At 39.6% G+C, this 63,133-nt stretch overlaps 2 protein-coding genes and 1 long non-coding RNA gene across 4 annotated transcripts; all 3 read left to right on the forward strand.

Moving 5' to 3' along the window:
• The first annotated feature begins 476 nt into the window (after positions 1-476).
• Positions 477-24,260, forward strand: pank1a (pantothenate kinase 1a). 2 transcript variants are annotated; one of them, XM_073482127.1, is made up of 8 exons: positions 477-1,289; positions 11,873-12,019; positions 12,267-12,472; positions 12,888-13,141; positions 14,595-14,771; positions 15,677-15,800; positions 17,892-18,017; positions 18,493-24,260. In XM_073482127.1, the coding sequence occupies exons 1-8, from the start codon at positions 1,007-1,009 to the stop codon at positions 18,550-18,552; spliced, it is 1,377 nt and encodes a 458-aa protein (XP_073338228.1). In that variant the 5' UTR covers positions 477-1,006; the 3' UTR covers positions 18,553-24,260. The 2 variants fall into 2 exon arrangements, with proteins under 2 accessions (XP_073338228.1, XP_073338227.1); XM_073482126.1 differs by lacking the exon at positions 477-1,289 and adding an exon at positions 1,884-2,078.
• Positions 24,261-29,050: 4,790 nt separating this feature from the next.
• Positions 29,051-38,316, forward strand: LOC141009400 (monocarboxylate transporter 12-B-like). The gene is made up of 8 exons (XM_073482014.1): positions 29,051-29,356; positions 32,273-32,376; positions 32,828-32,971; positions 33,310-33,405; positions 33,528-33,684; positions 34,504-35,244; positions 35,326-35,585; positions 36,793-38,316. Exons 1-8 carry the CDS (start codon positions 29,220-29,222, stop codon positions 36,975-36,977), a joined length of 1,824 nt encoding a protein of 607 aa, XP_073338115.1. The 5' UTR covers positions 29,051-29,219; the 3' UTR covers positions 36,978-38,316.
• Positions 38,317-38,998: 682 nt separating this feature from the next.
• Positions 38,999-50,189, forward strand: LOC141009129 (uncharacterized). Its single transcript, XR_012180124.1, has 5 exons — positions 38,999-39,122; positions 42,535-42,644; positions 45,347-45,447; positions 49,144-49,177; positions 50,029-50,189. It is a non-coding gene; the product is annotated as an uncharacterized lncRNA (long non-coding RNA).
• The last annotated feature ends 12,944 nt before the right edge of the window (positions 50,190-63,133 follow it).

Here is a 63,133-nt window from a genome sequence, read left to right on the forward strand (position 1 = left end):
CCTTTGAGAAAAAAATCAGTCGATGAAGATCTTTCTCTTCTGATTAGAAAGGTCTTCCTCAAAACTACACAGAGCACCTTCAACATCAAACCGTGGAGAGATCACAGACATCCTGCATTATATTACACACACAAATCAGATGCAACCAATTAAAATGCTGTGAGGCTGCAGGCAAACAAAAGCCTTGTTATCGGAGAGAAGGACATAGCTATAGCTATATAGTCTATAGCTGCCGATGCTTCTGCACGCAACTCCAGTGTTACCACAGTTCATCTGCGTTACTGACACGTTATTGACTGGCAGCATCATCACGTGTGGGGAGGACTGCGGGGAATGAGGATGACAGCGAACAGCCACTTTTATAAATAAAGCACCCACAGCTGCACGGACCGGCGCTGTGTGCGTCTGTTTACACTTCAATAATCCAGCGGGGAGCCAAACCGCGGCTCGTTGTCTCAGTTCAGGCGACACAGGACGAGTTTTTTCCTGCATTTTTCTCTGTGTATTCGTGTAGAATTACAGTGTATTTTTGCTGCAGAGGGAGAGAGAGGAGAGAAAAACCGGTCGGAGGAGGTGAACGGGTTCGGGCCTCGGCTGAAGAGCTGCTGGTGTGACGTAGCCGTCCACCAACACACATACACACACTCACACACCGGCTGCCGCTGCGCCTGCCAGAATCTCAATGTGGGGAAATGACCGCGAGTGACCTCAAAGGAAACAGTGTATTTTAGCGACTGTTCGTGTTTCCATTTTATATTGCACTAAATTACAATTTCACGTCAAATTCGAGCTTGATATTTCGAGGTAAAACACGTTAAATTACGAGGGAGGGTAACGTCTAACGTCTCAATAGCTTGCAAGCAGCTGGAGCTAACTGACATTAGCTAGCTAAGCTAAGGTAGTCGGGTTTCTCATAGCTAGCTAGCTAGCTAACAGCCGGGCTTTTTACATTCGCCTTCGCCGCAGATGCTAAACTAAGCTAGGCTAGGCTAGGCTAGCTGCTGCCATGGATAAAGCCAAGTCAATGATGGACAAGAAAGGAGCGTCGGGACCCTTTCATGTCAACAACGGCCAGAGCCAGAGGGGATTTCACGGCCACGTCGCTGTGGCCGCTAACGGCAGCTGCTGCAGCGGCAGTGCATTCGGGTCGAGCACCGGCGGTCCCAACAGCGGCACGTTTGAGAACATGCATCATCTGCACCGTGGGGAAGATGCGGAGTGCAACGGGTCCCCGGCCAAGAGGTGCAGGCTACGGAGGAGGACGGAGTCGGTGAGACGGAGCAGACCCCGTAAGTGTAAAAACAAACCTATTTGTGCAATCGTTGAATTATGCACATTGTCCGACCTGATTCTTTTCTGCAAATCAGTGGTGGAAGCGGTGAGATTTGTTTTTAGTGACAAGCAACTCTGATGACTGCTAATCTTTGCTGTGCAGTAGCGATCAGCCGGGGTTTGCACAACCATGCCGTGTCGCAATGAGACAGCAACAACCACTGACAACCCGCGTGTAGTCACCTCTCACTGCGTGTTTATTAACTTGGTGGTTAATGTGTGTTTTGCATCACAATCCTGTCACTTCACGTCTCCTCATTTTGATTAGATTAGCTGGTCAGTGTCTCTGGCAGATCTGTCCAATCTCCAAGCCTGCCGTCGTCAGGGAGACCCCCTCTTGTTTGTATGAACCCTCAGGTTGCATTTGTTGCGCTGTGATTGGTCGGTTCCCGGTGGTGAAAAAGCTCCTGATAAGTGGGCCTGGCTTTCCTCGGCCAATCAGCGCCCGACTCTTGTCCTCAGTAGGAAGGTTGAATGTGCCGGGGCACCGCCCCCTTATTTACCGAGTAGTTCGGATGATGTGAGTAAAGATCATCCAGGAAACTTTGGAGTTTTACAGCAGAATGTAGAAAAGTGTCGTTTTCGTCGCTGTGTGAAGTCTCTTCAGATATCCACGACTGACAGAGGCCTTCTTAGCTTTCATCCCACAAGCTTGTTTCATAATATTTTTGTTGTTTTGTTTTTAAAAAACACCTGTGAGCTGATATCTTGCCTCACTATGAAGCTTATAAGTGAAAAGAAACCTGGTAAGTGTGAATGGGTTTATGTCTTTGCTAATTATTTGTCTTTAAGGGTGGTTTAAAAGTCTAATTTTATAACTTGGTGTTGGGGTATGAAGACAAATCATTCATTATCCTCATAGTGAGAATGTTGCACATTTGAAACATACATAGAAATGTTTTTTGCAGTCAGCTATTTGGCTGTCCATTGCAGTGAATTTCACTGAAACTTCACCTCTCAGCTCCTGTTTGAGGCTGTTCAGTCAAATCCCCAGGATTTGTTGTGACTGAGTGTGGCTGCCATGGTAAAACTTGTTTTTCATTCTTGCAAATGTTTGCAGAGACTAGCTTCAGGTTAGGGCCCTTGTTGCTAAGTCATTAGGTCAGCGTTCCATACATCTATCAGTAATTGTGTTAGGGAGAGACAGAGACAGAAGGGAGAAAGGGTTGGGACATCATCATTTTGGTTTCTGCATTCTGGGAAATTTCTTAACTGTCACCAGCGAGAACCAGCCTACACATTGCAGCATCAGTCAAGCAGAGCAGGTCAATAGTTCAGTGAAACATTTCACTGTCTCGCCATATGATCTTGACAGAAGTCTCATATTGACTTAAAAATGAACAACATTTTAAGCCCTTACTAAATCTATCCCAGTGCGAGGCTTAAGATAAATGAGAGTAGACATATATCTTCTTTAAACTATAAGATTTTATTCAGCGAAGCACGAATAAATCCTTTGACTCGATGTGACAAGCATCAGTTCAACCTTTTGATGTGTTTAAATAAATATAGCAGCATCACTTTTGTGATAATGTTGTGTTGACTGTTATTGCATATCACCAACCCATAATCAGAAGTACATTCATGGAAATGCATTCAACATTAACTTAAGCGTTGGCTATCTCTTTTGACTGGAAGACAAAGGATGTTTAGTTTTGCTATCAGTGGCTTATTCTTTGAAACAAACTAAATATGTAACACAAAAAGATAAAACAGAATCAACATGTGCTAAAATGTACAAGAATTTCTTTTGGTAGTTAAGACATGTTGACACTGCTGTAGATGTACAGTATGTGCAGTATGTGAGATGATGCACTTAAGTGATGAAAAGCTAAATAAATGAGTCAGGAAGTGGGGAAATCAGGAGAAAACTGTACACAAAACTGACAGTCTTTCATGTAGCATAAAGGGGTGTATAATTTGATTAAAAAGGATGGAAAAGTTACTGGAGAAGTGTGATGTTGCAGTGAACAGACAGCTGAACCTAATGCATCAGTTATTTGCTGTGATGCCTAGTAGCCTGAAAGAGAGAGGCCCTTCTGCACTAGAATTGGCCTAAATTACGTAATTCAGGGGACATCTCATCAGTAAACTTTGAAATGTCCGTTCAGAGCTCCTCTGCTTGTGGCTGAGTTATCCTTGGATGGAAGCCAGCCGTCCTGATAAACCCGGATAACCCTCTAAGCTTTTCCCCACCGAGGATCCGACCGTGGAATGTTTTCCCCTCAGGGGTGTGATTTTTTACTTTTGTCCCCAGATAGTTTTTTTCTACTCAGTGTTTGAGGTGGTGTAGGATAAGGGCTAGTTCTGGATAACACTGACTGTAGTACTCCTTTGTTTACACCAGAAGCCACTTGGCCACTTCTGCTGCAATTTGTCAGAAACAAGCGCTCACAAATTTTATAAAGTTTCTCATAACTCAACAGCTCACAAAATTGAGTGCTTTTTAAATTTTTTTTTTTTTTTTTTAAGGAAGTCTGGAAAATTTCTCTCCCTCTTCATCTCTTTGCTGTTGTTGACTGTAGTTGATGTGGCTGCTTTAACCTTTAATATGTTGGTATTCAAGTTAGCCATCTGATGTAGTGCAAAATGTTCTGAAGTTGTTGTAAATTCTTATTAATAACAATAACATACATGTTATCCTCGCCATTCAAATTATTACAAAAAACATGAATGTAGTGCACCATTTACTATGACGTCATTACATAGACCGACCCCTCAGCAACCCCAACTGTGACTGACTTCTTGTGTCCCAGCTAGTGCATGAATAACCAACACAAACCTTTCAGGGCATGACAGGCCGGGCTGAGTTTGGACAAATATTTAGAATTGATGTTTTGGTTTGGTTGGGTCAATTGACAATGTGCTTTCAAGTTCTTTTAGTGATAATATAGTGTAAAAAGATAAATAAGTGATGGACCTACTGTATGTGTCTTGTTTAGTGCTGGGGTTAGTGATTTAGATGACAACATTTGAACGCAACACAGTGGCGATTTGTTAATTTCCAGGCAAACATTCATGTGCTAAGTTTAATGCACAGAACATATTCCGTTTCCCACCTTAATCCCCCTGTTTCGCCGAAACTCTTTTGTGGACAACTTGGCAATTACTGTTAAGTCATAGTATATGTGGTCGTATGGGTGCGGTCAGTAGTGGACAGAATAGGAGGGTGGGCTCACAGGGAAGTAATTAGAACAACAACAGTGAAAGAAATTGGAAGAAACTTTCTCTTTTATTTTCATGGCAAGCATTTGCTTATATCAAGGAATTACGTGCATGTGCAGCAGCATAGTCAGTTTGATGCACAGCCTCCAATGTTTGGTCTTCACAATATTGTGTGACTCAGTGTTTTGACTAAAATTCACATTTTGTCACAGATAACAGGATGTAGGAAGAATTATTTACTTGGAATCTCTGTAGGGAGAGATTACATGAAGACTGATGTTGAGACTAGGCGTTGGCTGCAGGTACAAAGTGTTTTTTGTGGGGTGGGGCAGTAGGGGTAAATTTGATTGGCAGTCCTAGAAAAGACAATAAGGTCCACTGTCTGGTTTAGCTATTGATAATCATGGAAGAGTTGAAACACTGAATGTCGTGTTACTTGTGTGTGTAAATGTAGTAAAAGAATAACTCCCATAAAGGTATAGAAGTTTAACAAAAAGGTCTGCCAAAGGTCAAGTCAGTGTTCTACCATCCTCTGTTGCAGATGTATTGTGAATAACGAGTGTTCAGTAAGGGCACACCCGAAAAAAACAACTGAAACTCTTACTTCTGTCTGAAACTGTGTATAAGCCTACATTTGTTTAGCATTTCAAAAAATCAAAAAAGACTTCTGTCCTTGTCTCTTCAATCTGATTTTGGAAAGATAGCAGCCACATTTTCTGTTTGTTTTGCCAGATATATAAAAAAAAAGATTTCCTGAAGCTCAGTAATCTGCATGTTCACCTGAAATTCATTCAGATGAAGCCTTTATTATTAGTAGTAGATGCAGTACCGATACTAGTAGTTGGTATTCATGTATTTGATTCAGCTGTTGCATTACAGTAGTGGTTGTGATAGCAGTAATCCTTGTATTTGATGGAAATCGAGGGAATGGTAGTGAAGTGTTGTATCATCTTGAACTTAATGGAACTGTGATGACCATCTTTTGGTACCATTTTCTGACATCTTATTGACCAAAACATTTATGGATTAATTGCAAAAATTATTGGCAGATTGATTAATCATGAAAATAATTGTTAATTGTAGCCTTAATTTAGTTTACTATCATATAACAGACAAAAACAAGCAGCAAATATTCTCACTGGGTAACCTGAAACAAGGGAATAATTGGTATTTTTACTTGAAAAATCACTAAAATGATTTATAGAAATAGTTGCTGATTTCTTTTCCGTTAATTCACTATTCGATCAATTAACTAATTGTATTAAGTCTACTGTAGTCGTACATATTGTACTAAAAGATGTAGGTTATAAAAGCAGCAACAGTGGAAGTACTTACAGCTATAGTCCTGTGAGTAGTAGACGATTAGCACTGTCATAAATATCAGGATGATATTTGTTAAGAAGGATGCACAGAGAAGTTGATGGATAACAACAGTGATAGATAATAACATTAAATCAATGATAAGAATAACAGGACAAAACATCCTGTGATGTTCTGATTGGTAATGAGTGTATGTTATTATATCTGCTACACACACAGTGTTCAGGTGCCCGCTGATGTATTTCCTTGTCTTATCATACAAGCATGCTATGCAAGGGTTGTTTTTGTCCTGTGCTCTCTACGTACACACACACACACACACACACACACACTCACACTCACACACACCTAACCTGTCTGTGAAACCTGAGATTAAAGGTTAAGCAAAGGAAAATTGAATAGAAACGGTAGTAGCTGATAATCCCTGAGAAATCTAAACAATAAGACTTCTCGTCTTTGTCGTTCAAGTCATACTGTACACACACACATATACTGTACCTACCACGTGACGAAGGTAGAGTTGTGTTTGGTCAGAGACCTTTCAACTACATGGAAACAAATCACTCTTGCTCAACCCGAACCTGCTCCTTGGCACACTGACCTTTGGCTGGACACAGTGCGTGAGCATGATGACTGTGGATTAGTGGGCACCACTAAGGACTAAAGAACACATGCAGGAAAAGAGGGATATTTGATTTTGGGATAAATTTTACATTTATGATGGGAAAGTTGAGGGTTGAGCAACCTTTTCTTTTGTTTTAGTAATATTCTTTGAGCAGCGACACTTCATGGTTGTGGGGGATTTAAATGCCCCGGTCATGGAATCGCTAAAAGGCCGCTGCATTATAGTTCCTGGGTTTTTGTTGAAGATGTATGTGTAAATTTAGCCACAGGGCTCCAGTAAATGAATGACAGAAAGAATGTAGGCCAGAACATTGTATTCCTCTGTTGTCTCTTCATTCAATGCAGCCATATGTCTTGACATCACAGCCAGACCACAGTGAAGCAGTAATGTTTCCCCTGGCATCATGGATCAATGCTGTTGCCAGTGTGTGTTGTTTTTCTGCTGCACACGATAATCATCAGGGGGGAATGCAGTCAGTAAATGTCACAGAGACTAATGACAAAGCCTGACAAATTACTCCGCAGATTCAGAGGACACCTCTGGTATAGACACAAGCTCAGTGATTATACCACAGGTACATGAAGAAAGCCTATGCTGATGTCCTCAAATGTCTTGTTTTGTCCATAACACAAAGACATTCAGTTTCCTGTCGTAGAGGAGTAAAGAAATCAGAATATATCCCCATTTAAAGAGCTGGAATCAGAGAATATTGACCCAAAAAAAATCTCAAACCAGATTAATTGATTATCAAAATAGGTGGCTAAAAAAAGTTTTTTGGTTAACTAAATTGGTTTAGCTCTGAGTAGGCTTTCTGCCTTCACTATAGTTTCAAACTGCTGCAGGCTTCAACTCTGTGCTAGCAGCAGAGTTTCAGCAGGGTAGCAGGAGCCCCATTTCACTTATTACGTGAGGAGAGTTTGGACAGTTGACTGACAAGATGATGGAGGAGGAAAGTCAAAGTGAAAAGCCTGTTTGGCAATATTTCAGAGTTTAACCCAATGCTAATAAGGAACCCAAGGAAAAGGAGTTGGTTACCTCACTGAGAAGTGGAAGTGTGCAGCCTGTTGCCTACAGCTCTTCATTTAACAGCTCCTTCTTGTTCATTACTCCCACAGACTGAATAAAACTACTCCCTCACACATTTAAAACTGATCCAGTGTCAACAAATGCCAAAAAGACAGTTGTTTTGCTTTGTAGACGCATTTTTGATTAATTATAGCAGTAAGTGCTAAGTCCCTGAACATAGTGGATTGCCTCAAAATAGTCTAGTCTTTAACAGTTGACAAGTTGCAGCTCTGCCTGGCTGTTGGGAGAAGATTAACTTTGGTTTTGTCAGTTTGAAAAAAAATGGTTCCCATCCCCCAATAGAAGGGAAAAATGTCTTTATACTCGCAGTAATGACAGTAAAGCCCAATGAATTCTTCCATCTGCATTACATAAATGTCATCACATACCCATTTTCCTGCTGCCCACAATTTGGGACAATATAGATTTTGGCTTATTGATGGCCATTTTCAGGGCGCTTAAGCAAAAGCATTCATCCACAAGGCATTTAAAGTTAGTCACCTGGTTAGGGTTTAGGTAAAGGTCAGAACTTTAGCTTGTAGATAGAAAACTGTTGTCTCCAAGAAACAAAAGGTCAATGTCAATACGTTTGTGCAACATCTTCTGTCGTATTTTGTGTCAGTGTGGTAGCAGATTTATTGCAATACTTGACATTTCAGTTTGTTGTAATCATTTATTACATGGTTGATGACATAGAAATATTTTCCTCACTTAGTGAATAGATGTGTTCCTTATTACTATTGGCCTATTAAAGTAAGCACAATTTGAGGAGTTTCCTCTAACAGCATTAAATTCTATGAAAAGAGAAACAGAAAGTGTTCAGTTTCCTGGCACTTAAAAGGCTCAATCTGAGGTTATAGCATTAGCATTGACTCCAAATACTGTATCCTAGCAACACAAAATATCAGCATAATATTTATCTATTTATATATTTAAGACTTTTCCCTTATTTGTGGTATTGTGATGTTTATTCAGATAATGTCACCTGCTGGTTGATAGAGGTTATTGGCTGAGGCTGTGGAGGAAAATGTGATTGTCACTTGAGGCAGACAACGTCATGTACCTTGGCTGGCCTCTAACAGTGTTGCCTCGGCTTGGACTGACACTTTTCATTATATCAGAGAAGGAGATCATATTTCTGTTTACAGCTTTACACAGTTCTGCCTCAGCTTTGGTGCTTGTTGTAAAGCTTTTACCTCTTGTGGCTTCAAGGTTGATGCCAGCTGGGAACAAATGTATATTGTACCTGAAAACACATAGAAAAAGATTAAGTTGTTAATAAAGAAAGTCTATTTTCACAGCTATGTTTGCAACAAACACAGTTCAGAGCAGTTTATCTGACCTAAGTGAATTTTCCGGAGAGATTACTGCAAAATCTATACTTCTCAGTTCATGTTTACAGATATCAAAAAGGTCAGTAGGTGAGAGGGGACTGTAACAAAAAGTCAACCAAACATTAAAGCAGGTGAGAGGTGACTCCTGCTAAAGGTAACCAAACACCAACCTCTGTAGCAGGTGTAGAGGTAGTAATTGTAGCATCAGCAGGTAACAGCAGCAGCAGTGTGGTAGCATCAACTAGAGGTTGCACAGAGTAGCATGAACACTTGAGCATATAATGCACACAATTTCAGCACAAAAATTAGGTTAATGAGGTGCCATTTCTGGGATCATGAATTGGATTTTATTATGTTGTCAGGCACTCTGTAAAATATAATGCAAACCTTGTAGAAAAGAACAACTTAAAACTAAACATTTAGCCCACTTCATAGAAAATGCTGACATTTATATATTGCGTATCGCCATGCAGCCTGAAATTGCATAGAATTTTGGTCCAAATTGCCCAGCCCTAGTTACATGTTAGATGCTAACATCATGACAAGCTAACAAAGGCATAAAATACATGTTTACACGTGTTTCACCCAATCTCAGGATCAAATTTGGCTGTAAACTCAAAGTGGACTTTGGCTCAATAAGCCAGACAGAATCATTCAGTTCCCTTTAACAGTCTGTTGTGAAACAGTCACATCTCCTGATAGTCATTCAAGGCCAATGAAGGCTCAGACAGTACCAGGAACAGGTTGAAAAATCACCCAACATATGCATTTCTATAGCCCACAAATCCCAAAGTTAAGTGTTTCACTAGTGTTTAACTTCCTTAGAGGTTAAACAATGAATCAATCAAACGACCAGTCATATGACAGATTGAATTTAATCATCATTTATCACCACACTTAAATTTTCATCTAAACATCTAAAGAGTTTGAATGTCCGGTTTTGTCTCAACAGACCACTGAACATCAAACACACAAATGGACATGTAGTAATGGAATATATCGGGTTAATTCTTTTCAAGACAAAAACCCAAAATGTATTGAATTACCAACAACCAAATGTCTTATTACCATGTAATCGAACTTAGAGTTAGAGGTCTAAATCGGTCAGACAGTCAGACACCAAAGTTCAGTCCAGAAGTCCAGAATCTTTTTTCCAGTTTGGTCTGTAATTATTACAGACGGAAGTATAAAAAGTTATTTCTCCGGCATGAGAAAGGAGGTTAAGGTTGTGTATATTATGTATATGAAGCACAAGGGTTTTCAGTCTCTTGTATCTCAGTGGGCTGGCCCTTCTTCATGCGCTGAATATTTGGATTGAACACATTCTTTTGTTGAATGCTGTTGTTTCCACAACAACAACATAATGTTTTAGTGAGCATGTCTTCAACAGTCACACAGGGTTTTTTATTGTTCCAAACAATAAGACACACTGATTGTCATTCCTTGTCGTTCTTTCCTCACCTCTGTATTATCTAACAGATGTAAAACATTAACGTTTCACAGACTAAAAGCATAACAAGAAGCTCTCTCTGATTTGGCCTTGAGTGACCTCCTTGTTTGACCATGTCTGTTATAAGTAAAAAACATTCTGTCACTGACTGTCGAACCAGGTATTTGTTGACCTGCATGACCAAAAGAAGTGGATCAATGCAGGTAGCTTCTAAAAATAGCAAAATATGCACAGCCGGAAGAGAAAATATCCGTCTGTCAAAATAAAATACAGTTTATTGGGGTATTGTTTGGTTCAGTATATATTTTACAATGATGTGAAACAGAGAAAAGAAGCACATCATCATAATGGTAAAGCTGAAACTAGTAAATGTTTGTAATTTTTGCTTCATAAATAACTGATACAATCAAAATGCTTACCAATTTTTTATCTTTCAATTGATTAATCAACCAATCAGATCTAATTACAAAGCACAAAAAAAGCCCCCTGAATTTAATTGGAAAATTGAGAAAGGCTGATGTACCTTTTAATTAAGTATAGGAGTTGCTTTGCGGTGCATTTAAAACGTCTTGCAGTATCAGTTCTCTTCCATCCCGTAAGTCTTTCTTAAATTGAATTAAATTGATCGAGAGACAAGAAGCAAGCAAAGAGGAAGAAGAAGAGGAAGAGGAGCAGGAGAAACCAAATGAGAGAGAGTGATGCAGTTGGTGTTGACAGAGAGTCGGAGAAAGAAGAAAGAAAGAAAGAAAGAAAGACGAGAGTGTATGAGGACGTGATAGAGGCTGAGAGACGAGGGGGAAAAGCAAAGTGAAAGAGAAAATAGGCGAAGGAGGAGAGTGTATGAGAGATGGAGAGAAGAGGAGATGATGGAGGGGGGAGGGTGTCTGTTTCCATGGCGACTGTGGCTCTTTTTTTTCTGGCCAGTTCTGCTGGAAGATTTTTTTTTTGTGCTGAACTCAATGTTCTACCCTGCTAACTATCCAGACCAGTGTTTCCTCTCTCCACTCCTGTCTGTGCAGCACAGTTAACTGTTAATATCAAGAGGTGCATGTATGATGCTGGGTTGGAGCTATTTATATCAGACAGGTGCTACAGGTTGATCTTTGGTTGTCATTGTTGGCAGAGACTCCAGTCTAGGGCTGCAATTAATGGTTATTTATAATTTAGATGGCAATTAGTTCTGTGGTTAGTCATTTTTCTATTGGACACTAGTGGAAAACAGTTTACGATGCTATATTCAATTAGGTTATGTGTAGTCATCAATTATCAATCAATCAAACTTTATTTTTATAGGACCTTTTAAACAAATCAAAATGCTATTAAAAGTGCTTAGAAGTGATATAGGTACATTAGGAAAACAAAAATGAGTTTAGAGACTAATGCACACCAATTGCAATAAAAGTAATAGTTTATATTTATTTATATTGTCTATGTCTATATGTCTGTTGGTTGTTAGGTTAATGGCACCTCTCTTTAATCTCAGCTACATTATACAGTGAATTATGTTTTGTCAATTTGATCTGTAATATGTGTTGTTTTTAAAAGTAAAGAGGTTAATCATTTTTTCATTCCCCTCTCCAGCCTTCCCTTGGTTTGGTATGGACATCGGTGGCACCTTGGTGAAGTTGGTGTACTTTGAGCCAGTCGACATAACTGCAGAGGAAGAACAGGAGGAAGTAGAAAACCTCAAGTCCATCCGCCGATACCTCACCTCAAACGTGGCCTATGGTAGGTCTACACACACACACACACATACACATATGTGGTCACACCCAAATACTTGAGTGTGTTTACTCACGTGTGTAGGAAAGGTCAGGTCAAGGACATGTCACAAGAAGTTACCAGGAAATATTTTATAGTTTATTGCATTAGAATGATGAGTTGTTTTAAGGGTTTAAGTAGAGTGTGTTTGCAGTTCCTAAACTAACATGACTATCCTCTATTGTAAAATATCGTTCCTTCCTCTCTCACTCAGGTAAAACAGGTGTCCGTGATGTCCACCTGGAGCTGAGGAACCTGACCATGTGCGGCAGGACGGGGAACCTGCACTTCATCCGCTTCCCAACACAGGCAATGCCTCGTTTCATCCAGATGGGTCACGACAAGAACTTCTCCAGCCTCCACACTACACTCTGTGCCACCGGAGGCGGTGCATACAAGTTCGAGAACGACTTCAGAACGGTGAGTGTATGACCAAAGAAAATGTAGTATCATTCGTCATAGAGCTGTCTTGATGTCTTTGAGTTGATTGAGCTTTCCATGCATGCAGTGGCTCCTAAACATGATTTTGAAGTAGGTGCATTTTAAAGCTCACTGACTGTTTACCTGAGTTCATTGACCCTTTCTGCAGTGCAGTAAGATCAATGAACACTCCCTAGTCACTGCAGCATGAAGTAAGCTGAAGCAAAACCTGACGCACACTTCAGTCTTTAAGTGCTTTGTGAATCATTTACCTTCATAAACATGACAAATTGACGCTTCCAAAGAATATGATAATCTTTTAGTTTAAGTTATCTTGAACGTTTAAAACCCCTCTTAGAGTTGAACTGATATAGCATCCTCTCGGTATTAAAACCCTCTTCCCTTTGTGCTGCAGATGGCCGACCTGGAGCTGCTGAAGCTCGACGAGCTGGACTGCCTGATCCGTGGCCTGCTGTACGTCGACCGGGTGGGCTTCAATGGACATCCAGAGTGCTACTACTTCCAGAACCCCTCAGACACACAGAGCTGTGTGAAGAAGCCCTGCACCCTGGACAACCCTTTCCCCATGCTGCTGGTCAACATCGGCTCTGGGGTCTCTATACTGGCCGTGTACTCGGAGGACAACTACAAACGGGTGACAGGGACCAGGTGAGGTGGAGAGAAAAGCATTTTTGTATTGTTGTTGTAGAACTTACTCTCTGAGAGGCTTGTTTCAACTCAGACTAAGCAAACTCTCTAAACCAGACAAAATTGCTTGTTTCAGGCTGATGTTTGGCACCTAATAATAACTTAATAATGAAGTGCCATTTCATGACATTTCATCATTGGCATAATCAACGCCTCTTTAATCGCCATATAAGGCTGCCTGTTCGGCTCTGTTTGTGGGCAGGTTTCATGTTATCAAAGAGTTAAAAGAAGACTTTCATACTACAGAAATCAGACAGAAATAAGATAAAAAGTTGAAAAAATATAAAACATTGAAAAAATATTAATGGTACAGCTGTCAACGACATGTCATCAGAGCAGAGCGGTACTGTAACAGACAAAAAGCAGGAACGATTTACTTAAAATGTCTTTCTAAAGCAGCACAGTCCATGACTCATAATAGAGGCAGTCAAGAGGACGTGATAGACTCAGAGATATTATATGAGAGAATATTACAGCCTTTGCATTAAGTTTTTTTTTAAATTCATTTCAGTGTCAAGTTCTCTCAGATCAAGGCATTACAAGTCTTAAGTGAAACAAGCGTTTTACTATCGGTACTTGACTTGCACGTCAGTTCTGGTACATGTAAATTTCCTTCGAAATATCTTGCATCACTCGTATGTGCAACTTAAGGAGAAATCAGTGTTAGTGGTTCTTGCATGAGGGCAAATTACAAAATAAGCTGAGCAAGACTGCTTCTTCAAGTTCTCCACAAGCAGAACAAAAAACAACATGTAACAGGGTCCAACCTTTTTGACAGATCATTATCATGTGTAACAGTAAAAACAATACACCATTTACAAAGGCTTATATTCTGTTACTTGTATAACCTGACTGTTAAATCAAGATGGACTGAAAAAAATGTTAATTTTGGGGATACAGCCTGGTGAACTATTATGCACAATGTTATAAGTAGTTCAAACCTCAGAAACAATACTGAGACTGAATTGGTATGTTCTAATAAATCTACAAGTTTGGAACTTGAACCTGTTTTGCAAGATTGAATATGTGAAAAATGTGAAGGTGGCTGAACACCTGAAGGTAGTGTCAGTAGACCCACCCAATAGAGTCAGTGGTTTGAATTCCAGCCGTTCTTTATCTATAATCACCCTGTGTACCTTTTCGTACTTACATAACAGTAGGACTAGATTGTGATTAGATATGAACTGTTCAAAAATAAATGAAAGTCCCACCTAGACTTGTTTTACATTTACATTTAATGTTATTGAACAATTGAACAAGCCTCCTTGTGATCAGAATTTAGTTTATTTATGAAACTAATTTTAGACATTTTAGAGCCGGACAGATGTAGATCTTTCCCTGTTTATTCCTGTCTTCCTCATTCTCTCCATTATCGTCTTCCTCACACTCCATCTTTGACTCTTTCCTCTTTCAGTCTGGGAGGTGGTACATTCCTGGGCCTATGCTGTCTGCTGACAGGCTGCGAGACATTCGAGGAGGCATTGGAAATGGCCAGCAAGGGCGACTCTACCAACGTGGATAAACTGGTGAAAGATATCTACGGAGGAGACTACGAGCGCTTCGGCCTACAGGGTTCAGCTGTGGCATCCAGGTGAGTGTGACGATTTTGGCAGCAGTTTCTCTACAGTTCTAACAGCTTTGAAATATATATCTGCACTTAACTCTGTAGAGGACTTGGTTAATGTGCAATAAGTGTGTGGACAGAATGTGCGCGGGCAAGCAAGAGACAAGCAAAAGGCTAAACGTTTTATATTGACCGAACTAAATGATTGGATGGGCCTATTAGAGGCCTGTCACAGCCACAGAGCTTTTTTTGTCGGAGCATTTGATTCATTGATTGCTGTCAGGATGTTAAGAGATATTTTACAAATACAATAAAAAGTGCTTCTAAAATAACTAGCTTTAACTAATTAAATGCAAATTAATAAACTAATCACGTGAAGTTGATAAAATCATCTCGCAACCAGCTCAATTAGTTTAAAGCAACGATTTATTTCCAAATGACTTAACAGGGTTTTAACAGCCGTTTCATGCTCAGAATTAATGTATGGCTGCACAGACACACACAGTCCATAACAGACATAAAAAAAACACACACCAGCCTGGTGTATGACATAATACACACCAGCTACTCAAACACTCAGATCTTTACTTGCTAATCTGGGTTTATTATGTGTACAGTAAAGTTGCTGCTCTGTGTTCAAAGGTTGATCCATAAAGTGAAAAACATTTTATCAGATTATAATCTTCTTATGGTGTTCCTTTCTGTCAGTTATTGAAACACACACACACACACACACACACACACACACACATTGACAAACAGCCCTTGTTTACTGTTGTTCAGAGGTTATTGTGACATTCTGACAATGCTCTGTTATCATTTAACTTGTTAAGAGTTCATCAACCCTGAATAGTGTTGTATATGTTAAATGACAGATTATATTAATATTTTGTGTTTTATATGGTCTGTTTTTTTTTGTTTTTTGTTTATAGTTTTGGTCACATGATGAGCAAAGAGAAGCGAGACAGCATCAGTAAGGAAGACCTGGCCAGAGCCACACTGGTCACCATCACTAATAACATAGGATCCATAGCACGGATGTGTGCTGTCAACGAGGTACACGCACACATCCACACATCCACACACAGGATCCTGATCACTATCATCAAACTTAATATCCACACAGCCACGCTAGTTTATGTAATACTTCTACAAACACATGAGCGATTATAGGTTGCCTGAACTGGAGTATGATCCTTTAGCACATGTCGGTGTTGAAATACTTACAACACACACACGTAAATGAATCAATTTCTGTCTCTGCTTTATTTCTACTCAAGTTTGTAGAATGAGTTAATTGTTAGAGATTACATAATAACTGTTTTGCTAACTGTACTGCACAGTTTTAAGAAGCAAAAATATCACACATTATGTTGAAACACACTGATTTTTTGAATGTCCCTCAATTTCCCCTCAGCTCACTTTAGGCGACAAGTTTCAAATAGTCAACTGTGAACTTGCAGGCAGTTATGGGATTATAGGTGCGAATTGGCAGCCACAGTGAAACCAGTCAAGTGTATCACAAAAACAAAACAAACAGATAAAAGGTAGGTTAGTCTAATAAAATAGTAGTTTAATGGCTAAATTGAAGGAATAAATTGTTGAATGAAGCTAAAGCTTGATTTATTTGAAAGTTTTTCAGTGGCAGCAGTCAAACTCAAACTTGTTATTCTCCGGAGTGAGGGATCAGCCTGGAGTCTTTCTGTGTGCTGTGAGCTTCTTTACAGTGTTGCCTTGTGGCATGGCGATCAAGCAGCATTGTACAGGGCTATCACTGCACACAGAGCTGCAGCGAAGACGTGCACACATGTCCACCGGCCATAGGGATTGAGGGCATATATTAATGATTTTGCACGGGATTCACCAATTGGTCTGGTTTTGATTTTAATTATCCTCATTGTTGATGTAGTAAAGTGTTTCCCTTTTATGGTTTTAGGGATAAAATGTAGACACTAAAATTCTCCTCTGAAAGACTTCCAAGAACAAGTGACCCATCATACCTGCTCTTTGGTAAAGAAACTGAGATGTGTTTTATCTTTAAGTAAATAATTACATCATCACTGAGCAGTCTAACAAATAATTACACAATTACACAAGAAAAAAGTATTTTCTCCCAGTGTTTTCCTCTGTTTCTGGACAGTAAGGAACCTCCATCCTATCAGTGCTAGATGACCTGATAATTGGTTATCAACAAGTCCTGTATTATGGCCGTTATAGTATAGGCATATCAGTGTACTGGTCTAGCCAAGCTTTAACACGTGTAAACACACACACGCACACTCACCTTGTTCCAAGTGTATTATTATCAAATTACATAATGCAGTTTACAGCATGAAGATAACCTCTGTTACTAAAAGTCTTCCTAACAGCAGAAAAACATTCTCATATTTCTGGTCACAGTGGTTTACTTGTTTACTTTCCCCAACATCCACTAACCACTGTGGCTGTTTTCTTGTAATTTTGCAGGACTTATGACAAATATTAGATCAACACAATCCATTCTTAAACATACAGAGACTAGTCTTTCAACATGATTTCTGTTTTTGCCGTATTTAGCAGTTGTAGGAATTATTCTGGCTTTGTCACAGTTTTGAAAACTTGTAAAAAGCTAGTTGTTGTTATAACACTGGATATAATCGGCATTTGATTGTTAATTACACTGAGGTAAGTCAGTAGATCTTTTCCATAGTGGATCTACTGTTAGCCAGTTTACCAGCTCTCCAGCACCACCGTATGGTTTGGAATAGATGTCGCATTTTCGATCATAGTTGCTGCTTGAGATCAAATATGAATTTATCTGTCAAGCACTTGTTGATTTATATGCAAGCAGTCCAATTAATGTATAACTTTGTTTGCTGTGTGTTTTGTCTAAATAATAATTTGTCTTTTTTCTTGGCCAGTATTTTTGGGGGGATTTTATGCCTTTTAATAGAGTTAGAGAGATGACAAGAAAAAGGGGGAGAGAAAAATGGAGAATAACATGTAACAACGGCCCCTGGCTTGGTGCAAATCAGGAACAACAGCATCCCAGCCTTTTATATTTTCAAATAAATAGTTGTTATTGTTGTTTTATGTGACATACGTAGTTATCACACATATAATTGTGCCTGATTTCTCTAATTTCCTTTATGTTTCTCTTCTCGTCAGAAAATCGAGCGTGTGGTGTTTGTTGGGAACTTCCTTCGTATCAACACAGTGTCCACAAAGCTGCTAGCCTACGCCATGGACTTCTGGTCAAAAGGACAACTCAGAGCGCTCTTCCTGGAACACGAGGTGAGCACTTGGGTCCGTGTACTTTGCGGCCATTCGACTTCTGTTTTGAAGTCGAAAAACGGAAAATGACTCGTTTCCCAAATTTCGCTTCAAAATCAGAAAATGGAAAAGGACTCGATAGATAGATAGATAGATAGATAGATAGATAGATAGATAGATAGATAGATAGATAGATAGATAGATAGAACTCAGAATATTCATCTAAAGACATGATGAGGACTTCAGAACTTTGAGATCACCTCACGCACAGACGTAGCCTAGAGATCATGGTGCCTTCCAGGTCATTACAAAAAGACCTACGGCAAAATCTGAACTGAAAAATAGCACTGTTATTGTAATTCCCAATTTCCATTCATGAGCACAGCACCTACAATCAGTCAAAACGAAAAACGGGATACGAGTCCTTTTTCCTTTTCTGTTGTACGACATACATCAGTGTAAAACACGAGTGTGTGTGTGTGTGTGTTTGCAACAGGGTTATTTCGGGGCTGTCGGTGCGCTGATGGAGCTGCTCAAGACAACAGAGGACCCGTGAAGGAAACCATGTCGTGACATCATCAACCCCTCAACAAGACTATGTCATACACCCCTGAGCGCTGTGATGTCATCAACTCTCGAAGCTGTGACGTCATCAACCCTTTGACGCTGCTGAAAAGTCTTGTTCACAGAGACTGCTAAAGGAACACTAAGAGAGAGACACAGAAACTGAGAAAAGCCATTTTAATAATTTAACTCTTGTAAATAATGATAACCTCTAACATTCATCTCCTAAATCTCCCCAACAGAGCCCCCCTATCATAGAGGTTTTAATATTGTAATCTTTAATTTATGGTTTCCTGTAATCACTGCGGTTGATTCCTGTAATCAGTCCTGTGTGGGGAAGCACAGAGACAGAGTATTTTAGTGTTTTTCGTTACTGTGTGTGTGTTTGTGTGAATAGCTACTGTAGCGTTACGTCCTGGAGGCTGTGCTGCCCGGGCGACTGTTTGTGCAACAGCTCTCTGAGATGGGACGTCTGCACAGAAAGGAAGTTACTCTTGAATTAGTAGATTTTACCACCAGGGATTAAAGAAAATCCTGTGACCACAGAGTCATCATTATATTACCAATGGCTCCTGCTGTAGCTGAAGCTTTAGACTACACGTAGTGGTCAGACAGCTCCAAACTGCAGTTGGAAAGCAGTGGAGGCAGTAAGTTTTAGAGGTGTTTTGTTGCACAAGAAGTTGCCCACCATGCTCCAGTCTTCTAAGGAGTGCACTGAAGCCAAACCCTTTTGAGACTCTTGCCTCCTTCAGCTCAGATGGGACACAGAAACAGTCTTTACTTCTTTCTGCTGCTCCACATGGCCTTTGCTTTTTGTTTGTCTTTCCTCCGTCTGCCTACAGTACATGTAAACAACAATAACAACACCATATTGCCACGCATGCAGTGTTTAGTGAGTTTAGTGTTAGATGATGGGACCAAGAGACTGTCTTCCAACAGATGGCGCTACAGCTGTATCTGATTTCTGTTGACTAGCAACACTACAACTGCAGTTCAGTCTGACCTGTGTTTGTAATTTGTGAAATACTATTGGATGTTTTTTTTTGTTTTTTTTAATCATCTTTTCATTTTCTCCCGCCCTTCCCTGTCTGTCAGTGTCTAGCTCAAGGACACTTCAGCAGGGTGGATGCCTGTTTCCTCACCCTCTAGCTCCTTTGCCACCCTGTTGCCTTGTTTGGATGTTGAGTTCAGGCCAAGATAACGCAGGTTGAGATTAAGTTATCTCCATATGAATCCTGGCATTATAAAGATGGACCAAGATGCTTTTAAGAAGAGTCACCCCTCTTGTAAAAATGTACTTGCGGCAGAATCAATTTTGCAGATTAGACTGTGTATTTTACTGTCGGTGCAGTCGTGTTCGGGCTGGGTATCTATCTTCAATAATTGTCTTGTCATTTGATACCAAATTTCAATACTGAAAGTTCATCTCATCGGCGGCAGGTCTGGTGATCGGCTGTCACGAGTCATGCAGGAAAAAACACGTGTATATGTAAAATAATCTTTTGTTAGAACAGATTTCATAGAATTTGTATCTGGTATCGTTCAGGATCTGGAATCGAAGTCAAGGTCTCGGTGTCAATTTTATTTTTTATCAATACCCAGCCCTATTTATTGTGCACGCCCTAAGTGCTGCTGGATAGTAAAAGTTTTATTCCCCCCACTTTGTAGTCACAAACCATGAGAACATTTTATTAGAAAGATACCTTCGAGACTGAATCACAGTGTTTGTTTACAATAACTTCTGGGTAGAAAACTCTGCATCACTTATTGATGTAAAATGCAGGTTTAATGCTTTCATATCTCATTAATAACAACACTTTCACTAATGTTAGGTAGGAGAATTAATTACCCTGTTGGGGCACAGACTAAAGAGAATGTAGGCTTGAGTTTACCCCAAACTAGCTGTCCCAGATGTCAAACCACCATGTTTCAGTAGATATCCTTAAAGGTTGCAGCTGCAGCTGAAAATGAGGAATCTTACCTGATCTGCAATTAAATTGGGGAGTTGGAATTGTAAATTACGTTCACACCTCATCCTAGCTGTAAAACTGTAAAGAGGCTTAGATCATAGCTGTTCTGGAGAAACATGGACCACAAGTGTCAGTGTGTAGTTTCCTCCCAGCCTGGACCTTTACAGCCTTCCATCTCTGTTTAATGTCAAAGCAGCTGAACTATAAAGCTGGACTGTGCACTCTCCACCGTCCACTGCTTCATAGATTAACTACAACTGTCTACATGCCTTTATGTGCTCCTTTCCTTTTTGGAGCTGATCTTCGTGTAATTGACCTCCATCTCTCTTGTAACAATACCTCCAAATCACCGCTACCAACACTATCGGGACGGGTTAATTTCATGTGTTTCTGAGCCTGATATATTTAAGTGAAATAACAAGGGTTAAATCCTCAGCTAGTGGATTGTTTTGTGAACGTCTTATCGACGAAGTCAAGTGGCCGTCTAACGTACTCGTGGACTACACTTTGACCCCGACAAACAACATGTTTGCTGCCGTACAGTCCTGTTTTTCTTCAGTTAATTTGTGTAAAAGGACAGTTGGATTATAGGCCACATGGTTATTAGGAAGTTGATGTTTTTATCCACACTAACATTTAAAAAGTTTTGCTGTGAATATAGATCATCAGGTAACAGAATAATCTCTTTTGTACAGAGTGAATTCTCTGTAGCTCACATACTGAAAGTTAAAAATTAGTATTTTCTGCTGTTGAGTGTAAAAGACATCATTAACTCTCTATTGGCTGTAATAATCCAGATGTCAGCACTTGCGCAAGTGTTCAAAGGAAAACTGTGGTGAAACACTATTTGACTCGTAGTGTTTCGGAGTTTCCAGATATTCTTCTTGGTTGTGTTTTGTTCTGTTATGTATTTTTATTTGCCTTGGTCCAAATCATGTTTGGATGATAATAGTGGCCTCGACCTGTCAGCTGTTGGTTATCTCGTGCCACCCCTTCCTTTCATCTGAAAACCCTCATTGGTTGCCTTCACTGTGGTTACACCATGTTTGTGCCCTTCACTTTCCTGTGTGATTTAATTTCTTACCTGCTGAACTGTTATTGTAAGGTTCATGGTTTCACTCTTGCTCTCTGTGTTTGTTTGTTTTTTTTTTCTGTCATTGTACTGTAACAAATTAAATGAAGCTAACAGGCTGTTCGGCATTCAGAACTCACCTGCATGTACCAAGTGAACATTAACTTCCACTACCGCCTCAATAGTTTTGATATCAAATTAGATTATTGGAAAAGCTGCAATGTTCGGTTTTACAGATCATTCAATGTAAGAACAGGAATACAGTTTCCCAACTTTTCTTTTCATTATGTTTTTGGGCAACGGTTTGGGAACATTTTTAAAAGGTGTGTCCTTTTATGATTGTTATTCAGCTTTGTTTTGTTTTCTTTCTTTTTTTTGTGGCCAGTAGTAAATAACAATGTGCATTAATGTGTTTTTCCCACGTGATTTGAAAATACCATTGTACTGACTTTCTTTTCATGGTTTGATTGTTTTTGGTTGGCACAAAAGAACCAGTGTGATTGTTTGTAGAAATGGAAAATCCCTACTGTCATCCTCTGTCAGACTGAAGAAGCCTTTTCAAACATGTTGTGATTGTCAGCATTTATAAAAGCGGTCTAGCTTTAAAACACATCATCAATGTCCTGCAGAACCTGGAGAACCAAGGTAGAAGGAGCTTTTTTATTGAATTGAACGCATGCTCACCAATTTGGTAGTATTTCGGGTTTAAAGTAGGAGAAAATGGCGAGTTGAGAGATTTGAATGAGGCTACATGTCGTCTTTGCCGTAAGCAGGTGTTAACCAAACAGGGCAACGCCGCAAATTTGGGCGGGGCACTATCATGATAACAAATTTTATATCGCCCAAGCTGAGTCAGTACCTATTTTATTGGGAAAAAAATTAATGAAGACATAAATGGGAACATCTGTAAGCTGATGTGTCGGTCTCTGCATTAACATAGGTGACGTGTTTTAAAGCTGATACTTTTGTACCTTTATGTTTAAGTACAAGTTAGAACATGATTTTCACACATAACTAATCTTAAAAACTGTTCCAAGCTGAAGTTACAGACTTTCATGAGAGTATCAGGTACTTGTAGTAAGTATGGACCTTCAGTGTTTCTGACTCCAAAATCCAAATTTTTAACACTTGAAAGTATTCGGTTGACATTTTTTAAAAGTGTTACTACAACAGATACAGTATGAAGCAAGAATTTATATAAATTATCTTTTAAGCAGTGAATTTCCTGCTCTCATGAGTCAACAATGTGGCTGTTTGTCTGCTTTGATAACAGTCTGAGTTGTGATTTTAGAGTTTGGGGTTTGAGCCTCACTAACACTGTGGTTCATCTCCGACTAGGACCACCTGTACTCCGATCAGTATGTGTTTCTCAGTACTGTAGAGAGCTTTGGCTTACGTCATCCATAGTGTAATCTAACCAACAGGCTATGCAGTAACTCATCGTGGATTTCTTTAACGCCCTCACCTCCTCTCTAATGCTACCAGAGTTGATTTGTTTGTAAATGTTTTTTAAAAATATGCAACCCCGTTAGATTTCCCCCTCGTAGAAATCCTGTTTGAATCTTGATGGAGAGAGTTTCTCCTCCTGAAGTTTGTCCTGCTGATTAAATGTTAACACTATTTAAGGTGGATGCTCGCAACAGGATGTTTTTGGCCGAATTTTGCACCAAAATGTGCGTTTGAAGCATGTGATCTGTGTGACCTAATCATGCTAAAAGGTCATTGAAACATGCAGTACATAAAAGTAATGTGATGATGTTCATTTGTATCTTTAATCCTGTTAGTTTAGGATAGACGTTAAACTGTAAACACCTTGTTGCTTGTGGAACGTTTTTCACCCCCATTTGCTAAATTTTCCCTCAGTGGTTCTTAATCTGGTTGAACATCCTGTTGTGTGAACACGTCCGACCTTTAAACTGTCCTCTGAAATGCTTGACCAGCAGGATGGACCTTTTCACCCTTGTGTATTTGATTGTACAGAGATTTTGTAAATAATATTAATATGATATATTCTACACCAGCAATCTGTCTGTTGATGAAGTTGTTTCAACTGTTCAGGGTCAGGTTTCCCAAACACGACTCGGCACTTAATTTACAATCCAAATGCAGACAGAAGACGCATTGAGACAAACAACTGTCGTCTTTTTCCAACAATAACTGGGCCAAATTAGAGTATTCACAAACAAATACTTGTTAACGTCTTTGTGGTTTATGATTGATGAGATTTCCTCATTAGGATTTAACACAATTATAGATGTTTTTCTGTGATTTTCATAAATTTCTGGCACAGATTAGATTTTTTCATTAATGTCGCCATTTTTGCCCATTTTACTTTGATTTAGAGAATAACCATGTTAGTCATACTCACTCTGAATGGAAGTCCAGGTGTTTTCTGTCTGCTGGATTTCAGTGCCGGTCGTTCACATCAGCTCCTCTATGATCTGGACTTGAGTGTGACATTTTTGGGAAGCCCAGTGCTGGTTGTTGGCGTCAGTTTTGCTGCTGCTCTTAACTCTGGTTTGAAAACGGAAAGGGTTAAAAAATGACAAAAAAATGACAATTTAAAAAAATAAACGGCTCCCTGCCTTGTGCAATGCGTATGTACTGAAGTGAAGAGATTTTTTTTTTCTAAAGGAATTAAACTAAAACTGGATGATATATGTGTGTTCTGGATGTTTCTTTACTCAACTGTACTGATAAAGAAAGAAGATAAACAAACAGAAGGACTAAAAATAGATGAAAAGAGGCATTTCCTTAAAAGGATTTAACATTAAGTGAACTTTTAAATTTAAAAAAAACTTTTTTTATATGTATATATTCATATACTATTTATGTAAACAATATTTTGCGCAAATCAGTGTGTGCAAAGTTGAAGGTGGCTAACCCTTTTTATGGTAGATCACAGTGTAACTTCGTGCTCATGTAACCGTTAGACTAAGTTGCGATAAGATAGTGAAGTTTTAAAAACAATAGGAAACTAAAAGAAAACACCTTTTTAGATGTTGTGGGTGTGAGTAGTGAGGTCCAGTCAAGAAGGAATGTGTGTGTGTGTGTGTGTGTTTTTTTTTTTTTAATCTTTCCTTTAGACTCACGTTACATCCCATTTCTTCCCTCTCTTTATCTTGTGTTATCTTTTTAGGTCTGTTATACAATCATTCAGCTCTGACCTCTCTCTTCTCTCTTATCTCAGGGGCTGAGACATTAAGCAAATGCAGAAGTACCAAAAACTGCAATTCCTCAAATGGTCACTTGAGGCTGGCTCCAAAAGTGAGTCCATCCCCATCAGACCTCATGTTAAAATGCCTGACTTCACAACAGAAATAAACATGTTTACAGCCTGGTGCAAAAAAACAATTTCAGTCTCTATAGCTAATTTAATCTTTTACGTCAACTGTAGGTGAATTTTTGCGTAAGTCACTTGCTCAATGAATGGTTTATAAAGCATCTCAATATCTCATTATCTTTAATCAACTACAAATTTACCATTTCTTCATGATTTTTATTATGAAGGTTTACCAAAAAACATACAGCCGAGCCCTCGAAGAAGGTTGAAACAAACGTCTGAAATTTGTTTGCTGGGCAGCTCCTTGGAAATAAACTATGGATTATTATTTTACTGTTAAGTAAAATCTGTTTGTAACCTAATTGAAAGGGTTTCTTTTGTTTTTCCAACAGTCTAAAGTTAAAGGTAGGTTGTCCCATTTATTTATGTAGTCCAGGGATTCCCAAAGTGTGGGCCATGGTCTACACATGAAGGTACTGCAGGTCGGCTGCTAGAGGTCATGATCAAATATTTGCTTTTATGAGTAATCAGAACTCATGAAACATAAAACAAGTAAAATTGCAGCAGCAGCTTTGGCTGGTAGGCATTAAATATAGCTTCCTGCTTGTCCATCACTTTCCTTTTTCTCTTTGTTTTCTACTCTCTGTCCGTCTCTGAAGCCGCAGCCATGGTCCTAAACGTTTGTGAGCATGCATGTGCAAGAACGTGAGCTCACCATTTACAAACAATACAACCAGCCAGGGACTCCAAGGTCCTGTATCCTCATTCCCCTTTAGGGACCGCACTGTTTATGGAAATAACATTTTATCTTGCCGAGGCCCACTGGTGGGCCATGAAGGTACTGCAGGTGGGACGCTAGAGGTCATTTCCAATAAATAAATAAACATTTTTAATTTCTAATGTTAAATTTTGTAATTAAGTTAAAAATTACAATAAAATATATATGATCAAATATTTACTTTAAAAAGTAATAAGAACTGATGAAACAAGGGAGGAAAATACATAATCTTAGTCTGGTGTTGATCAGAGTGGTGATTAAAATTTTGGCTGGGCTCCAGAAGATACACCGCTTTAAAATTGTGAATGGCTGATCTATGACTTGTCTGACACTTATTTAAAAATAGATTATCAAGTGATTAACACATGTAACTTATCAGAAAAATAAACGGTAGAAGACGTACTGCTTTTAAATTGTGACAAAAGGCTTTCAAGAGCCTTTTTGTCACTTTTGGGCCTCCGTACCACGAATATTATAACTGCCGTATAAGTCAGAAACAAATCCTCCAGAAACATCGACATCTTTTTAAAAAATATATTGTTGATTGAAATCTTTATTTCGAACATGTACATTTTCCATAAACAAACAAACCAACAAAAGAATAGTGCATATGAAAACAGGCAAGTCTAATTACATGTTTGAAAAGGGGTGGGGAGGAATGTTAACTACAGCTTTCAAATTGTGAAAAATGGCTCTCAAGTGCCTTTTTGTCACTTTTGGGCCGCCATACAACGAATATTATAACTGCTTTAAATGTCAAAACCAAATCCTCCAGACACACCGACGTCGGTTTTTGGGGGTATTATGATGAATAGGTCACTCGTTATCTTTACCACCGGAGATAAAACAATATACATGACGAGGTTATTATAAAAAAAATGTCGCAATAAAGAAACGTCATAAAGTAAAACAAAGGAGCAGAGATACTGTAAAGACACATTTGGCGTTTGTGTAGAAAGTCTACTTGGTGACTTCCTCCTCCTCTTCCTCCTCCTCCTCTTCCTCCTCCTCCTCCTCCTCCTCCTCCTCTTGCCTCCAGTCGTTGCGGGGCTCCTTCAGAGTGTTTACAGTCATGAAGCGGTGACACAGAGGAGCGGAGACCGGCTGCAGCCTGATGTAAGTCCACACACACTTTATTTACCTCTTTATTGACTTTGCACTGACAGCACGTTTTTTTTTTTTTTTTTTAATTCTCTCTCTTTGACGACTGTCTCATTCTCTGCCTTCTTCTCTTTATCGACATTTTTTTCTTCTTCTGGTAATAAACTCCCTAAATTGTACTTTATAAACTGTAGGACACTCAAGATTATTCTTTGTACATCCATGACTTTATAAAAATATCTATGCTGCACCAAAACAGATACATAGGTAGCCTATGTGTTGAAAATATTACAAAATAAAAGCACAGAGAAAATGTGCATGTGGATGCTATTTCTCTGTAAATAGAGACAAGATTCTAACTTCAGATGAAGTGAATTTGTGCAGCAGCGTACCAGTTTTAACTATTTGACTTCAGGTGAAAATGTTTTTCTGGCCAATTTTTCTTTCATTCACATTTTTTTGAAAAAACTCTTAAGACACTAAGAGTTGCACCTTTTTCAGTGAATCTGAGTAAACTCTGCTGCTGTTTTCATGGCTCACTGCCAGTTTACTATGCAGTAGGAGGGAAACTCTCTGTTGGTGACGCAAACGTGCTGTCAAATAACACACACACACAAATGCAAACTTTACAACCTGTACGATTGTAGAGATAACTGGTTTTTGTTTGAGCAACAGATGACAAAGCAAAAAGACGCTGCCAGAAACCTTTGGACGGGTTCAGTGAGTTTCAGCAGCACACAGATGATTGTTCTTCATAGTTACTCTCTTTTAAAGTTGTAAATACGTTTTTCAGTGTTTCTTTTATTGCTTTATTCTAATTGAAGGTTTGCTGCCCTGTAACTGAAGCCTCTGCACTTTCTCACCTTCTCATCAACACAACTTGTTTGTCAGGATTCTTCAGGCTTTCTCCTGATTAGGTTTCTATAATGGCCCAATCCAGATCAAGAACCTGAAATGCAAAGAAGCAGCACAGCTGGTGTGAAGCCTTGAGCTTTTCAAATGGAAACACCCACTGCTTGACTGCTGCTGGTTTGCACTAACAAGCCCTTGAGATGCATTAAACAGACGTCAGGTAGCCTCGGGGTGTGACAATTAGATGCAAACAAACAGGACGTTGTTTGATTAGTTAACATTTCCACAGCTCCAGGGTGCTACCTCTGACTCCTGATCCTCGTGCTTTTAGTGTTTTGTAATAAAGGTATGTTTTAAAGTATAAGTTTACCCAACAAAGAAAATTCAGTCATTATCTACTCACCCCCATGCTGATGAAAAGTCGGGTTAAATTTCGTTGTCCACAAAACATTACTGGAGCTTCACAGCAAAACAGCGCTGCAGCATTCTCCTAAACAACTGAAGTAAATGGGGACTTGATTTATAGTAGCAGTTGTAGTAGTATAAAAACAACTGAAAAAACATAAAAAGGCTCCACACAGCTCATTCGGCAGATTGATTTGAAATTACGTTATTTACAGCCTTGACGCACGGTCTAGCTTGTGATGAGGTGCGTGCCAATGCTTTTAGCTTAGCAGCTACGGTGGAAATGTTGGTTTTTATAAGGGTTTAAATAATGTCTTTTTAATCAGTTAGGGATCTCGGGCTTCCAGCAACTTGGATTACGCCAGACGAGCTGAATTGAGCCATTTTATATAAAAAAGTTTTTTTTAATGTTTTAAATAAGTCCCCATCTACTTCAGTTGTTTAGGAGAATGCTGCAACGCTGTTTTGCTGTGAAGCTCCAGAAATGTTTTGTGGATTATTTAACTTCCCCCGACTTCCTGTCAGCACGGTGGTGAGAAGCTGAATTTACATTTTTTGATGAACTTATCCTTTAACCAAAAGTACAGGCTATCTTTGCTAGTTAAAAACAAAAATGTTAATAATAAAGGCAAAGCAAACTGTAAAATGTGGAGTATTTTAACTACGTTGAAACAACTATAGACGTATACTGCAGAGCTGCCACTGAAGGCAAAAGGATGTGCAGTTTGTAGAGTGCGTATACGTCACGCTACAACCTGCAAGTGGAGAAGTATGTTTGCAGAAACCTGATGAACTGGTTACTAGCTCAGGGTGAACCCCGCTGTGATCTGCTCCACCAACTGTTACTTGACAAGTTTTATTTATAGTGTACTGAGGAGCTAACAGCACTTATTGTGGGCTAGATTAAAAGCTCAACAAAACATGTAAAAAAAAATGCAATCTAAATATAATATAGATACATATAAAGTAAATGAATACACAGGAAAGGAGTTTTAACTCTATATGATGTCTGTTTTCTCAGTGACCGAGCAAGAGGAGGAAGAAGGAGGAAACACAAAGAAGAGGTCCTTTGAGTTTCCTGAAGATCTTTCAGCAAGCCCAGGGAGTGAAAACATGTTGTACAATTAGAGACAGAAGAAGAACTGGATTTTTGACTTCCAGCATCCCTAACAGAGGGAGCTTGTGATTGGCTGGAGCAATGGCGGTCACCGAGAAGGAGAAGCTGAAGGGAGGCAGAGGGGCAGAGGGGGTCTCGACCCCACCGGAGGGAGGCTGGGGTTGGATGATCGTTGCTGGCTGTTTCCTCGCCTCCATCTGCATCCGGGCAGTGACCAGGTGAGATTATGTGTGTGTGTGTGTGTGTGTGTGTGTATGTGTGTGTGTGTGTGTGAGAGAGAGAGAGAGAGTGAACCAAAAGGTCGTCACTCTGTAAGTTTGAAACTCTTTAACCTCACAAAGTACAACGGCCAACATGTGATAAGAGTAGCTATTTCTGTAAGAACACTGCAAACTTCAATAACAACATCAGACAGTGAGATTGCATCATTCAGTGTATAGTGTTTCTGAACCTGACCTGACATGACTGTGAACAGAGACATTTATAGCTGCTTTCAACAAGGCTTTATGTTCACAGCTTTGGTAATTAACATCTCTATGTTATTACTTGGCAAGACTCCATTTCCTCTCAGCTCACATTGTTTAAGCCACGAGCCTAATTCATCGGCAATATTTTAGTTTTTTCCACTAAGACTTTGAATCCTGCTGAGGTGTTTCCATTTTCCAACTTTGCGCAGTCAGCAGATTTCCTCCACAACTACAAATAGCCTATGGGACTTTTGGATTATATACGAAAATAAACTCAGTGGCGAACACAACTTTATGATACTTACACGTTTTGTTCAGCAAGATAATCATCAACAATGAACACCACTTTTGTGATTTTTGAAGCATGAATGAAATTGGCAGAAGTAAAAAGATAATGTTAGGCTACAAGCTAATCTGTAAGTTGTAAAGTTTGAGTTAAAATAGTTTGCAACTCAAGTCGGCCTGTAAAGATGGACTAGTGAGTAGATGAGACTCCGTGTTTAGTGTGATGGCGTTTAATGTCTCCGACAACTTCTGTAGTCTCATTTAGACACTTTTTAGCAACCGCCTTCTTTAAGACATGTAAATGCTCAATATTTCAAATGTGGGTTATTTTTTGGCGTATTTTATGTTGTTGTAGAACAAAACGCATCAGAATCTTCTCTGATTCTGATCCATTTACTGACCAGGGGAGAGCTCAGAGATTAATTTTTACAATCTGGGATTAAAAGTGGTTTCTTCTTCACTCCTGTTTATCAACCTGACTGCAGCAATGATCTGCAGATCTGACCTCTAATGTTGGGTGTTTATGTACAGTAATGTTGTGTTGGTGTATGTAGCTTCCAGTTAGCTTCACCTCTACTGTGAAAATCACAACCAGAACTGCTTCTAAATCATAAACTTGTGTATGGTGTTAGCAAGCTAGCTGCTGGGTGCTAATTAGTACTTTTTCCACACATACCTATATCATTATCTGTGAGGCATGTCTGTCAAGTATTTTTACAACCAGCAGCAACACACATACACACACTATACTGGTGAGGATCCCAGCAGGCTTCTTATAATAACAAAGCTAACGCTAGCTGAGCTAGCATTACAGTAATGTTACCAGACACAAAAGCAACATAAAAAAAACAATAACCGGCATCAAACCTATAATTCTTTATTTAGTTGGCTTTAAAGGAAGCTTAACGTTCACACACTTTCTCGACTGTCTTTCAGCTTTACATCATTAGTCCAACATCAACCCAGACTGGGAGTAGCTACATTAGTTGAGCAACATGCTAACACCTGATTCAACAGGCTGACCTACAAAATAAACAGTAAAGCAACATAAAACATGTAAAAACTTACTGCTTCCAGGTTTGAAGTCGGTTCAGAGACAGCCAGTATCGATCTATTCTCAGATTCTAAACCTCACATTGCTATCAAAAGTAAAGTTAATCCGCTGAGTCTTGACATCCTCAGATGGGAGTAGATGAAGAAATATTCAGCTCTTAGCTTTGCACTGGCCCTCTCGGTACAAATATCCTGTTTTTTCCTCCTGTTTCACATTTACAAATATTAAAATGCCGTGGTCCATAATTTAAAATGTGCTGGTCTGTGCAGCCAACAGAAAAGCCATGCCAAATTCATTCTTACGAGCCTAACTAGCCACTATAAATGTGTGATGACAGTGTGATGTTACGCAGTCACGGGATTAAAGGCGGGACTGCTGACGAGGTGTTTCCTGTGGAAGAGAGGATCTCCTGTGGGAATGAAAAAGCATAATATGTCTCCTTTAATGCAGAATTCTTACATATTATATCTTTAGTGTATTTCTTGTTTGATAAAGGAATATCTTGTAAAAACATTTCGTTGTAAAAGGGATCAAATCAATGTTTGTTGGACCAGTGTAGTTAGTAAAAAAAAGACATTTTGCCCCTCTTGCCTCATCTTCAGAAATGTTTATTTGATCTTCTCCGCTCAGATGCCACGAGACCTGTGAGTTCTCTCTGAGGTTACATAATAGACAATAAGAGTCATAAAAATTGCTCAAGAAGGACAGAGCTGTCAGACAGGTGGATATAATCGCCTGTCAATCGATGGCCATAAACTTACAAACCCGTTCACCTTACAATCTCTGACATGCTGACAACGGATAGACCTTGCACACTCTGCCTATTTAGATAGGTTACATCATTACCATCTTTCCTTCTAAAACTTTATTGATAGAAAATTGTAAGTTGCCTGGTTTTATCATTCCAATCTTGCCATTTCACAGTTTTAACTTTATTTTATCCTCCAGTGTTTTTATTTATTTTTTTTAATCTACATTTTTATTACATTATTAAGTTAGTGTAAGTCATCCAATAATTATTGCATCAGGCCGGGAGTCCTCTCTTGCTATTGTGCCCCAACAATTATAGAGGTCATATTATGCTAATTTTCCAGATCTGAATCTACTCTTTAACTGTGTTGTGTTGAGCAAACTGGAAAATGAATTATGTTTTGTGAGGCAGAGGACTTTTTCAAAGAAAGGTCCTCCAGACAGTGACGGCATTTCAACAGCAAATATAAAAGCTTTTATGAAAGGATTTAAATCCTTTAGCTGCATTTATCAATATGACATTTGTGCAGACTAATAAAAAAGCACTAAATCCAACCTCCCCCTGTCTGTGCCTTCAGATGTGTCTCCATGTTCTTTGTGGAGTTCCAGCTGCACTTTGAGAAGGATTATTCCACCACCGCCTGGATCCACAGTCTCATCGACTCCATCACTATGCTCTGTGGTAAGACCCTCAGTCCCAGCATCTAAAGCCAGATCATGGCAAAACTTACTGGTATTTCTTAAGGATCCCATTTAACTTTTTGGTAGAGATTCAGGAAGTGACATGCAAGGTCCCCCCGTTTCGTCATGTTCAATTTTTTATTTTATCTGGTGACAATGCTTCTGGTTATGGTCTGGTTTGGTTCAGGCACAAAAAAAGTTATGGTAGGCTGGTTCGGGTTAGGAAAAGATAATGTTTTGGCTTAAATATCATGTGGTTTCATGCTTTCAAGTGTTGAAACACAGTCTTGAACTGCAGTCACTGGCTTGCCAACCTTCTCACCTGTAAGTTCACCAACATCTCCTCCACCTCCAGATGTAGCAGTCAAGTTTTTAAACATGTTAGAAATATAGGCAACTGCTCAGCAATCATTGAGTAAGATAAGAGCTATCCACACCAACTGTGTTTCCAGCTCCTCTGGGGGGTTTCCTCGGGAACCGTCTCTCCTGCAGAGCTACAGTGATCCTTGGAGGTCTGCTGTCTTCTGCTGGTCTGGTCCTCGGCTCCTTCGCTTCCAGTCTGGAACATCTCTACATCTGCATGGGCATCCTCACAGGTAAACGAGCACCTCGCAGCCCATTATAAATGGCCACTCCATGGCACTGTAATCCAAATATTTCACTTCCAAAGCAGACGGTGACTTGACCAATGACAAACATACAGTGTGACCAGTGCTACAGTCTAAAATTGAGTATCAGGGCAACCCAGTCGCCAGAATAAATGTTAGCAATGTAGATTTCTGCAAGCCTATAACAATGTAGTATAATGCGTGTGTTTTTTTTTCAAATCATATGTACTGTATGTTGTATAACAGGGTGTGTCAGATTGGTTCAGATTTGGCAACATTTGGCAGGTTTTTGCCAAACTCCAAACCCCTCTATCCATCCTCTGCAGGTCTTGGCTTTTCTCTCAGCTACACACCAGCCTTAGCGATGGTTGGGAGGTACTTCAATGAGAGGAAAGCTCTGGCCTATGGCATCGCCCTGTCTGGTATTGAAATCTTTACTTACCTGTTGCTTTTTTTCCTTGTCATTCATACTTTACTTTCCCATCTCTTTCTTTTTCTGTAAAGTCATTTCATCCCCTGAAACCCAATTTCACCTCATCTTCAGGAAGTGGCATTGGGACCTTCATCCTGGCTCCGGCAGTCCAGCTGCTGATAGAGAATTACTCCTGGAGGGGAGCTCTGCTCATCCTGGGGGGATTTGTTTCCAACCTGTGTGTCTGTGGTGCTCTGATGAGGCCACTGGAACCAAGACGAAGGGAAAGGTAGGTCCTTTAGATTTACTGCGAAAAAAACAGAAAGTTTTAAATTGTTGCAGGAGTGGCTGGGAGTTTAGGAGCTGAACAGCCTTGGGAACAAAGGTTGCTCTCCTCCTCTGTGTCCTGCAGCCCGGGCAGCAGAGCCAGCGTCCTGAGGGGAGCCACTCAAATGCTGGGAACAGAGCGTGGGAGGGGTCCTGAAGGATCCTGCACGCTGTCCTCAGTGTTTGCTGCTCTCACATAGCAGAAAGTGCATCTAAACACATTAGATGGCATTTGTCTAATTGACAAATACAAATAACAATATGAGGTTTTGCAGGAAGCAGTGACTTAAAGTCCTGTCATCACCAATAGGCAACAAGCGAAGACTCCAGGAAGTCACCGCCCCTGGCTTAGAAAGAGTCCAGCACACAGCCTGTAAAACCACAACACAATCTCTTGTCTTGTAATCGGGCGTCTTGCAGTCATTGTGGTTTACACTCTACATGACTGATCAGCGACAGGGTGTCACACATTGCAAGATCAAGATGCAAGACATGACATGGAAGTTATTCATTCCAAGCAGTCCAAATCATATGTGCACCGATTTGCAGCTAAAATCAAGGCTGTCTATTTCCAGTCTTCATGTTAATCTAAGATAGCTGTGTCCTGGCACTAATGCACAGACATAATGTATCAATCTTGTCATGTCACTCTCACCAGAAAGTAAATAAGCATATGTCCCCAAATCTTGAACTAATCCTTTAAGAACCAATATAAACCCAATTGAATTTTTTGGATGCAATTCAATATATTTTCTTCTAATCTGTTCTACTCTGTTTGAAGGATATGGGAGAACAATATGGCGAACCTGGAGAAAGACTGCATGACGACAGCTCTGGATTCCAAAGAAACCGAACAATTATATGATGATTGCAGCCAAGTGGAGCCAAAGCAGCTCGGAATAAACCACCTCAAGGAAACTCAAGGGCTACTCATCGCCAACGGAGCGCTCAAAAAGTTTGGACTTGACAACAACAAACTAGGTCAGGGGAACATAGCGCTGCTGTCGAGCCCGAGCCTGCCCGATCAGAAGATAGCTGAATGCATTTTATTTAGCAACAAGCTAACAATGAGAATGCTCGGGGACACTGAACTCTCAGATCCTGAGCTAGAAGATGGTAGCATAAATCAAGACTTGAAATTGGTGGAAAGCATGAACTTGAACAACAAGGCAGCAGACATGAATGCAAAGATAACAGACTCAGGATGCACTGAAGCCAAACCAACAGATGCCTATCATGTAGATAAAACTGTTAGCCCTCCAGAGCCTCCAAAAGCTTCATCCAGAGGCTGTTTTTGTCTCAAGTCCAAGGAGGAGTTTGGATTTCTCATGTTACCTGACTTCGTGATTCTGTCCGTGTCCATCCTGTTCATGGCGTATGGCTGCAGCGCTCCAGTCGTTTACCTGGTTCCTTACGCGCTCAGTGTGGGGGTGCCACACCAGCAGGCCGCCTTCCTCATGTCCATATTTGGAGTTACCAGCATTGTGGGTAACATCACCTTCGGATGGATCACAGACAGGAAGTAAGTAGACGATGGAGGTGTCTTTTTGTTTGAAATAATCTTTAATTAAAACCCTATACTGATAGATCTCCTCCCCTCTAGGTGTCTGAAGAAGTATCGCATGCTCAGCTACATGCTGGCGATATGCATGGAGGGCCTCTGCTGTATGTTCATCCCCCTCCTTCACTCCTTCTCCCTCCTGGTCCCATTTTCTGTGCTCTATGGGTACTTTGACGGAGCGTACGTAGCGCTCATCCCAGTGGTGACGTCCGATGTCGTGGGCTCCACTTACCTGACCTCTGCTTTGGGTGTGGTCTACTTCCTGCATGGTATCCCCTACCTGATCAGCCCACCAATTGGCGGTAAGTGTTCAGGAGTTGATATTGCAACTGCTGAAAAATTTATGTGGGTATCATGTTGATATTAATTTTGAGATCCTGACATAAACAAGGGAGAACAGTGTTCAGATTGCTAATTTTTCTCAAAATCTTGACCAAATGGAACTCGCAATCTTTGTCTTTACTGAAAGATATAATATGTGACAATTCTGCATTAAAATAGTAAATAAAATATTATATATTTTGTAGAGTTGTGCACTTACATGAAATCTTTCCAACAATGTTCAAACCCAGAGAAATCCACAAGTTATTTCAAGGTAACGATGCAGTACCTGACGTATGGGCTCTTTGCTCCAGACCAGCAAAGTGTCGGTGCCGGTCTGGAGCCAGTGCTTATACTGTCGAAACACGAGACACACAAGAACTGGTTCCAAAGTATGCACTGGCTCCGAACCAGCACCTGAATCAACTTGGTCGAAAATGGGTACTAGAGTCTCTACTAAGGAGACCACTAGCAGCAGAAATTATGTACTGTGTGTTGAAAAGGATAAAATTGTCAGTGGTCATGTTTCCATCCACATATCTTATGGACATCTTAAAGTATCGCATTAGTAAAGGTTGACAGAAACAGCAAAATATGATGTTTTTACACTCGCTTGAAGTGGTTTTTGCCTTTTTCAGAAGTGCAAATGCACTAAATAGGAGATGGCAACGCCTTTTCTGAATAAGTTCTGATGTAGCAAACATTTAACATTAAGACTGAAGCTGTGTCCGCACCGAAAACAGTGCCTAACACAGTCTAGTCGTCACTCCATCAATCAAACAAACAGAAATGTCTTATTTTCAATGTGTTTTCTAGATTGTTTGTTCAAGGTTGGACACAGCATTCTTTAATTTGTATCATCTTGTTGCGCCCTCTTCTTTTGTCATGGTGTAATGGTTTGTGGACTGGAGAATTGGCACCACCTGCTGCATATCTTGTTGAACCAACTCCTAATAATCTTGGTAGTGGATGGAAACAAGTAATCATGCATATTTTCTTTTGTGGATTTTCTCCAAATTTGGTTAAAATTGGTGACACATTTGCATGGAAACCTGGCAAGTGACTATTATAGAGAGAGCACTGTCCACCTGTTTTGTGCTACAATGAGTTAATACATCAGTCATCCAGGATTGTGTTTTTTTTTCTCCACTGAGGTAAAACATATCTTTTCTGTTTCTTTGTCTCCAGGTTGGTTAGTAGACATGACGGGAAACTACAAAGCAACCTTCTTCCTCAGCGGGGCGTCCTTCATGTTCAGCTCTGTAGTCCTAACAGTGGGCATGTTAGTCAGACACTGCCGGAGGTCCAAGTCTAACTCAGCTACACATTTAAGTCCCAGTCACATCACTGCAGGTCAGCAGGGCTTAATATGACAATGCCAGTCAAGGTGCTACTCCTCAACCTGCTAGATGTGCCCTGCACCACTGCTTGTATGTGGGTTTACAAATAATTTAGTAAAGGTGCTGTTTTTGATGTGCATCATACGCTGTTGATGTGTTTTGGACAGAATACACTGAGCCCACTCAAGCTCAATAAGAGCAGAGCCCAGAAGAACAAAAGCTGTCAGAGCCTGTGCCTTTTTTTTTTTTGAAGGAGCAACATTTCGATGAGACACACAAGTTGTTGAAATGACTCGTTGCTTTTCCAGTAAGAGTTTTCTGTTTGTAGTTTACTGTAGATATTTTATTTTTAAAAACCAAAGGGCTGTCACTTAATGGAAACCAAGACATATAAGCAAGTTGCCTTTAACATTCACATGCTTTTGTAATTTCAGGCAATAATGAGATGTACATACCGTCCATACCAATTCATTATAGATTTTAACAGGTTGCTATTATGAGAAGTGGAATAATGTGTTTATTTTGAATGTGTCATGAACATGTTAAAGAACAATAACTTTTATTTAATGATGATTTTTGTGTCTGTACGCTCAATTTATTATGAACCATCATGAACAATGTATAGCAGATATTTCTCATCAAGTGTGCTTGATTCTTTAAATGTGAAAAAATGATCGTTTTAATACCTCAGATTGAACTACTTATGGTTGTAACAATGGGAAACTGACTTTCAGCCTGCACCACCAGAGCTGGTCTCTAAATATTTGTTAAAAACAGGTGATATTCATACAGTGATTATGGGATTACTTGAAAAAATTGTTGCTAACTTTATCCATGAGTTGGTTTTTTTTCCTGTAATATGTCTTTTTTCTCTATACCAACATATATGAGACAATATACTTATGTCAGAACAGCAGAGCAAGAATTTCCTCACAGCATTTACAAACTATTCTTTACAATATCCAACCTTACCAACCCTTACTGTACCTTAAAAACAAACAAATCCTTTGCAGAGATTCATGTTTAGATATGTTAAACAAATCTAGTTTAAAGTTTCAGGTTGGGGGGGATACCTGGAAAGTTGGACTGATGCTCATATTTAGCCACTTTTAGGAATAATTATAAAACAAATCTGTGTTTTATTCAGGCCTATGTTATAGACACTGGAGCTTGAAGTATTATGGATTGTAACACGAAAGTCCTGTGGAAAAAAATGGTGCTAGTGACTTATGCCTAATGAGTCTTTGATTTGAAGTTGAAGAGCCTCTTTGACACTGTGTGGTTTCTTACAGTGACCATTAATGTCTTTTACCTTAAAAATCACATTAAAAATATCACCAGGAAACACAATTAAATGATAGAGTGATGATAATGTGCTTCATGTGTGCTGATTAAGTCATGACACTGGACAAGAACATACATTCATTTGTTTTATTTTTATGTCATTGCTTTTATTTTTGATTGGGAATTTCAAGTGCAGTTGTGGATTAGTTGGTGGATTAATTAACCAATAACAAGACAGCGTTTTGGTGACGTCGGCGGACACGGAGAAGTGGTGCGTTCCATTGCAAGTCGGAAGTCGGAAAGTATTCATTTACCTCCGATCCGAAAGCGTCCCAGTGCATTTTCTCCGAAAAACATGGACGCTCGCGACAAACAGGTGTTTGAATGGCCAGTCTGCCAACTTTACAAGCAACCACAGCAGCTGGTTAAACAGTTGAGTGCGCTTAAAAAAGCCAGGAGGAGACGGCTCCTAACGCACACTCTTAAAGACCTATGCAAATTTGTATTTAGTGCACGTTTCACAAGTAACACTACATGAAGTAAAAGGTGATGAAGAGGTAAGAGTAATTGTTCACTAGGTGCGCCGCCATGCTGCTGTGATGTCATCTGTGTTAATATAGTCAAATTCGGGCTATGCGGATCTTATCCGAGTTTCCTGAGGTCGTTTTTTCCTGAGTTCCGAATACACTGGAACGCACCAAAACAGCCTTGACCGATTAGCAACCATGCTAGCAGCTCGGTTGTAGTGTGTAGCTACAGATTGTGGATGTAGATTAATACCAAATTTAATCGTCATGTTTCGCCCCGGACAAATATTTTATCACCTCAGCCATACAGACACGTGTACAAACACGAACCCTCCCCTTGAAGATGCTACCCACTGCTGGAGAACGGGTAAAAATAGTATTGTTTTAACTTTTCTACGATGTTATGTGACGGGGGCTAACGTTAGCCTAGCCTGTGTGACCAAGGCTTATCTATTGAATTGAATTATATCATATAAGTGTTATTAAATACATACATTTTTCAAGCTTATATCAAGTTTGATGTCTGTCTGGACATTATATTTTGTGAAACTATGTTAAAGGTTTGTTCAACCCAAAAACCCATCTATTTGTAAGTGAGAGAAATAACAATAATTGTGTACTCCTTTATACCATGACAAGTGATGAGATGGTTATCATACTGTATAAAATCTCCCTCAGGGTCATAATATGTGGCATGCTAGCCCAACTCTAACCCCAGTCTGTGCCTGCACCATCAGTTTCTCTAAAAGATAATTAACTAACCCATGTGGTCAGTTAAAAACACTTACACTTGAATATAACTTTTTGATGTAAATGTAGCCTGCATCCCTTTTGGCTGCGTAGAAAACACGTAATAGATGAAATGATAGTATTACCTGCTAGGGGTGGACCAATATGGTGTTTTCAGGGCCAATACTGATCTTGATGAAGAAGACCGAGAACCGATATTCGGAACCGATGAATAAAAAATCTTACTACTGTACTTACTACAATTTTGACGTATTTTACTCGAATATTTCCATTTTCTGCTGCTTTATACTTCCACTTCTCTACATTTACTTGATAACTTTAGTTATTAGTTAGTTGCAGATTCAGATTATTCCGTCGCCTGTGATGTGTAACCAATCAGACAGTGTTGTGTGCGGGACATTGCACGAGATCACATCGTGGTGACTGCAAACAGAGAACGGATGCTGCATCAGAGCCAGAGAAGTGCATTTTAAAACCAGTAATTTTTTTACTGGCAATCACAAAAAACACTGATAGCAATAATCAGTAAAATGCTGAATATCGGCCACTGATAATCGGTGAGGCTGAAAATTGGTCTACCCCTGCAGACATCCACAAGTGTGTGCTCAGTTGTATGCAGGAGTATGACTGTAAATCGAATTTCCTCATGGGGATAACACATCAGTTCTTCTTTTTTCTTCTTCTTCTTCTTTTTTGTGTATGTGTGTGTATTACAGATCTGGCAGTGTGTCTGCAGATGCTCTCTGTTGTCAATAAAGACTTATCTACTTCTCGCCATGCTAGTAGCCCTCACGCCCTCTAGACTGGGTTCACTCAAGCAAGCAACATGAAGGTTCATCAGGGTGAAGTGGGTGTTTGTAGCCACTAAGAGGCAGTAGACTCATGTGCAGCCACATACAGTAGGTTATTGTGTCAGTCTGTTGATGTTTCATACATTAGAAAAAAAGGCATTTGAAGGCTATTCAAAACACATGTTTTACCAGCAGACTGCGACTGGACTGTGAGGAAGTGAAAATGCTGCTTGATGAAATGAAAACAACAAAACTAGGTTTAAAATGAACAGAGAAAGTGATGACAATGCACTGCCAACATGTAAATGTTCTTAAAATCACCCACAGACTTGACTTATCAAATAGATCTGAACTATGATTGCATAGAGCAATTGGGCTGCACATGTAAATGGTGTGTGATTGTACATCATGATTTTTAGTCTGGTATAATAAAATGTGAAATATTGTTAAGTTAATAATATAACACATTGTCATGGTGTTTATATAAGATACCGAAAGTTCCAGCAAGTTTGAACTCAGACATTTGTGATTAATAACTGCAAAGACAAAAGCTCGGTCATAAAAATGGTTGCCTGGTGTCAATTAAAACAATTTCTTTTCACAAATGATAAGTCACATTAGAGCAGGCACTGGTTGACCCATTTGTTCCTCATTACTGCTACAGGTACAGATACACACACAAACACACACAAACATACACATACAGCTTGTTCTTGTTCATCTTGTGTGCAGCATACAGTATATTACATTTGCATTTAGGACTTTGAACGCTGTGTGTGTTGTATTGCCGCTCAACTCTAATGCATGCCGTGCATTCAGAGGAGTGTTTGTACAACCGTGTGTATATTGTTTGTGTGTGTGTGTTTGTGTGTGTGTGTGTGTGTGTGTGTTCACTAAAGAGAACATCCCGTTCTGAGTGTATCTGCCCCCACACAGGGAGCCCTGCATTGTTCCGCTGCTGCAACCACTGTTGCATCGTGTTTTCTCTGCATCCTCAAACGTGACAAGTGTCTGCCTGATACCGCATCAAACATTAGATGTCAGCATATATTTGGATTTATTTAATCAGTGCCCTGATAGTCACACAGTCCTGCTGCTTATGTTACGACAGCTGATGTTTAGTTTTTTTTTTGTATTTGTCTTTATCAACTCAGAAATAACTTTACAGGACTCAAAGGTGTGTCACTCAGAAATAAAGTCATTTTCAGTTCCTCAAAATAACTTTTGTCAATAACAACATAAAGTTCATATTATGTAGGTATATCTGTAGTTTCGGATCAAAATGAAACCAGTCGATATCTCAATATCAGTTCATAAAAATGAAGGTTGCAGACTGTAGAAGTATTCTAATTTGGTACCCACATTTGTGTCGCCCTTATAGAATGATATGTTGTGCCAAAGGATTGGTAACAGAAAGTTAAGATCAGGGTTGTAAGGGTTGAAAAAGCTTGGTGTTCTCTCTGTATGTAGATGCATTCAGAGATGGTCTCAGTGGAAGTGAAAAATCTGATAAGGTAGTTGTGTTTCCAGTAAGCAGTGTGGTTTTAACTCTGTAATTCAAAACTGATCTGGTACAGTTGAACAGATCAGCAGAAGACCCTCGCAGTGGTGGAATGTAACAAAGTACTTGTACTCAATTACTGCACTTAAGTACACATTTGCAGTAACTGTACTTTGCTTAGGGTTTTCCATTTTGTACAACTTTATACTTCTACTCCACGTATCAATACCACCCCACCATTCTGAGACCTTGCAGAACAGGTAATATGAAGCACAATGCATGGTTCTCCAGGAGCAGCAGAACAGCTGTCATTACATGTTATTTATAGTTTTACTTGTAGTGGAGTATTTTCATTGTATGGTATTAGTACTTTTAGTTTAGTAAATGATCTAAATATCTAGGTCTATTTAGATCTAGGTTCATACAATAAGATAGTGACAAGTGAATACATTTGCCCTGTGTTATTTGTCCAAAAAATGAGTAGATTCCACCTCCAGATGAAAAAGATGTCATCCAAACTTGTTAAGCGCATATTTTCCAAACAGCAGGTTCAGGGCTGCAACACAAACCCTGAATCAATAGCCATGTCTGTTCAGTTCTGATGAGATGGTTGAGTTGATGAGCTGATGTTTCAAACAGCTGTTTAATTGCCTCCAAACACATGACTTCCAATATGGCTGCCAGAAGGTGCTTTACATCACCTGAAAGCCTCATCAAACACTGTGTGTGTTTTTCAGACAGAAGTTTCCACTGTGTAGGTGGATGCGTGGGAGGCAAGCAGAGGAGGGGTTTCCTCTGAGGTTGGCATCCCCGAAACATAGAAGAGGAAGGACTTCCCCCTGCTTCTGTAATGCATGCACACACACGCACACAGACACACACAGACACACACACAGACACACACACACACACACACACACACACACAACCTCTGTTTGTCCTTCTGCCTCATGTTCATGTTTTAAGATAATTTAGTTGACGTAAAAACATCAAAGCACACAAAAATGCATCGTTGAATTAGTCATCAGTTGTCTGAAGTTTTGCTTGTGATAGAAACCTCCAACCTGAATTGATCCTACTAGGATATTTGGATCAGATTTCACACAACTATGGGAAACTACCAACAGTCATACATATAATGTATACAATCTCTGCCTAAGCATGCACCAGTGTGCATACAACAGCATCCTGGGTGCACTGAGGTCATAGACTGCTAGTCCGCATGGGGGAGGCATAGCCAATGTGATGCTTGAGCAGAGCATTTAGACATGGCCGCCATATGGCAGCATGTGTTTTTAATAATTCTCCAAGAGTGAAAAAGATTCATATTTGATTCTTCCAGATTCTTCTCTAAAACTTCTTTGATTTTTATTTGTTCAATCAGGAAGTGAAAAAGGTTTGGAGTAGACATTTTCATATGGTAGGTCAGTATCGATTTGCCCTTTGCATTGTCACACATGATGCCTTTGCAGTGTATGATACATTTTAGCATTTAAGTTTATTCTGTTTTGAGCCCAGTTTTTCTGGAAGAAAATAATAAAGATTCTAAACATATTCAAACCAATTAACATGATTAATTAACAAAGCCATGTCATAAAAAAAGTTTTGAATATGATTTAGATCAAATATTTTTTGCCACATTAAACACAGACACTGTTGAAGTAGAGAACAGCACTGCTGATGTCAGCCAGGAAACATGATCTCTCTCTCTCTCTCTCTCTCTCTCTCACACACACACACACACACACACACACACACACACATAAGACACCTGCGTTGTTGGTTTACACTAGATTCACTCGCTGATAAACTTTTGTCATGCTGCAGCCAGGTGCATAATGTCACTGTGTATGTGTGTGTGTGTGTGTGTTACCACATCACTCATACACACTTCTCTGTGGGAAGACAAACACTGTACGAAACACAAGACACTCCTGAGGAAGCACAGATGAAAAGGACACAAAAGGACACAAAAGGACACATGTAGACACTTCCACACACACCCAGATACTGTATGTTCCCTCATGAAACCTTTATCTCACCTGTCTGATAGACTTTATTTATGATCTGTTTTTGTTTCTTTATCTGACTTTTATCTTATCGTTTTTTAACTGTCATGTTTACTCAGACTCTTTACCAAACTACTGTTGCTACTGTCAAAAATACAACAATATTGTAAGTGTTCATGAGCAAAAACAGAGTTTCTGTTACATAACAGTGCAGGACAGTCATACTGTAGCAATGAGCCTTGAGTTTGCATGAGTTTGGTCTGTTGTGTATAAACAGTCTCACCATAATTGGATTACTCTGAACACAGTGGTGTGAAGAAAAGGGCTTAAAGTGTGAACCCAAAGACCTTGACATTATTCTGGCGATTCCTTCTCTTTTTCTTCTTCTCTTCAGTTGTAAGTTGGGACAAGGTGATGGTTATAGAACACCAGATTCACCTGAAATTGACGCCTCCTCCAGCTCCAGCTCTTGTGATTTATCCTCGTCAGGGGACAGTTAAATAAGCTTTGATCGGTCAACAGATCAGATTTTGTCCTATAGTGAAGATAATTTCACGATTATGTTGTATATCTGTGGAGTGTTGAAGGAATTGGCCTGTTGATACCGGTGATGCAATAAGTACTTGATCAGGATCTGGTGTTTCAAAGCCATACTAAAGGATTATTGAATTTTAAAGCTGCAGATGTTTTCTCTCTTTACTGGAATGTAAGTGCGTCAGATGTCTCAGGACAGACATTGTTCTAATATCTTAATGGAGTTTTCTAGCCTCCAAATCCTTATTTCACAAGCACCTCTCTCTCTCTTTTTTATGTAGTTATATTTTGCCCACAAATTAATGGCTAATGTTGTCCAGGGACTGTGGCTGAAAGTGTGAACACTGGTGGCCTTTAAGTCTGGCCCTAAACTGAACTCTCTGTCTTCATCTGAAGCAGAACAGTTGTCATGTTCAGTCACAAGACCTCCTTGCTCCACTTGACATTTGAAAGTGACCTTTGTTGACCGTTTAAACCACCAGACTACATTAATTTACTACTCGCAATACGAACAAATCAGATTTTTCTTGCATTGAAGACATGCGGGAGATCCAGCGGGAGTTTGTTTAGTGGTGGTTTACAACATACTGTATGTGGAGATATAATGTTGTAATTATGTTAAATAAGTCAACTCAGTTAATTTCAATAAAAAAATGTTGTGAGTGGCACATAGATCATTTTCATGCCAAGTAAGGGAAACATGTTGAGACACATTAATGTTGGAAAGCACCAGATCTCCATGGGTCGGATGAAAGTAATTCCCATCAAGGCATTGACAGTGACAAAGACAAAGACAAGGAGGAGTGATGTTTCGATGAGTTGTTCTCACAGTGAGGCCATGCAGCTACTGTTGGGATCACCCGAGTTTCAGTTGCGGTTAAAATAAGGCAGATGGTCACAGATGGAGTGAAGAGAGGATTTTTTCAGTTTAATGAAAACATATTGTAGATTTGTAAATTACACGTTTTTGAAGACTATTTTTTGGCATCTTGTCCTCTTTGTGCAGGTTTCAGTGGCGATGCAGCCAGGAAACACAAGGACGGATAGGGGGAAAGGGGAATGACATGCAACAAAGATTCCAGGCTGAAATCGTACCACGGCCATGAGGTATGTGTCATAACCACTTAGAACCAGGACGCCTCTTTATTAAGGTTTTTTTTTTAAATTGTATTGTTAAATAAAGTGCATACCAATAGTTCAGACAGAGCACAGAAGTCAATTAGGGGACAGGAATCAAGAACCAGTTCCAGATCCAGTTGAGTCAGATTCATCAGAATCATGTGCCTCTTAGGTTATGAATTACTTTTATCAATGCCAGAGTTTTTTTCTCATAATTGCTAATTGGAAAACAATGATGTTCAAACTCATACGTTTACGCTACCATATATTTGCAAAAAGAAAGAGTCATGGCAGAGAGGAAGAAATGGTCCAAAGCCTGACTTCATTTCAGGAAGAAACAGTGGTAGACAAAAAAAAAAGCTGGGCGATTGGACGCATATATTGTCTATCGGTGATAGGCTCAACCCATCGCCGGTTGGTCTGTTGGAGCTGATATTTTGGTCTCTTTTTGACATTTTTTTTTGCTAAATTAATGGTGCGCCTCCTTGAAAATTTCACTCAATAAATAATTAACCTAGCCCCAAAAATGGGAAAAGGCAACATCTGTGGTTTTCTTACTGTGATTAGAAAGGAGTCGAGGAGGAGCAGAACCGACCAGCGCAAAGAAATGCCGGCAGACCGTCTGGGGAGTGGGGCTCTGTGTGCAAGTTGCCTGAGCAAGCTGATGAGCAGTGCAGCCCCGCCACTCTCAGTGAAGACTTGGGAATAAATGTAATCTATAGGCAAGTTCAGAACTGTTAGAAAAATGTGATGTGCAGCATTTCTTATCCATATGGATGAAGCGCTTGTCTGATGAAAGAAAAAAATGCCGTAGCCTACAAGATTAAACACTCACACACACTGAATCTCTCAGTGTAGAAACAACGGTGACTAAACCAAACAGTTCCATGAACCTACAATTTTATATTTAAGCTCTCTTGGCAGAATAGCTAAGAGCTCAAATTATCTCAAGGAGATTTATTTTGATTTATTATAAAGTGTAGCCTTAAACTTTGGGCTGTAATGTTTAAGTGAACTTATCTTTTCACATGAAAGACTGCGGATGTCAGAGGGTGAGGTAAAGGAAAAGTTTATTCAAACAGAATAAATATTTGGTCCACAAAAATCACATAGCTATCACGTAGGCTAATCATAAGAATATTAACAGTAACAACAGCAAAAGCGTAGCATACTCAGCAGGATGGTGTATTCACAAATGCTCGTGCAAATCGGTAGTGTTAGACTCCTTTGCCGGTAACATACGTTTGCAGAGATGGCAAATTGCTTCAGGTAGGTTCTTTGGCTTGCTGGTCACGTCCCCCCAAATCTGTTCCCCCAACCAATACATTAACCTTTAAATTATCAATTTTTTGATGTAACTGTTTTTAACTGAACTGCAGTTTTTTGGTTTTTGGTTTAAGTGTAGCATTGAAGCTAGAGAAGCTAGAGAAGCTCTTGAAGCGGAAGAGTGGTTGAGGATCTTTATAGATTCCAACCTCTGCTGTAGTTCATTTATGACACTTGAACACATGAATGCTACTGAGATAACATGAGATAATGATGCATTACAAGACCACTATGTGTTGTCACATGAGAAGGGACATGCTGCATGATTAGTTCATCCACCTACATTATGTGTTATAAGCAGTATCTCAGATACCACCTTTCAGTAAGACCTTGAGACATTATCAACTTCAACTTCAGTTTATTTAAAGTGCACATCACCCAGAGAGTCTCTGTACACTTTACAAGTCAAACAGCAAAATACAATATTACATGTAAAAATGCACGCACATTCATAAGCACTAATACACACAAATACACAGGTAAAAGTGTCAATGAGACGATGGGTTGAGGTGAGTAATTAAAAACAAGGATCATACAGTGTATTGTTAACAGGATTGAGTTCCCAGCCGGTGAAGTCAGGAGAGGTCGTAATGAACAGAAAATAGATATGTATTTGAAAATGTTAATGGAGCTTGCCTCCTGACTGTGAAGGTTATTCCAGAGAATTGGAGCTCTGTGGCCTCTACCACGAAAATAGTTTTTATTGAATCGGAGAACAGTTAAGTATCCGGCATAAAGGGAACACAAAGGACGTGATGGCGTATAAGGGGAAATCAGGCTGGTGATCTGTGAGGGAGCCAGTTCATTTAAGGCTTTATAGTTTGTGAGGAGGATTTTGAAATCAGCTCTTGTGTGAAGGGTAACCAATGTAAAGATGTTATGTGATCCAACTTCTTGGATTATGCTGCATTCCAGTAAAATGACGCCAGCTGACTAAGGTACACGCACTGTCAATTTTGATATCTGTCAACAGTGGAATGGCAGTTAACCTTAGCCTGAAGTGCTAGGGTTGTGAACTGTTGCTTGGCAACACCATTAGCTGCTCCAGGATATCGCTCTCACTAAGCGTTTTTATACTGGACAGCAACCCACCAATTTGGCTGTCCTTTTTGCGGCTAGGTCTGCAAATTTAGACAGATTGCGGTATATTGGGGGTCTGTTTTGGTCTGCCAACATGACCCCTAGGAGGGTACACTTTTTGCCACCTCCATTGCTATGTAAATCCAAGTCGTCGATGTCCTGGCAATTGCGTGACATGGGCGGAGGTGTCGATGATGTGCACTGTTGTGCGACCCACAGCCGGGAATTTTAAAAGCGCATTTAAAAGTTCATCACTTCATCCGCGGACGTCAAGATGAGCAACTGGAAAGCCGCTGAAATCCGGGAGATGCTAACCATCACAGCCGAGAGAATCGTCAATAACCAGATCACTCGTCACTGTTCACGCCCAACTTCGTGCTTCACGTCACGTCACATGTTTACGCCTACCCCAGTGGCGGCGTTTTTGAAAAGGAGGAATATTACACCTCCGTTTCACATAGACAAGACGGCAGATTGCAGCCTTTACCTGGCTGCAAATGTGGCGCATTTTCTAACTAAAAGGGACTATTGTGAGAGACGTTTGATATTTATCGGGACAGCCACGATAAGTCTGTGAGCAGTTCGGGAGGTTTAAGACTGGTCTGTTCTGTACACCCCTCACAATACCATATAATCTGGGCCAACCTTCGGGGCCAACCAAGCTCTCTGCCCAGATTCCTCCTCTGATTGTCGTCAGGGGTGAATCAGGGTTAAATCTGCCCGACACTCCTGCAGTGTGATCCCGGCCTTGGGGGAATCAAGGGTACTTTTTTTTATGTATATAAAGACATTTGTCTTGCAGAGATTACAGTGCTAAATGTGTCCGTCTGCGAAATTTAAAAATGACCCTTCATGGTGGCAGAGTTCCTGGAGCTCGAGGTCACAGTCAACTCACACAATTTGTACACAAAGGATCGTCTCACATACGACTGATGCAGCATTAATCTGTAAAAATTGTAATGTGACGGTAGTAATATTACAGTAAGATTGTGTTCACAGAACAGCCTGACACACATTATAGTATTATACCATTACCACATACATCCACATATATACTAGTAACAGATTGTGAATTTTTCTCATATATGCTTCAATAAATTATTTGTCAGAAGTGTGTCTGTGTGCTATTCAACCAAAATACAGTACATAATTACAGAATATTCAAGGATCATGTGTTCTTTTCAATGACGAGAGTTAAGGTGTGTGATTAAATGAGCCTGTAAATATGTGTGTAGTGTTTGCCTGCAGTTGTTATACAGTGTCTTTTTTTTTTTTTAGGTTTTCTTGCACATTCTTCTTGAAGCCAGTCAAGGTAAAGAAAACCACATACGTTTTTTTCACACCTTTAAGACCAATACTTTCCAGTCTTTCTTCTCCATCCTCCCACACACACAGACACAGACACAGACACACACAGACACAGACACACACAGACACACACACACACACACACACACACACACACACACACACACACACACACACACACACACACACACACACACACACACACTCTTTTGCAAAGAATTGCAAGAGATAAGATAATAGAATAAGAAAAATAAAGAGTAAAGAATCAGGAAAAAATAAAGATTTCAAAAGTAGGTAATTATAAAGAAAGATCAAAAAACAAAGAAAAAAAGCAGGGGTTGGGGGCAGGTTCGCTCTTTGAAACAGCCACAGTGTGAAAGGGGCCTGTGTTTAAATATTAAAACCTCACAGTGTGCAAGAAACAACTCAGATGAAAAACAAACAAAGTTAAAAAAGAAACACAAAAAGAAGAGTAAAATGTGTGCTGCTTTGTTGTGGCAGATTTCTTTGTCTTGCAGGCTGTTGCCTTTTCTCACCTGTTGTTTTATGTTCACCACAAGGGATTTGATTATAACTATAAATACCTGTATGAAACTGTACTTCACAGAATGATGGTGACTCAACTCAAACCTTGTGCAGAATGTTTTCCTCTACATTTTCCTGCCTGCTTTCTTGATGCTACACCACATTCAGATTTCAGTTTTATTCAAAATGTTCTACAGTTGTAATGATATAATATACATATATTGATTTGAGGGAGTCTATTGGCAGAAATGGAATGTAATATTCATAATTCTGTTTCCTTTAGTGGTATGTTACCTGAAACTGAGAACCATTGTGTTTTTGCTACTGTAGAATGAGGCTTTTATATCTACAGGGGAGCAGGTCTTTATCCACCGAGTCCACCATGTTGCACAACCAGGTCTGTACTAGGTTCCGATACCATTTTTTCCTTCCTGCCACCAATTTTGATGCCTAAACTTTGCATATGAGCCAATAATAGAACTGATCTTATACCTGCGCTTTAAAAAAAGACTACTATTATTGTTATTATAAGTTACACAAGCTTGCCGTTTATGGATATTGGCTGCTTGTGCAGTAAAACATGGGTAAGATATGGGTGCATGCTGCTGATTTAACAGGGTGCTGTTTCTAATAAAAAAATGTATGTGGTATCAGATTGGTGCATAGACATGTGTGTTCGCAGATACAGATTCCAGCATTTTAGGCAGTATTGAAGGCATTTCCGATACTGGTATCAGTACAACCCTTGTTTCTTCAATAGCATAGACCGTTTTTTCACGTTTTTTGCGGCACTGTAGGAGCGGGTCGGGCAAGGAGCATTTTGTTGGTTTCAATCTGCAACCTCACCACTAGATGCCACTAAATCCTACATACTGGACCTTTTTAAATTTGTAACAGAAAGGAGCTAATTTTCCCTTTTGTGGCATAAAATTAATCTGTGAAAGACTGATTTTGTAATTTTTTTTTCTTTTTCTGATTTTATACATACATTGAATTCACTACATCCAGGTTTGTTGTAACCTTTGAAAACAAAGATCCTCAGGTGCTCCTTTTTGATGCAGTGTGATACATACTGTATATCTTGTCTGATGCTTTTGCATTATAGTGCTTGTATATTTTGACCTTTGACCTCTTGTGATGATCCTGTTATTTATTTAGCCCCCCTGAGTGTTTCTGCATAGTTGTCCTGGAGAAGTTTGCTCTGGCTGTTGAACGGCGCCTACTACACCTTGTCAACAAAGGTATGTGGGTGTAATGTCATGTGTGTTTCACAATGTATATACAAATATGCCTCCATCTCAGTGTGCAATGTCTGATGCAATTGTGTTTGTACTACTGTGTTTTGCATTGCTGCTTTTTCGCAGTATGTTCTTTGTTGTGTGTATATGTTAGTATGGTTTTGTAGAATATTGAGCTTCTGCTTGTGTGTGTATGTGTGTGTGTGTGTTTGTGTGTGAAACCAGTTTTCCACTCGTCTTCTGTCACTCAGGCTCGTAGAGGAAACCCTGAGCTCTCATTTTGAGTCAGCCCACTGTTCTCTATGGAAACTTCACACACACACACACACACACACACACACACACACACACACACTTACACACACATACAAACAGACATGGCACAATGATGGAACATGGTGCTTACATATGTGCATCTGTCAGGTTTGTTACAGGTTTTTAAAAAAGATAGGTCTAAATATAACAAACAGGGACGAGAACCACAATAAAATTTGAATGCTTTTGTCTCCACTAAAGGATTGGAAGCAAAAAAGTTGTAAACGCTTCTCACAATGTTTCACCTTGAAAGGTGCGATCACAGCCTCAATTAGTGTTCATAGATCTACACCTGAAATGAAAACCTTATTTTGTTTTGTTTTATCTGAGTCTTTGGTTCCTTTGTACTCACCTGCTTATTTGCAAGCAAAATAAAGTCAGCCATCACATGCCTCACAACAGTTTCAGTTCCAACTTTCATTCCGCCTGGATGATAGTTGGCTTCGACCTTGCAATGAGATATCTTTTCAAGCAGTGGTCAAATTCCACTGTGGCTGTTGTAATCTGTTTTTGCATATGAACTCTGGACAGCATTGGGAGAATCATGTCCTGGCAATGATTGGTTTGGGTTGATGGATTTGTTTGGTCATGTGATGATGACTGTTTTTGCGTTGATGTCAGTCATGTATTTGGACTCAACAGCAATATCAGTGAAAGTGTGGAAAGCAATATATAGGCAAGTAGAAAAGAGTTCGAAGCAACTACTCTCCGTGCAATGTCACCAACACACACACTTGCTTGTAAAAAAGTGCAGAATAAAAGTATCTCTCTTCCTTAAAAACATTATTATGACCGTACTCAATACATGTAAAATGGTTGTTGGGCCCAAAATGATTGTTTTGTTTATGTCTGTGTAAGAATTCTGACAGTTTGTTTCAGCTTCTGCCAAGGTTTGTGAGCCAATAGTAAAACAGTGTTATTATCTTGTGGCATCTGTGTTTCGTCAGGCATCGGTCTTGGTAGCTGCCAGTTTGTGGAAGATCGACAGTATGAGCCCAGCGTAGCGTTAGCCATGTTAATGTTAGCCAGCCTTAGCAACAACATTTATGTTTCTTAGTATGTGATAGCAATGTAGCTAGTTCACAAACTGGCAACCACTTGAGGGGGCAGATGATTCGGTGTTGTAACATGAATGTAATGGAAGGGGGAGACGGAATGGCACATTTAGTGGCTGAATGTTATCAATAACACCTTTAATCCATTCAGTCACAAAGGTTTGATTGATGCTGTTTCATATTTTTTAAATTAATTATCATAATTAATTATGATGTTCTAGGAACTACATCAACACAGCGATATCAGATACATCTTACCCGTACCTGGTACGAGGGAGCTGGCAGGGTAAAGTCCAATTATGGTCCAGGCCAACTGGTGGAAACTTTAGGGTGGCAGTGCACATGTGAAAGGGGCTGCAAAGAACATCTCAGAACCATGGACAGCTTCAAGAAAGAGAGGAGGAGAAAGAGGCTATCGCTGCCTTATAACAAATTTTACGAAGAGAAATAGAACTAACTTAATCTCTAGAAATTTGAGCCGTTTTTTAACTAATACATCAACCCACGAGGGTTCCTTGTCTGTGTCAAAATGTTATCTTTGTGGCCTACCAGAGGCGTGTTGTCAGGAAGAGCAGTAAGGATGTAACTCACACTTGCTACACTGACAGTAACAATATCCGTTGTTGTCTGATGATATCTTTGATATCATACATATCGTCCACACACAAAAGCAGCCCACAGTAATGATACACGTTGCACATGTCTAGACCAAAACATATTATTTGCATTATTGACATAAGATAAAGTCAGCCATACTGATCTTTGCTAAACTTCAGATGATGAGACAATAACAATTGGCATTTAATGTGATTTTGATTATTACTTATAGGCTATTATTCATGTATTCATAAGAAAAGCTTTAAGATAATAGATGATAATCTATCATGATGTGGAGACAAAACCCAAACTCAATTTTTGTTGTTTTCTGGGGAGCCTACCAGCCCCAGGGGGAAGCACCGAGTGCACATTCTGGTGTCTCTGCTCAAATATCACGTTTTCGATTCTTTTTTTGAAGGGTGTTTGTGGTGGGTTTTATTTTTCCCCACATGTGTTAGATGCATGTGTAGGCATGCACGTGCGGGGGGATTGTGCTGCAGAGACTAGAGATAAAGAGCAAGAAAGTGAGAGAAAACAGCAGAATTCAGTGTTTCAGGGGAGAAAATGTCATGAGGTAATTTTGTTGAAGTAATGTGACTCCTCCCTCAGTGTTCATCCACAAGTCTATTTTCTACGTGTCATGACATTTCATTCTAGTGCAACATTTCCTTTTGCAGAATGCTATGTTTGCTTTTAAACCTAAAACGATACCATGTTTTTGCTTGTGTTTTGGTTGTTAAATCTGTTAAGTGTCATGTTTTCCCTTTGCAAATTACATTTACAAAGTAAAGAGGCATGTAGCTGAGTTTTCATATTTATATCAGATGTTGCCAACTTTTTTCATTTCAGACATTTTTACATGCCACAGTAGGAAACACACAGGTATAATAAATAAAATGAATGATGGCTTATTTTCATTTAGCTGCCTGTTTCAAGGTCCTGGTATTGTGCGTGCTGGCTAGTTGTTATGCTGTCATGGCTTCCTGGGACACTTGAATAGAACAGAATCATTTTGGGTGTTATTGGTGACATCTGGGTGTAATTTGGGTATAGCATCATTGGAAATGCTCAAATGTTGCCTCAATCAGAAATTTCACATAGACATCATAAAATTTGTTTTTTTTGTTATTTGTATTATATCAAAACACATAAAATACATGTTATGTGGTTACCAAGAATATAGGTTTAACCATGATGTAGCAAGAAACAAATGTTTATGTTTCATAGAGTTTTAATAACCAAAACTTAAATGAAATCCTTTACAGTAGTTGCATAAAAGAAAAACCAACCAAATTTAGAGTTTAGGACAGACAGATAGAAAAAGATTCACCTTTATTCAGACGGATAAACTCACAGATTTTTCACAACACAAAGGTGTGTGTGCACCTCAAGATGTGTTTTTCCACTCTTTGCTTTGACCTCATGTGGCAGTTGAGACCATCACACAAAAGCACAGTAGAGACCATCTATTAGAAACAACCGTGTCTATTTTTCCATTTCCTCTGTTCACACTGAGCTGTTGAGGTAACTTGCTAACCACATGCTTTTATTTTCCAATAACCAAATTGACTCTGTACTCACAAAACACTGCTCATTGTGTTTCTTTCCCACACCCTTGAAGATAAGCATGTGAACTGTCTACTGACTGAACAATTTAATAACTATGTTGTTTTTATGCAGCATCTTTAATACAGATAAAAACATAACTTAGACTCAAAGCTAACCATCTTATTGAGATGGAGAGCTTCACAAGAGACTTGAAAACACCAAAACATGTAGCTGCAACAGTACAACAGAGGACAGTTAGTAACAGTTCAGAGACAGAAAGACAGAAAATGATCAACTGCTGAAATTCACAGGTCACAAGAATAAGGTTCACAATGGAAACTAGTCAACTTAAGCTTCCAGTAGAAAACAATGTCACCAAGATGTCTAGTTTAGTAGCTGTTCTGGGGCTTTTGCTTATGGTCATACTGCCAGCACAAATCGGATTGCAACAGATGTAGACGCAGCCTGGATGCCTTTGTCGCTCACATCAGATTCAAAAGTGTCTTTTGTGTCGCTCGCAACGCGCAGCGTGACACACAACAGCGGATCAAAATGCTGCTTTAAATGCCTGTGTTTACCTCTAGATTATTTGAAGCTGCCATTGCCTTTGATATCATTGTCTTAAACATAACTTCAAACTCATATGTAATCGATTATGTGAAACAAGGTAAATTAAGGTGTATTTTTGCAGTCTGACTGATTAGACTATCTGATTGTTGAAGGTTGATTGTTGAAAGCATCTTTGCTTGCATTTTATTTGGTCAAAGCAAAGTTTAACTGCTCAGCAATATGTTTATAAGGGTTCTGGCACAGCAAGTAGACAGTCAGCCATCAGGCTGTGTATGTGGCCAACTGGCGACAGTTATTTTTACAATGAGTCATCCCTTATCAGCATCAGTTTGGCCAATTCAGGATGTCAAAATAGCGTCAGTGCAGTAATTAAGACTGAACACACTGACAATTAATCAGTAACGTCACCCATTTAGTGTCTCTTCTGTATCCTTCCACTAAACACTATTCCAAAGGAAAGTAAAGCAAAACTTTGTAGCAAATTTTCAAACATTTTCAATTCTTTTTTGGGATAGGAGCACTTAGATTACTGACTACAGAGTAGTTATTCTTTCTCATGCAAGCACAGAACATACACGCATGTCAGCATTGGCAGTAGTAGTCTATAGTAGTAGTAATTTAAAATCTTTTATTATGAAGCAGCATTACAGCATTAATGCAGCATTAACATTTTAACGGCAGTAACTTAACACGACTCCCGAAACAGTGGAAAGCAAACATGACGAAACAGTAAAACACAGCAGATGTTTGAATGTACAAACAGGTTGAGAGAAAATAAAGACATTCAGAGCTGTATACAGATTTGACAAATGTCTTTCACTCAGGTTTCTTGCACAGACAGGAGTGGAGTATCGATTTGCAACACACATTCGTTTGAGGGTGAGACGGGGGCTTGTTAGGGGTTGGCCACAGTCGCAAGACGTCAGCCCCCTTTGTAGGCGGGGTGGGCGAGGCCTTGCCCTACACCAGAGCAGGTCCATTGCGGGTGCAGCATGGCTCAACTCGGTGCAGCCAAAAGTGCTGGTGGAAAAAAACAGCATCTGTGCTGTGTTCAAGGGCAAACTTTAACAGAAGATGTGAGGCAGCATTTCTGCTGGTCTTTGTCAGGGCTGGTGTGTGAGGTCTGTTCTGTTCAGGACCTGAAGGATAAACAGTGTGTTGAATGGACTCCAGCCCAAACATGACAACACTCCAGTACAGTATTTAATTAGCACGCTGCATGACATCAGGGGTGTGTGTGTGTGTGTGTGCACAGCAGTGTGTCTGTCACTACTGTTTGATCACAGCAAAGTGAGAACAACTGTAATACCAGACTGCTGGAACTGATCAACAAGCAGAGTACACACACACACATGCACGCAGCAATGTTTTTCAGTTGGCGCAGCGTATCCTTTTTCACAGTAGAGTACCAGATGGAAATGAACAAATGGAGTTCCAGGGAGAGTTGTAAGATAAAGATCGAGAGACGAGACACAGGGAGTGATAGGAAAAAGAACTGGACAAAGGCTAACAGGCAAACACAGAGAGATTAGTTGGCCTTTTAGATTCAGATTTGTTACAACGGACATTTCGCCCTTGCATTCAAATGAGCCTTATCCATTTCACTGCAGTGGGCAAGTTGCAAATCAGTAACAAAGTAATGTAGTGTGTCAGAAACTTTAAAGGCTATTTAAACTTTTAAGTAGGATTAAGGAACACTGGCATTCAGCAAAAGATGGCAACTGTCAATTTCTAATCGAGGCAGAAGATCTGCTTTGACATTGACATACAGCAAACACACCACAAAGACACAGACACAAGATTTCCAGATAACAAATCTAAGTCTGAAAGGTCCTCTAACCTGTATAACTGCACAAAACCACACTGGAACATTATTATATCTTTGTGACAAGACCTACAGTAATACAATCTCATGCTACAGTACAGTAAAAATGAAGAAAGCAACTATGCCTGTACCGGTGGTTTTCAAGAAATATAAGAATTGTAACACTTTGAAAGTACATGCTATAATGTTTTAACTATTTAAGCCAATTTATAAAAGGTATTTTATTCGGGTTTTCCCAATTTTAACCAACGAAAGAGCGAATGGCTTTAAAGGACATAAAGCTGGTAATATTCAGACTTTTTTATTGTCAACAAGTCCAATGAAAAGGCCAATACCAACAATACAATGATCCTAATAACGTTTTTTTTTGTGTTTCCAAATCATGATATAGCTTATTCCTCTGTGCCATAGATGTATGTATTTGATTTAAAACACATCAGTGAGTTACACTGTTGCACTGGGTCAATGTTCTTTCATTACCATGAACACTTGCGACCCAAGCACCAGAATACATTTTGGCAATGTACCTTTCTGCAATACACAGATAATTTGAAACTTTTTATTTCTTTATGTTGCAAATTTATTTTTCCTTAGGTTCAATTTTATCTTTTGACAGTGCTGCAATTATGGTCTGATTAGTTTTAGGCACGAAAACCACTTGGTTAGGGTTAGGAAAAGGTGATGTTTTGGCTTTTGCCCTGAGGTCAATCTGTAGTCACTGGCTTGGCAGCCTTGTCGCCCATAATTTCAGCACCATCCCCTGCAACTCATGATATGAAAGTCAGGTCATAAACATGTAATCAGAACATGATATGACATGTTTTATAGAAAAGTCAAAACGGTATGTAGGCTATAACATACAAATGTGAATTAATCTGTAGTTTGCAGAAATGTTAACCGCCAACATTTTATCCTGGCGACTAGGCTGATGTTTTAAGTTGTCATTAAAAACTCTAGAGCACTAAACGTGTATCAAAACAGAGCTGAAATGAGTCCCCAAGAAATGCACAATTTACCCTTTTTGAACAAATCTAACTTTTTAAAATTGCGAGTAATTCATTTGTGACCCTTTTTTTGCTTTCAAGCTTTCACATGATGTTCATGGGTATGGTTAATTGCAGTCTTTATAAAAGTCTGCACAAACCAAATAATTGAGCATTTGTTCACAATCAACCGCTTGTCATTAAAAGCATGAAAAAAGGGAGCAATGGGCATCGACATCTCTAATGTCCATGCACTAGATCCAGTCACGTGTGGGTGTGTGTGTGTGTGTGCACGCATGTTTGTGAGTGTATGAGTGTGTGACACGTAGCTGTGACCTCTCACAGCATGGTGTTAAGTCTTCAGAGTCACAGTGCTATTGTGTTCTGACCTCTCACATTACAGCCAGTCAATATTATTATGGACACACACACACACACACACACACACACACACACACACACACACACACACACACACACACACACACACACACTCTACTGGTCCAGGTGGTCGGTATTGTCTTATTGGGGGAGGAAGGGGGGTCATGGTTCACTGCATGGGAACCAATTGGCATTCCATTAGCTCTCAACGACTAGTAGTCAATATCTGTTAAAACACACACGGACACACACACACACACACATTTTCGTTGCGACTCAGAGTTATATTCATTGTGTCTGTGAACTACATCCTACATCTGAACTAGATATGTACTTCCTGCTCAGTCCTTAATCACCAAACTAGTACAATTTGCTATGATATTTTTGCTTTTCACCTTACTTTACAGCGTAGTGGCTTTCTGGGCATTTTTGCATGCAGAATTTTTACTTTTTCTGTAAAAATTCATTCAACGAAAATGTGTGATATTTTTGTATTAATATTAACTGTATTACTGTCTCTGAGTAGAGGGTGTGTCCAACATTATGAAGAGGATGCTTCACACAGTAAACACTGTGTTCAGCAGCCTAACTCACACATTTTTAACGCTTCACTGACTTTTACAACTGGGTCAATATGCTGTAATGGAGCTTCTCCTGAGGCGATACAGACAATGTTGATGATAGAAATTTCCATCTATATTTTACACACAATTGCACCAATAAAGTAAGCTTCAGTTAGTTTATTACTTAACATAACCAGCTACTACTGTGGTTGTATCTGTCAAACTGTCTAGGGGAGGGGACTGCCTATAGAAACGTTTAACTGGGGAGATTTGTCACCTCTTGTCTGAATTATCTAATCATTATGTCACAGTTAACCTTCTATATGGCCATCAAATTGTCTGTTCACACCCACAGAATTGAAGGGTTGGTACTACAGTCTAATTTGCAGCTCTTTATGCTCTATTGCGTTTAATGGCATCTACTGTAGTGAGTAATCTGTAATTACTGTTAAATTCCCTCAGGGCTGCTGAATGATGCCATAAAACTCTGTTAGGTTTCGATGTTCCAGTGGTGTGGGGCTCCAACAATGATTTGCCTGTTAGGCAAATTTGACGACGAGAGCACAGGCAACCACACACACCATTATGAAGCTGAAGACATTAAAATGCACTTGTATAAAATCACCCACGCAGAAACCCCTTTCTTTCTTATCTCATCAACTCTGTAAACTCAACAGAAGTGATAGTTGATGGGAGTGATAACGTGACAAAGGTCACAACCCAGAGTCATAATGCATCTCAGTCATCTAGACCACTCCACAGGGACAAATTGTGACACTTTCTCTAAAGGCATGTTAGTTCTACTAAGCTCATATGATTTCAACTGGGACTATTAAACATCCTGTCTACAGAAATCCAATAAACCTGGTATGAACTCTTTTCTCAATGAAGTATACTTCACTTTCTTTTCCTTTATCATGCTAGGTGTATGACCATAAAGTTGACATGTTATCAGAGATGGTCAATTAAAAAGACTACAAAACAACAGGCTACAGCCATGCTAGTGACTTGTGCAGTGCGTTAAGCTAGCATGCTAACATACTCAAAGTGACAATGCTAACATGCTGATGACGATCAAGTAAAATGTTATCATGGTCGCCATCTCAGTTGAGCTTGTTAGCATGCTAGCATTTGTTAATAAAAACTAAACACAAGAAAAAATATAACTGTAAAAATATAAATGAACTACTGACCAACTTGTGATAGGATCACATCAGCAGCAATGCCTGTCAACATGTTGACATTCAGTTATTTCGGACTACATCCATCAAACTCATTCAAACTCAGTCTTCATATCGAGCTCAAATACACACCTGTAAAGTTTTGTGACTACATCAAAACAAATGTGAATCAGGTGTAAAGTATGAGGAGGCTGCTTCCCAAATTTCGCCCCCCCCTAACTCGGACCCCTCTCGTCTTTAAACTCAGACTTTATTTAGAACTTCAGCTACACAACTGAGAACTTTTGCGATTGTATTTTGCATGATTGTGACATTGTTGACCTGACAAAGTATCTGTCTGACCCCCCCGTGATCTGAGGTCCCGGTCCAGGCAAACTCTAGGACCACTGGTTCCACGGCTAACCAAGCCATAAGCTAATAGCTATAGCTAAGGATAACTAGCAAAGAGCAGCAGTTGTCGGTTACTCTGGTGATATTCTGCCCCCTATAGTTTCGGAGCTACCTTCAAATTCTGGTCATATTTCACTATTTAGGCCTTTAAAGATTTACTATAACTAAACAGTCCAGAGAAAAATCCAACAGAAATCATAGAAACATCTCTCTATGTTCTTATGTGTCAGCGTGGCCATCCATTTATCATTTTCATCATCATTGGCACCGTCTTAAATATCACCACCACCAACAGAGCTCCAAACTGCCTGATGTACAGAAAGGGAAAGATCAAAACAGAAGAAGCCATATAAAACAGAAGTTAACATTAAGGGAGGCAGATATTTACAGTCATTCACAAACATTTTCCCACACTCTGAGGAATTGATCAGTATTGATCACATGTAAATGGTATTGATTGTCTCACCCTTTTGTCTGTCTCTATCGATTTGTGTGCGTGTGACTCCTCTCTTGCTCCTCTGCCCCTGCAGCTTTCGGAGTTCAGTCTTCCTGCTGCTCCCAGGCGGCCTTCACTGCTCTGCTCTCAGCCCGACCACGCCCGCTCAGCATCTCCTCAGCATCACGGAGCTCAGTGCGACCAGCAAGATGTGAACCTTGTCTGAATACAGTGATGGCCTGTAAGTGGAATACTGTTTCATTAATAATACTTATATATATTCATAATAATATCTTACATTATATTGGTGAGCAACAGGTAGAGCTGATGAGATGATGTTTTGTTATGTCTGGGGATCTTAGTTTACAGGCCTCTTCTCCAGCAGTGACACTCGATGTCACTTTGTGAGCAGTCAATGCGTGTGTTCAATTCATCAGAGGTCTTTTGTGTTCCAGTTAGAGCTAAACTTTGAACTAGAACCATGTTCGAAGTGTCCTGTCTTATGATTTTTAATGGACACTTGCCGGCCAAATTAGAAATGTGGATAATAGTGCACAATGACGAACACACACAGTGCAAAAATAAACAGTGCAAAGCCAAAATCACTACAAAGAAACATGTGTGAGTCTGTCTTCAGAAACATAAACATGGCATCAGCAGAGCTCTTTGGATGATTCATAACGGCAATAGTAGCTCATACTGGGTTCTACTTTCATGCCAACAGTCATAGTACAAGTGTAGGCGTCAGTTTCGTCCAAATTGTGAGTCTCTCAATATCATATGCACATTCAGCTGTCTGAAATTATGCATAAGGTTAAGGCACTGGTTAAAATGGAACTTGTAGGTACAACCTTTAATTTCATCGTGGAGTTTATGATAGTTTTGTTATTTTGACAAATTAAACTGTCATTTTGAAAATTAAGTAACGTATAATGTAAGATTTAAATTAGTCAAACTCAAAAATGTTGTTTTACAGCAAGAAATTAGTGCACTCCAAACAAGAATGACACAATACACAGAATAAAGACCTGACTTGGAGGGGGAGAGGATGGTGGTGGAGTTACAGTTAAAGAGGCTGCTGAGCTGGTGACCAGAGTTCAAGACTGTGTTTCAACACTTGTAAGTGTGAAACCACACGATATTTTTAAGGAGACCTCGGGACGATTTCCAGCAACAAATAACGGGTGTTTCTAACAAAACGTTAGGACATCTCAAGCCATGTTTGTGGTGACAAAATTAAGCATTTTAAACCAAAACATGATCTTTTCCTAACCCTAACCAGACCACTAGTGTTGTCACAACATAAAATTGAAAATGGAACCTAAAGGAACTTAAAGTTGAAGCAACATAAACAAATATTAAGTTTCAACATATGTGGTTTGCAGAAACCAAATTCTAACACTTAGACTGCCGATTGGGTTGCAAGACCTGCAACTTTGCAAAAACACAAATGAAAACGCAAAAGTTTTTCCAAACATTTATTAATACTTTTTGTGACTTTATTTATTTATTTCTTTATTTTTTATTGAAAGTCTGGTGTGTAGCATTTGGTTAAATCGTGTGTTGAGGATGCAGATTGCAACCAAGTGAATGCCCTTATTCTACCCTGGCCGCTAAAAACATGAAAAACACGAAAGGCCCGCTCTAGAGCCAGTGTTTGATTTGTCCATTCTGGGCTACTGCATTGCGTATCTCCTCCATTGCAGCTCCAGCAGTCCGGACCCTTCCGTAGCAGATACTGTAGTGGCAGAGTCTGTGACAATCCCATTAGACCTGACTACATCATATCTATGTAACAGCCATAAATAAATGTGGAACATCACCAGCTGTCCCTGAGACTAAATTTGATACATAAAGGTAGATCTAATGTATCACACAGTTCAGGTCTGGTGGGGATGGAAAGGGAAAAGCCACAGTCTAATGTACGATAATGGAAGCTTGTGTAAACTCCATGTGTAATGTACACTTTTATGACAACCTTGTAATACATCAGATATGACAAGTGTTGCCACAGATCAAGGAGGGGAGGGGTCAGGGTGTGATATCTGTACTGTGAGTGTCTTCTATCTATTTATTTTTCATCCACTACAATATGCAAGGCTTCTATTTCTGCCGGATGCCGGAGCACGGCGCAGCAATTTAGCCGAATTCAGCATGAAGCAGACAGGAATTCACACACCGAAACAACAACATAACATCCCGTTGCTTTTCATAAAAAAACACTCTGTGATGACGCCAGCACAAAAATCTCAGAAGAGACAAATCCAAGCACTTCGGTTGGGAACGCTTCTTGTTGTTGTCTTTATAACACATACTATAAATGCGGTTGCGCGTGATTCTTTAATTATTGCGG

Source organism: Pagrus major, chromosome 15, assembly GCF_040436345.1.
Source record: "Pagrus major chromosome 15, Pma_NU_1.0".
Classification (NCBI taxonomy): domain Eukaryota; kingdom Metazoa; phylum Chordata; class Actinopteri; order Spariformes; family Sparidae; genus Pagrus; species Pagrus major.

Bases quoted from the DNA above. Each gene is read 5' to 3' on its own strand.
- pank1a (XM_073482127.1), top strand. From the start codon at position 1,007: ATGGATAAAGCCAAGTCAATGATGGACAAGAAAGGAGCGTCGGGACCC. The intron at 1,290-11,872 runs GTAAGTGTAAAA...TCCCCTCTCCAG, and splicing joins GGTGAGACGGAGCAGACCCC to CCTTCCCTTGGTTTGGTATG. The intron at 14,772-15,676 runs GTGAGTGTGACG...TTTTGTTTATAG, and splicing joins GGTTCAGCTGTGGCATCCAG to TTTTGGTCACATGATGAGCA.
- LOC141009400 (XM_073482014.1), top strand. From the start codon at position 29,220: ATGGCGGTCACCGAGAAGGAGAAGCTGAAGGGAGGCAGAGGGGCAGAG. The intron at 35,245-35,325 runs GTAAGTAGACGA...CCTCCCCTCTAG, and splicing joins GGATGGATCACAGACAGGAA to GTGTCTGAAGAAGTATCGCA. The intron at 35,586-36,792 runs GTAAGTGTTCAG...CTTTGTCTCCAG, and splicing joins GATCAGCCCACCAATTGGCG to GTTGGTTAGTAGACATGACG.